Raw genomic sequence first — 72089 nt, 5'->3', positions numbered from 1 at the left:
CCTCCACATGTTGCTCGATAGTGAACTGACCATGGTAATTTATTCTGTCTAGAGCAGAGTTCATATACATGAGTAGTACGCATATGCATAGCGCTAGTTATTTATCTAGAAGCAAACTCAGTACCGACTCCAGAATAAGATTTTCACTCTGCAGCGGACTGTGCGCTGATATGAAACTTCCTGGCAGATTAAAACTGTGTGCCCGACCGAGACTAGAACTCGGGACCTTTGCCTTTCGCGGGCAAGTGCTCTACCATCTGAGCTACCCAAGCACGACTCACGCCCCGTCCTCACAGCTTTATTTCTGCCAGTACCTCGTCTCCTACCTTCCAAACTTAACAGAAGCTCTCCTGCGAACCAGGTTACCGAGAGAAATACGTCGTGTTTCCTAGAGATGTTTTTTCCCCCATCAAATATTCGAATGCAGTATGCCAATTTATACAGTCCTAGCAACATCCACATGATGGTTTTATTTCTCAGATAAGCGACGTGAAAACGTGTGTATGGATCCGTTTCTTGTGTCTTCGAAAATAACCGCTGTAAATGGAATAAATCTATATTTTACATGAGAAATTCGAGGTGTGTGGACAACATCCCCATTTCAGATTGGGTGAAGTGGATTGTTTAAACTGGGGAGTCTATGTCACGGGTTGAACTGCAGTTAGAACTATACTTTCAGATCGCACCTGCTTGTCTCATAATGTGCTGTGGCCAGTGGCACGAGTAGTCACAAAGCTGGTCGGAAGCCATGGCTTCACCTCACATGGCTGGCGGGTACAAAGATACATTCCAGCTGGTTGGCTCGGATTAAGCAGTGGTGGAGGCATTTACAGCGCCCCCTGGGTTGCCGTGTAGCGAACTAGCCGGTATGCTGGTTGAGTGGCGGCAGAAGCGGGTGTGTGTGTCGTACATATTCCCCAATTTTTGTGTGGAAATTTGAGAAGATTCAGTATGGCGAGTGTTTGCGCTGGACAGTTATGCCCTTATGTAAATTGATCAGTTGATGGTTAGGTTGGAGAGACTGTTGTTGCCATCACCCATGAGCAGCTGGAGATGGGAGGACGACTGCCAATATGGGCGGCGTGGCCACGATTCTCCAGCAATCCTGCTGTCAGTAGACAGCACACATTTCACGATCGCCAGTCTGTCCAATCAGATCTTTTATGTTTTTCTATAGTTGTGTGATGTTATTCCAGTGTTTCGTCTTTCTGTAAAACCAAGGCTGAGATGCACCCACAATCTGACCAAGTTTTTTATGTCCATCCTTTTAGCAGGACGTCTATGGGACGACGACCGTTTACTATAGTGACAAAAGCATTAAGATGGCTGTAGTTGTTTTTATTTTTTATTTTATTATTAGTATTTGAATGGTTCTCGTGTCAGTTGACAGTTGATGGTTGGAGTGCTGACACACTATCTGCGAATCCAGTAATGCTGCCCACTGATGGGTTATGCATGGAATCGTATCAACCTGTACCGCATTAAAGCAGACTGAAGATCACGCAGTGAAGCGTCGAAACTGGTGGCGACAAAATAAAATAAAATCATAAGGACAGTTGATGGTGTTTTTATTTTTGTCTCCTAACAAAGTTGTTGCTATTGTGTGTTTCTTTACTTCGAAAGTTTTGCATCACCTCGGATTCGAGAGATCCGGAATCTGTACACAAAATTGAAATAGAGATCAACATAAACATCATTTCCGACCTTTTTATCGCCCATGAAGATCACACATTGCATGTTGTACCACCATACACCGAGACCTTCAGAGGTGGTGGTCCAGATTGCTGTACACACCGGTACCTCTAAAACCCAGTAGCACGCCTCTTGCATTGATGCATACCCGTATTCGTCGTGGCATCCCACCAGATTGTCCCACTCCTCAACGGCGATTCGGCGTAGATCCCTCAGACTGGTTGGTGGGTTACATCGTCCTTAAACTGCCCTTTCCAATCTATCCCAGGCATGGAAAACATGCTGGCCACTCTAGTAGAGCGATGTCTTTATCCTGAAAGAAGTCATTCACAAAATGTGCACGATGGGGGAGCGAACTGTCGTCGATGAAGACGGTCACATCAATATGCTGCTGATATGTTCGCACTATCGGACGGGGGATGCCATTCACGTATCATACAGCCGTTACGGCGCCTTCCGTGGCCGCCAGTGGCGTACGTCAGCCCCACATAATGCCACCCCAAAACAGGAGGGAACCTCCACCTTGCTGCACTCGCTGGACTGTGTGTCTAAGGCGTTTAACCTGGCCAGGTTGCCACCAAACACGTCTCCAACGATTGTATGGTTGAAGGCATATGCGACACTCATCGGTGAAGAGAACGTGATGCTAATCCTGAGTGGTCCATTCGGCATGTTGTTGGGCCCATCTGTACCGCACTGCATGGTGTCGTGGTTGCAAAATGGACCTCGCCATGGACGTCGGGAGTGAAGTTGCGCATCCTGCAGCCTATTGGGCACAGTTCGAGTCGTAACACGACGTCCTGTGGCGGCACGCAAATGGTGGCGTTGCTTTCAGCGTTCCTCTGAGCCATAATCAGTAGGTAGCGGTCATCCACTGCAGTAGTAGACCTTGGGCGGCCTGAGCGAGGCATATCATCGACAGATCCTGTCTCTGTGTATTTCTTCCATGTCCGAACAATATCACTTTGGTTCACTCAGAGACATTTGGACACTTCCCTTGTTGAGAGCTCTTCCTGGAATAAATAACAATTCGAACGCGATCGAACCGCTGTATTGACCGTCTAGGCATGGCTGAACTACAAACATCACGAGCCGTATACCTCCTTCCTGATGGTATGACTGGAACTGATCGGTTGTCAGTCCTCCTCCGTCTAATAGGCGCTGCTCATGCATGGTTGTTTACACCTTTGGGCAGGTTTAGTGACATCTCTGAACAGTCAAGGGGATTGTGTCTGCGATACAATATCCACAGTCAACGTCTACCTTCAGGAGTTCTGGGAACCGGGGTGGTGCAAAACCTTTTTTGATGTGTGTAGTTGCTCGCTTATAAGAGGAATATATTTCTCTCATCCTAAAACAAGCTGGTACCACTTTCAAGAAAAACACCTCCATCCAACCTAGAATGTTCGATATTGGTTGTCAAGCTGTTGTTTGGTCCTACCAGAATTGCTCACTATAGTGAATGGAATTTGCCTGCTGAATGCATGTTTAATGACTTTTGGATGGTGTGCACTATTTATTTTGTTGTATATTCAACGCTGGATAAATATTCTTGGGTCAATATTCACTTTAGCAAGCCATACGTTCACACCACAAACGTAAGTTTGCACTTATTTAGCTGGAGATTTCACTGATTTTGGTATTGTTTCCGCTATTTGCACTGTTGCTGTCACCGTATTCGTTTAGAAGTATAAGACTGCACCCTTTAAAAGATGTGAAGTAAGGCCCATAGATACAATATTTGTTGTATCAAGCATAAGAATCACACTTAGAGAGTGATTTTAAACTTATTTAGGTGGAGATTTTATTGCTTGTTGCAATATATCCGTTGTTTGCACTCTCACAGAATCGGTTTCAAAAGCATGAAAATACAACCTTTACATGATGTGAGGTGAAGTCTGTCGGTACAATACTCGTTGTAGCAAGCGTAGGAAACACACCTGGAGAGTAAGTTTACACTAACTTAGCTCGAGATTTCATTGGTTTTTGTACTATATCCACTATTTGCACAATCACAGCATTCGTTTTTAAAAGTACAAGACTACACATTTTACACGATGTGAGGTGAGGTCTGACGGTGCAATATTCGTTGTAGGGAGCATAAGAATCACACCAGATGTTTTGTTATTACTCCTGCGAGGTCAGTCTTTTCGAGAAATAAGTTTAACTGCTTGGAGGAAGCGTCGTTTTCCTGAGTCTTTTGCCCATATGTTACTGACTTCTGCAGACCGGAAACAGCACATCATTGGGAGCTAATGGATCTCTCTGTGTACCATCAGACAGTGTAGCACAGGCCCTGGAAAGCAGTATCCCTACCTACAGGAAGTGGCAATGTAGGAGGGGATGTAAGATTTATTCTAAGATGGATATCCTGTATCTGTACATTGAGGTGGAGACCCTTGCTGCTGCTGCTGCTGCTGCTGCTGCCATTCTCTCCTCGTGGGAACTTTCCACGTCGGTTTTTGCAGTAGTTGTGCGTGTAGCATTATGACCCATTGTTTACGAGCATTGATTGTTTCACTCCTCTAATTACACATCTAAATTGTCATGAAAAATATTCTCCATCACTTGTGATAGCGTGCATTCTCCTTTCTACACTTCAGTGATAGTTTGCTGTGCTATCCCTTCTTACCATGTATCTGTGTACATGTTTCTCAGCAGCTGTACTGTTGCAGTCATTAGAAGGCCACTTTTCCTTCACTTCAGTGATAGTTTGAGCTCCTGTCTCCTCTCACCATGTGTCTCTTTACAAGTTGCTCCGCAGCTGTACAGTTGTAGATTGGTAGGAGGCAATTCTTGTTGCAGCAATCGTTGGACAGTTCCCTGATAATTTCGAGGGATATTATGGACTAGACCACACAGCGTAGTAAACATATGCATACACATATGATCAGAAACGAGACCAAAATTTCAAATGTTCTCACTTGAGTCCTATACACCAAGATGAGCACCTCTGGCTCATTCAATCTTGGGTAGTGGAACCCCAAAAAGTTATCTCCTGTCCTGTGGATTGAATGGCGCCGGCCGCAGTGGTCTCGCGGTTCTAGGCGCTCAGTCCGGAAATGCGTGACAGCTACGGTCGCAGGTTCGAATCCTGCCTCGGGCATGGATGTGTGTGATGTATTTCGCAGCTCATAGAGGCTACCGTCTATGCTAGAGCTGTTTGTGTCTTTTGAAATTGCCATTCAATCAAATGGTTCAAATGGTTCTGAGCACTATGGGACTTAACATCTGTGGTCATCAGTCCCCTAGAACTTAGAACTACTTAAACCTAACTAACCTAAGGACATCCCCAGTCCATCTTGCAATATCACCATTATTTGCTGAAAATTATTTCCCTTATGCTTGACCATTATCACCCCCTTCCATTCCTCAGGTAGGAGACTATATATGCAGTCCTCAGTTGTATACTTATAGGTAATACAGTTACTAAACTCCACTCTGTTCAACAGCAACACCTCACCAATTGAACACACTTCCCACCAAAAATAAAGACACTACCTTCCACTCCACTCTTTTTCCTACCAATTCACAAGTGGGGCCGGGGGGTGAGGGAAAGTGGGGGCGGTTTGAGGTGGCCTTAGGACAGTTTCGAGCACCCTCTTGTGGCGGCATTGTGGGCTAGACCAGTTGGTTTTCAAATTTCGAGGCGAACATATACACACACAATCAGAAAAAGTTTTGTGAGAGATGGCGGAAATTGGGAGTTGGGGGCGGCGGAGTGTGGAGGTAACTGTAGGAAAATCCAACATCCTCAGAAATAAATAACGTAAATAAAGCCACTACCCTACATCCTTCCTCTCCAGCAGCTCAGCACAGACATTTTTACCGCAATTTTCCTAATGGAGTATGGGAGGGGAGAAGTGGCGGAGGGGAGGGCAAGGGTATTTCCCAGGAGAAGGAAAAGAGGCTCGTAACTGAACAGGTGAGAGGTGATAAAAATGTGTCCCTTTTGCCAGAGGGTGGGGGTCGTGGTGAGGGGGAGGGGTGAAGTTATCTCAGAAGGACAAATTATCCCCAGAGCAAAACTCAACCCACAGGGGATCAACTCCCAGAGGGATATAAATCATTTAGAATTACATAAGGTTGTGGGAGGCATGAGGTGGAGTGGTGGTTTAATTAATTAGCATATCAATTCGATATAAAAAGTGTGTCAGAACAAGCTTTATCACATTACTAACAGTATCATATGGTATTTCACAGGAAACTTCGAAGTAGGCGTATTACTGAGATATGCAAGTCACGTCCAGTGTAATCGTGACCTTTTCTTCATCAGGTAAATGTTTTGGTTTATGCCACTTATCATTAAGACATGAAGTTACGTGTGGAAGTATACTATTAAATATTAAAACTGATATCAGTAGCAATTTTACTGATGTCTCTATTTGTATTAAAAACTAATTGCCAAACTCCAATATTGTCCTAAAACAAATCCTAACCAACAGTACTTTCAGCTTAGTAAATCACCGCACTCCCCTAGAAAAGAAAATATTTCTTACCTTTAAGGATCACAACCGCATATTCGTGAGCCAACATAATGATTGCCGATTGCACAACTTTCTGCGAACCATAAGGTCAAATACTGAAAGGTCCACTCATTATTAAACCTGATCAGCGACCATGTTTGTATGGTTGGATTAATGCTCTAAAGTTCAGTTTCTGTCATATACACAGTTTTACATCACTGTGTTGTTCACTTTCTGTCATGTTTACTGTTCCTTTTACCTGGCTCCTCTACTACATTTACAGCTACACACATACTCTGCAAGCCGTCTTGTTGTGCATGGCGAAAGGTACTTGTACAAAAAATGGCTTTTTACTTTCCTGTTGCACTTGCAAATAGAGCGAGGTGGAAACGACTGCTTATATGCCTCCACACGAAACGTAATTTCTGTTACATTGTCTTCGTGGTCATTATGCCAAATGTATGTTGGCTGCAGCAGAATGGTTCTGCAGTCAACTTCAGATACCGTTTCTATAAATTTTCTCAATAGTATTTGAAGAAAAGAACGTCGTCATCCTTCCAGGGATTTCCATTTGAATTCAAAAAGCATCTCCATAATACTCACTTGTTGACCGACGTACCAGTAACAAATGTAAGAACCCGCCTCTGAATTGCTTCTATGTCTTCTTTTAATCCGAGCTGGTAGGATTCCACACACTCGAGCAGTAGAGTTCTGTATGCAGTTTCGTTTGCAGATGTACCACACATTCGTAAAATTCTTCCCATTAACCGAAAATTCCCTACTATTGTAGTTATGTGCTAGTCCCGTTTCAAATCACTTTTCAACGTTACGCCTGGATATTTAATAGATTTGACTGTGTCAAACAGCACGCTAATTATGCTGTATTGGAACGTTACAGGATTGTTTTTTCTACTCATCGGTATTAACTTACCTTTCTCTACATTTAGAGCCATCTTCCATTCATCGCACAAACTGTGCACTTTTTCTAAGTTATCTTGTATCTCCCTACAGTCACTGAGCGACGACACCTTACCGTTCTCCACAGCAGCCTCAGCAAACAGCTGCATATTGCTCTCCATCAGATCATTTGTGTATATAGGGAATAAAAATGGTGCTGTCGCGCATCCCTTAGACACTCATGATGATACGCTTGTCTCTGATGAATATTCACCACCGAGGACAATGTACTGGGTTCTATTACTTAGAAAGTCTTCGAGCCACTCACATATGTGGGAAGCTCATCCGTATGCTCGGACCTTCGTCGTCAGTCTGCAGAAGGACGCCGTGTGAAACGCATTCTAAATTCTAAGAATAAGGAATTGCCTGCTGCCATTCATACTTGGTTGACAGGATATCGTGCAAGTGGAGGGAAAGTGGAGTTTCTCAAGAGCGATGCTTTCTAAGACAGTGGTGATTCGTGGACAGAAGTTTTCCGTCTCAAGCAAAATTATTCCGTTCAATCTGATAATTCTGCAGCAAACAGCTTTTAAGGATATTGGTACGTAATTTTGCGGATTAGCTCTTTTCTGTTATTATATACAGGAGTCATCTGCGCTATCTTCCATTTGTCTGGAACTTTCTGCTGGGTCAGAGATTTGCGATAAATACAAAGTAAGAAGGGGTAAGTGCCTCTAAATGCTCCTTCTATAACGTAACAGCAATTTCTTCCAGACATCGCCATTGATTCGTTATCGACTCCCATTAGTTACTTCTTTGTATCGGGAATGCTTATTACTGTAGCCCATATGGGAGTCTGTGGGATGCCCAATATATGGTATGCTTGCACTATCCTTCTACACGAACAATTTCTTAAACGTTTTCGCTTTACTATCTTGTATTGCCTCTTCATTTGGATCAATGAGTGACGGGATAGAAGCATTCGCAACGCTTAGCGAATTTACGTAGCACCAGATTTTCTCGGGTTCTCGGCAAGACCTATTTATTGTTAAGGTATGACGCTGGCAGTCACTGCATACTTTGCGTATCGGTTTTTTTCAGAAGCGCGAATTTCTAATAATTTTTGCCTGTAGTCATGTGCGCGATCTTTTGAACCTAGAATGTAACAGTCTCTTCTTCCTCAACATTTTCCGCATTTTGTTATTAAATCATGGTGGGGCCTTTCCGTCCTTAATCCACCTACTTGGCATATAATTCTCATCCTATACATTCAGACTGACGATTCTCCGAGACTATTTAAGGAGCTATTATAATGCTGCACTACTAAAGAGAATATAATCCAGAAATCTTTCATTTGGTTCGATTTTTTATTTGTGACAGCATAAGAGAAAGAAACATGCCTAGGAGCAAAAATAATTATTTACCTGGGAATAGTGGCGCCAGTAAGTGTATGATCACTATCTTATTATTTCGTAGCAGTTAAGCCATGCTGTCAGCACCCTTCTGGTCAGCTCCACACACATAGTGAACTACGTCTGTAGCTTTTCAATAATGGACTTGGTCTCCTGTTATTTATAATGTCTGTAGTGACACTGAAACAGTCTTCCTCAAGGCCTCTTAGCTCAGAAACTGGAGACAAGCAGCCAAAAACTGTTTGGCTCTTCAGTGTATAAGGTAACATTCAAACTGGCACACCTGCCTAACATCGTGTAGGCCCCCGTGAGAACGCACAAATGCCGCAACATGACGTGGCGTAGACTTGACGAATGTATGAAGTAATGAAGTAGTGCTGGGGGGAATTGTCACCATGAATCCTGTGGGGCTGTCAATAAATCCGTTACATTACGAGGGGGTGGAAATCTCTTCTGAACAGCACGTCGCAAGGCATCCCAGATATGTTCAATAAACTTATATCTGGGGAGTCTCGTGGCTAGCTGAAGTGTTTAAACTCAGAAGACTGTTCCTCGAGCCACTCCAAGGCAATTCTAGACGTATGTGGTGTCGCATTGTCCTGCTGGAATTGCCAAAGTCAGCCGGAATGCACAATGGACATAAATGGATGCAAGTGATCAGACAGGATGCTTACGTAGTTTCACCTGTCAGAGTCGTATATTGACGTATTAGAGGTCCCCTACCACTCCAACCGCACACGCCCCTCACCATTACAGAGCCTCCACCAGATTGAACAGTCCCCTGCTGACATGCAGGGTCCATGGATTCATGAGTGTCTCAGTACCCCTACACGTCCATCAGCATGCTACAATTTGAAACGAGACTCGTCCGACAGGACAACATACTTCCATTCAGCAACAGTCCAATGTCAGTGTTTACGGGCCCGGGAGAGGCCTAAAGCTTTGTGTCGTGTACCTCATCAAGGATACACGAATGGGCCTTCGGCTCCGAAAGCCTGTATCGATATTGTTTCGTTGAATGGTTCGCACACTAACTCTTGTTGATGGCCCAGCATTCAAATCTGCAGCAATTTGCGGAAGGGTTGCACTTCCGTCACGTTGAACGATTCTCTTCAGTCGTCGTTGGTCCTGTTCTTGCAGGATCTTTTCCCGGCCGCAGCGATGTCAGAGATTTGACGTTCTCCCGGCTTCCTGATGTTCAAGGTACACTCGTGAAATGGTCGTACGGGAAAATACCCACTTTATCGCCAACTTGAAGATTGGTGCTATAGTCGGCGCACGAGCGATGGGACAATTTCAAAATCATTTAAATCTTGATAACCTGCCATTGCAGCAGCAGTAACCGATCTAACAACTGCGACAGACACCTGTTGTCTGATATAAGTGTTGCCGACCGCAGCGCCATATTCTGGCTATCGATCCATTTCAGAGATAGGCATTTTCAAGTTATTACTTTATTTACAGAAAGGAGCTAGCTACGTTCGTGTAAATGCTGCAGGATATATCTAGTAAACACACAAAGCCCCTATCGATCTTTCACCTATCCCCCATTCCACACACACGCATACACTAACACACACGTGTGCGCACACATGATTACACACATGAGTGAAAGCGACCACAATACACAATGGGTCAGTGTAAGCGACGCTTAGAAGTGGAGAAAAAGAACTTGAATACGGAGCTGGAGGGCAGTGCAAATGGAGGGAGTGGGGAAGAAGTCACTCAACAGATGTGTCAGTGGTCCAATGTTGGACAGCATGGGAGCGTGAAGGCAGGCACGCTCAACATCTGTGTTCTGGCCAACCAGTGTGACAGAGATTTCTGTCCCATGAAACTAATATGTGTCAATCGAACAGTATTATCGGCGTTCTTAATTATCTATGCCTCCAATGTTGATTGGTATTTTATTGATTTTTATAAAAATAATGAAATTAAATATGTGTGAGAATGGTATAATTTGTCTTTGTAAACGTATTCATTGATTGTACTTCTCTGTAATACAACTGCAAAATGTTGTGATTAATGTAATATACGAGTAATACAATGCACTTCAGGATAACATTAATATCCATGTCAGTAAATGAACAAAAGCGACTTAGAATGGAAAGATAGTGAGAGATATGATAGTACTTTAAGTGAGGAACGGTCTATGTAATGAGAATAGAAAAAGTATTCTGAGAGAAGGTTTAGAAACTGATGTTTGGTAAGGGGGAGAAAAATATTTTATAAGAAGAAATGTAAGTGAAGCGGTTTTGGAGAAATTTGCAAACTAACGAAGGTTGCTGTCAGAGACCAGATAATGGAATTGTGCTGGTATGGATCGACAAACTGTTGTCATCATATGTAAAAATTATTTAGACACTGTAGGCGTGTATCAAGAGAAGAATAGTGGCAGACTGGAAGACAGAAGAAGCACGACAACTAAGTGCCTGAGGAACATTTCAAGAGAAGAAGAGAATACATAAGGAATTGATTAAGAGCCAGTGAGAGCTACGACGTGATTGAAGATTAGAGTAGATAACAGAAATCTGATTTAAATCTAGTGAGCAGGAGAAGTGAATCAACTGTGTTTACGGAGTTTGAAGTCTTGAGATTTTTATTCGTCAGCGAGGTGGAAGATGTATTGTGACTGTGTAGTGTAGAAGGGCTATGGCATAAGAACTGACAGTTTATCAGAATCCGTAACTATTACGTGAACTTCAGTACTATAAAATTTGACATTTTAGTAACTGTGATTCCATAGTAGGTGTGTTTGGGAGCTTTGATTGTTGATATAAATGTTGTTGTTTTTGCATAAATACTTCATCTAAATCCCATCCAGAATTTTCCTTCGAGTGGTTACAATATTTCTTGTTCAGTTGATTTCTGGAGATAATATTTCCGTGGAAGTAATTTTAAGTGAATTTATTAAAATCAAACCGGGGCAGCCACCATTGTGCCACCAGTTTGGACCAGCAATAATGAAGCTGTCCAGAAATTACATCGCCCACCTCCCCACTACCGACCGAGCGAGGTGGCGCAGTGGTTAGACACTGGACTCGCATTCGGGAGGACGACGGTTCAATCCCGCGTCTGGCCATCCTAATTTAGGTTTTCCGTGATTTCCCTAAATCACTCCAGGCAAATGCCCGGATGGTTCCTCTGAAAGGGCACGGCCGACTTCCTTCCCCATCCTTCCCTAATCTGAAGAGACCGATGACCTCGCTGTCTGGTCTCCTTCCCCAAAACCAACCCAACCCACTACCAGCAACTATCGTGGAACTCAGGTAAGAGCGTATCAGACATATACCTCTGACGGCCTTCAGGAACATGACGAAAAGTTGTTTATTATAACTAACAGTGACGCAGTATTAGATATACCAGTACTCTTCAGCGAATTTAAAAAATGCAAAAACATCTTCTACCGCTGTAAAGCGAACAACACAAGTTAATTTAAATTTGAATTTACTAAAACCTTCGAAACATTGGACATCAATACGTGAATCTGCTAACTGGTAACTGCTAGAGAAATTACTATGACTGTTTGCAAAATTACAAACATGAAACTTGCAGACAACAATTCCGAGCTTTTACATTCGGGATGGAACTCACTCAGCATTAAACCATAAAGCGCGAAATACTAGACTGACAACTTGGCAACAGTATTTGCCAAATCACTGAAGCTGCGTACCATAGTAACATGACTTACTTCACACATTACCGCTGAAATCTGTTTTGCAGCTTATTTCTGTAATGTGCAGAATAACAAGGGTGATTCGTTAACGTGCCAAAGAAAACAAATGGCTCTGAGCACTATGCGACAAATTCTGAGGTCATTAGTCGCCTAGAACCTAGGTTAGTTAGGTTTAATTAGTTCTAAGGACATCACACACATCCATGCCCGAGGCAGGATTCGAACCTGCGACCGGAGCGGTCGTTCGGCTCCAGACTGTAGCGCCTAGAACCGCACGGCCACTACGACCGGCCCTGCCAAAGATTGTTTAATTTCTCAAATTACCTAGATAATCTGCAAATCATCTAGACAATCTGCACATCACGTACTGGGCTCTGTTTAAAAAGAAAATAAGATTTTTGCTGGAAAAATGCAAAGGGGAAATTAAAATAATATTATTTACTTATTTTTCGATATCTAAAGAATCAAGTAAATACAGTCATTCAATCAACAAAGTAGTTGATGGATTCAATCATCAATCAATTAAAAACTACAATACAAAGAATAAAACGGTTTAAAATATTATTACAATTAAGGAAATCAATTTGTAAAACATAACAATACACACAGCTTAATAGTGAAATCTAAGATTGGTGACACTTTGAATTACCTAGCAACGGGTTTTTTTTGTGACAAGCATACCTACTTGGGGAACATGTAGGTTTGCAGTCACAGTTTCTGAAGCCCTGCCCAATACAAAGGTATTGTTTTATTGCTGTTTGACGTAAAGATATATCTACAGCAGGGACACCTTTCTCTAAAAATCTCTTTGCAAACACAGAATTCGGCTTTTGCATACTACGGTTTTAAAATACCCATTTTTGTACCAAGTTTATAAAAGCCATCCTCTGTTTTATTTAAAAGCACTGTTAAAATCGAATGGGCGTCGGTTTTGGCTCTGTTTACTTAGCGTACCTTAATTCTCATAGTGACACCTTCATCAACGTCTGCTTGCGTTGCATCAGGAACTGTTAACATTTTTTCTGGTTGTTTTTTAAACCTTCATTGGCTTCATGAGACCCACTGGGCATCTGCTACTGAAATACGATGAAATAATCAGCTTTGCAACAATCACTTTTTTCGCATTATTGTGTTTTTGTTGACAAGGTTCACGTAAATCCAATAACATTTTTTATTTGAGTTTGGGTTATGATTTTAAAAAGTCTGTTCAACGGCTTGATCATTCTGTAGCCAGTTGACCCATGAGCAGAATACACTACGTCAAATAATTCTTCGACACGGACAAACTTTCCACACTTCAAATGGCTCTGAGCACTATGCGACATAACTTCAGAGGTCACAGTCGCCTAGAGCTTAGAACTAATTAAACCTAACTAACCTAAGGACATCACACACATCCATGCCCGAGTCAGGACTGTAGCGCCTAGAACCGCACGGTCACTCCGGCCGGCTTTTCCACACTTCCTCGCGCCTCTGACAACGGCTCAGTGAGTTTTTCACATCCTTGTGCAGTCAGCACATTTCACCTCTGAATTACTCTATAACTTTGAAATGATTCATTCTTCTTGTTTTATTCGCATTATATACAAAGTTATAGAATCTTACTTAGCCTTTTAATGTCAAAACCAGTTATATTTTGAATCTTCGTCAAAGAGGTTTGAGAAGTATCTTTTCTTCATTTTACTCACCAATTCGGTGCTTGTTTACGTATTGGGAGCTAAATTTGTCTGCTTCCCAAAAATCACAACACAAATTCACGCTCTGGCAGACGACATAAATTTTGAGAAATAAAAACAGTCGCCGACGACAAGAAACTGGCCACAAAGCTGGAGGGCGAGGGGGAAGGAGTAGGGAAAAGAAGTGAAAGATAAAAGCTTTTGAAGTTTAATGATACAGAAGGCGTTAAAGAGTGTGTTATCTAGGTAGAAAGCGGAAAACACTTGATCCCGGACGTTAACGGATGTAAGTAGTTAACCTGCATATTAACAACGTAATTTGCACTTTAACGGGTTTCGAACCGTTGCGGTAACACGTACAAGTAGACAAAAGAGAGCAGAAAACAGTGTCACTTCAAAACTACCTGATACACATGCAGACACTGAATGTCTTACAGAATTACTCCTCGCAGTCGTCTACTATAGTGAGTCATAATACAAGCAGGCGTCACAGTTCCATGGTAGTTATTATTATGGAGCGAGAGAGTATGAGTTTCTTGTGTATTAACGCTGCGTACGTCTGATACGCATGAACTGAATTCGGCATTTTACTTAAAATATAATTACTGGAGAGCAACGGCATGTTTGTATACTGTTCTGTGCTTTCGTTTTATTATATTTTAATTAATTGTTTATTTAATTTGTGCAGGCTACTTACGACAGCCTTTTCCTCATTTAAAAAGATAGTATAGCAAGTATATACGTGACGGGAATGTTACAGAGCCGTTACGAACTGGCACTGGCTGTCAACCATATACTGTGGCAGCACTTGTTTTTGTCAGTAGAACAGTTGAATTCAATTACGAGAGGCACTGGTCAATACAACAGCAGCAGCATCTGCTCGCAGCAGTGCGGAGTAAGGCCCCCCATTTGGCCCCCCGCCCCCCCCCCCCCCAAAAAGAAACATACACAATTTTGTTGAGTATATTGTCTGCGATCTTTACTATTTAGAAGAAGACACTATGGAGAAGACACAGTAATGGCCGCAAACGACGTGAGAATGAGGACTGCAGGTTCGAGCTGCGCTCTGTAATAGCCCGGAGGGAACGCTGGCGCCAACGGTAGTCCCGTGTACACCTCCGGCGGAGCCTCTATTGGCAGGACGCGTTACACGGGCAGCCGAATTCGCCGTCGAGTACCGCGAGTGCCCCGCGGGGTCAGCAATTACACGGAGACTCGGTGCCAGGGGCTGTGTTCGCGGCACCGTCTGCACACGGCACTCAGTTTCCCGCTGCTCCTACCACTGCCCCGCTCCAAAGCACATCGATTGGCCAGAGGAAGCGCAAAATAATAGGATGCTGTCGGCGGCCGGCGCTGTGCCGCCGGAGCACTGTGCGTATGTGTGTGTGTGTCTGTGTGTCGCGCAGACAGCAGATGCCCAAACCGCTGCTCTTCCCTCCGCGCGCCGGCCAGAGGTACGCGCACTGCGTGTATTACCTAAATCCAACATGGCGTGCCACAAGAACGCAGAAGGAAAGAACTTGAGATTCTGCTCCCACATCTCTATTACATCGGATGTTCCCGATACCTCGAAAACAGAACTAAAAAAAAAAAAAAAGAAAAAGATTCGTTTCAAAATTACTGAAAAAAAATTATAGTTCTGCACTATCACAACTGATTCATCTTTACTTATGCTATAGCTATCCAGAACAAATATGAGAACAGTTATTCTGACAGAACAAAGTACCCATGAACTAAGGAAGTAATCGTTTAGCAGGAACTGTGTAAGTAGGCTGTTTAGGTTTTTATGTTGGTAATGCCACATAGCGCTCTGTATGAAAATCACTGACTGTGCTGTGTGCAGTCTGTGGCTGGTTGGCATTTTTGGAATACTCGCTATTGTAGTGTTGGGCAGTTGGATGTGAACAGCGCGTAGTGTTGTGCAGTTGGAGGTGAGCTGCCAGCAGTGGTGGATGTGGGGAGAGAGATGGCACAGTTTTGAGTGCGGACGATCTAGACGTGTGTCTGTCAGAAAAAGGAAATTTGTAAGACTGGATGTAATGAACTAATATATATATATATATATATATATATATATATATATATATATATATGATGACTTTTGAAAACTATTAAGGTAAATACATTGTTTGGTCTCTATCAAAATCTTTCATTTGCTAACTATGCCAATCAGTAGTTAGTGCCTTCAGTAGTTAGAATCTTTTATTTAGCTGGCAGTATTGGCACTTGCTGTATTGCAGTAGTTCGCGTAACGAAGATATTTGTGAGGTAAGTGATTCATGGCTCTGAGCACTAAGAAACTTCACATCTGAGGTCATCAGTCCCCTAGAACTTAGATCTACTTAAACCTAACTAACCTAAGGACATCACACACATCCATGCCCAAGGCAGGATTCGAACCTGCGACCGTAGCGGTCGCGCGGTTCCAGACTGAAGCGCCTAGAACCGCTCTGTCACACCGGCCGGCCTAAGTGATTCATGAAAGGTATAGATTATTGTTAGTCAGGGCCATTCTTATGTAGGGATTATTGAAAGTCAGATTGCGTTGCGGTAAAGAAAAAATATTGTGTGTCAGTTTAGGATGATCAGAATAAGTAGAGAGAGAAATGTCTGAGTACGTTCAGTTTTTCTCAGCTGTTTGAAAATCAAATAACCTAAAAGGTTTGTCAGTACAGTCATTTATAATTTTTCTAAGGGGACGTTACATATGATCCTGGCAGGGTCGCCACATGTAACTTCCCCTAAGAAAAACGTGGCGTTACCAACATAAAAACCTAAACAGCCTACTTAAAACTGACACTAACATCGCAGAATACACGCAGGACGGAGTGTTGTACCTTGGTGCACTTTTTAGACTTTTGCCTCTAGCCAGCCTTATAATCGAAGTTTAATATATTATCTTTGTGGTATCATAGATCGATACCATGAAACGCACTTTACCGACAGACGCCAATAGCCGAAGCAGACGCGCAGGGACCCGGCGGAGCCTATGGTATGCGGTCGCTGAGGCACGCCTTCAATTGCTTTGACTACGAGCGCCGTGTGCCGCCGCGCTACAGCACGGGCGGGTGGGTGGGTGCAGCTACGCGGCCCAGTCTTAGTCGCAGTCCTTGACAGTCTCCAGTCTTAGTCAGCATTTGACACCTCACTCGTACGTTAGTAGTGCGAGCCTCACATCGCCCAAATCTCTTTAAACTTTTGCAGGGGACGTTACACTATTAGTGTAAAATACAAGTGAATTGTGTCAAAATTACTTAAAGGACAGAGACACACGACATAGTAATTTTATCAGAGTTCACAAATAGATATACGTGTCGCGTCTAACATTCGACCAAACCAAACAATACTTAAAAAAAAATGCAAATGTGTGTGAAATCTTATGGGACTTAACTGCTAAGGTCATCAGTCCCTAAGCTTACACACTACTTAACCTAAATTATCCTCAGGACAAACACACACACCCATGCCCGGGGGAGGACTCCGCTGGGACCAGCCGCACAGTCCATAACTGAAGCGCCTAAGACCGCTCGGCTAATCCCGCGCGGCAAAGAATACTTAAAGACAATTGTTCCTTTTGTAATGCAGAGACTATGGTTTCTTCATTCTGCTTTATGTTTTATCTCAGCACGGATTCTAATATCTGCATGTTCTTATAGTGCTCGCTCGATAAAAGATCTGTACTGTTGGAAATTATGTATTTCTTGTCTTTTAAACACAACTTGTGTTTGTTAAAGTACCATGTGGTTTTATTTATATAAAAATTAACATCCTGTCTGAGAAATAATTTCAACTCGAGATTTTCATTATTGGCAGCCATTACTTCCTGGATACTAATCTGTTTAAATGCTGCCGCAGTGGCCAGGTTAAGCAGAAAAAAGTATGTCACCACTCCAACGAATTATTGCGCAGGTACTGCTTTTAAGATTTTCCAGAATTTCAGAAAGTTTCAGGTGCTTTTGACTGCAGACTGCCGAGTATGTTCCATCACTGACGCAGCTAACACTTATGTCAAAAGTATTAAATACTCTCTTTAGGTCGAAGCAAAAGCTACATTATATCTGCAACACGTATAAAGCACAACATTTTTCCCTCTAAATAACATCATGCTCTTGACTGAAAAATAGCTGTTACGTGAAGAGGGCAACATCTCACTTAGATCACTACTAGTTATTCTGTAGAAAGTCCTCCTTACTGTGCCACGAACAATATTATGCTATGGATTCAAATAACGATGTTTTAATTCTATCACTCTTATAACCACGTTGGCATAAACTGTTGGCACTTCGTGTATAAAAGCCTGTAACTGCAAATAACTTTTAACTATGAAACGGATATCATTTTATGTTATTACATCAGTAAAACGTTTTTTAGAATTACAATATCTGGACTTTGCAGCTGTTTTTCCTTTCGTAAAGTTTCTGCTCAACTCTTGGAGAAAGCTTTCAGGTAAGTGAAACTTCTGTTTACTGTATTTACGTGTTTGCTTATCGTTTCTGCTGCTGTTCAGCTTCACTACGATGACAGTTGCTGCACCAGTCTGTAGACCCACATATACTTACCACTGTGTACGAAGTAGTAGACAACAGTATTACTGCATTTTTAGCGTTCCGTATCTCAGTCGGTAAAAACAGAACCCTTACTGCATCAGTTTGTTGTCTCCATGTCTGTCTCTCTGACTGTTAAGAACCTTTCTTCTCAGGAAATGTTGAGGTACCATGATGAAATTTATGTCACATACTAACGACTATGGCTCCTTGGCGGTGTAAAACTTTAAGCTTCTCTGCGATTATGGTGAAAAGGTTCAGCTACTAACATAACATATTTTGGTACTTGCAAACTCGCATCAAAACTTACAGCGTACTTCTCGTTGACTTGGCGACATAAAATTTGGCAAGGACCAAGAGTTCGCTGTACCACTGAAGGAAACATTTTTAAATTGGTTAATTTCTAATTATATAACATACATAATAGTTTTGTCCTTTTTTTTGTCCTTCTGTCTGCCCATCTGTAAAGAACATTTTTTCTCAGGAACAGATATAGGCATAATTTTATTTGTATGATACCCTCAGAGTGTATGTCCTACTCGGTCTTGTCCGGTTTTTAAATTTCGTCATTCACGCTTTATCTGCTGCAGTTTTCTTTTTCTGAAATGACAAAAATTACACTGGAAATTTAAGATTCTCCAGATGTAAAATAGTGTTCATAGGTACCACATAGTCATGGTCATTCTACTGAAATTTAAAAGAGTTACAGTCAAGAAAATGTTGTTAATACCGCACTTAATGGTCTATCTGTTGCCTTATTACTCTAGCTTGATTTGATTTCACTTATAATTATTGGTGGGTAGTAAAGTATTATCAGAAATCAGTTATAAGTAAAATACATTTTGAAACAGAAGCTATTGGGAACTAACACAAATTTCCATTTTCAAAGACAGTTCTGTTCCTGACGAATTAACAGTTTGTTCCGAATATCTGTAATGTATTAATACAGTATTTAATTTATAGAATGTTAAATACTCAGAAATGCTGCACAAAACACAACGTCATGTCTAAGGACAACAAAACAGTAGGATGTCGCGGAAACTGATTATGGCGGTCTCTAGTGTGCGTTTCTTTCTGTGGTTCGAAAATCAGTCACTAGCTTGAGGTAATCACCAACACCCATTATGTGTTCCAGAGTACACTATACTCTACGTAAAACATTCTCTCCTACTTCTTAATCTAAAGCGAATACAGTGTTGGTATGTGACGTGATTCTTGGCCTAAACTGCTTTTCTGTTGCCCATGAATGTCATGGAGGCATCTATTGCAAGTGTTTATCTTTCCCATAATTTAGTAAGGAAATTTTTACGTGCTGGACTACAGCAGATAAAGTATTCGCTGGAAATAAAAGTTCTATAGCTACACTCCATAATATTCCGCCTGTAATAAAAACTGAAACAGGGGTGTGCAGTTGTGTACAACATATAAACTACAAACGCAAATTTATAAAAAATTCTCAGGGAGAAATTGTCTGAATGTAGATATGACTCAGTAACTAGGCATATAGAAAGGGGGAGAGGGGGAGGGGCGTTGACATTGCAGGTGATGAAATGGTCAGACATTTTTGAAAAGCTACCGTACGGTGCATGGCAACTGGTCTTTCTTTCCTGTTCCACTCACAAACAGAGCGAGGAAAAATGACTCGAGAAATTAGGCCTCATAAGGAGGCATATAAACAATCTTATATTTGTGGTACATACATGAAAGGTAAGACTGTGGTAGTAGAATCGTTCCACTGTCAGCTTCAAATGCCACTTCTCTAAATTTCCCAAGGGTTCCCACTTCATTTCCGAAAGAATCTCTGTAATACTTGTGTGCTGTCGAATCTACCGGTAATAAATGTAGCACATGACCCTTCAATTGCTTCGAAGTCTTCCTTTAATCCGACTTGGTACGGATCCCAAACCCTGAAGAAGTACTGAGGTATAAGTTTATTTATTATGGGAACTGCAGGATATATTATGTCACAGTAGAGCATTATGCTGAGAATTAGTAAACAGCACGCAGCTTGATTTTTTTATATAAGCTTATGTCGGCTTTTTTGCCATCGTCAATACATCTGTAAACAATCGCATTTACTTCTGTTTTACATTATATATAATTTATAAAAGTATTTTTACTTTGGAGGTTGTACTCAAGTCCTAGCATTGGAAAAGAACACGTCAATTTTAAATAAACTGTAGCTTACGTCCGTTGTTCTTGTACGTAATTTTTTTTTCATTAATGTTTTAAAGTTGTCCAATAATTTGATGTTCCACGTATGTTATAGTACGTTTTTTATTATTTAGACATTCGTAGGAATTCAAGTTTGGTAGCTCGCTTTACTCAAACATAGTTATGACACACAGCTAGACTGTGGTTATCTTTCTGTGGCTCATGTATCTGTGGAACTGTTATTCATGTGATTGTAATCTCTGGTGTTTTGGTTACCCGTTAGACCTACATAAAATATCAATAAAATTTTTAAAGAATGTGTGTGCCTGAAACGGTTTGTTCATTTAGTATATCGTGAAGATAGTAATTAGTGCGTATGTCTATTTCAGATTCCTCCAAATACTTATGACTGGATGATTTATGACTTCATGGAGGATTTGTAGTGCGTTTTCGGGTCTAGTGAAGCAGGGGATACAACCCGTCGGCTTTCAACAATGACGTCATTCCTTAGTCATAGATAGCAATGTCTTCACTTCGAGGCATAGGTAATAAAGCAGTTCTGTGTTCTAATAAGCGCTAGCATTAAAATAATTGAATGTGAATCTAAAAGCGATCGTTTATCTATATTTCACTATTTTACCATATTTCACTTTCTTATTCCACCAATATGCTTCAGTAGCTGGTAAGTGTTTTTTGGCTTATTAAAAAAAATCTCACGAGATAGAATAAACTGATCCTAGGGTACAGAAGCTTCAGTAGCTGATAAGTGTTGGCTTAAAAAAGAAAATCTCACGAGATAGAATAAACTGATCCTACTTCATTAAGCAATCAATTAAAAAATAAACTAAAACATAACAGCTTTTGCTGTTATGTTTTAGTTTAGTTTTTTTATTGATTGCTTAATAAAGTAGGATCAGTTTATTCTATCTCGTGAGATTTTTTTTAAAGCCAAAAAACACTTATCAGTTACTGAAGGGAGCTACAACACTAAGAAGAATCGCTTCTCAGCTTTTGACAAGATCAATGTTTATCTCTCTCGCATTCCTTTGTTTCTCAACATTCTCCTCAGCTCTTTCATCTTTGTAATACATGCTCTCTGGTGACTTGTGACGTCATTGTTCAAAGCCGACGGGTTGTATCCCCTGCTACACTAGACCCGCGTTTTCATTGTTGTCAACTTCCTATTTTTCATTTTTGAGGTGTGTAAAGAAGATGAATTTGTTGTTATTTGTTTCTGTGGAGTGTTCTCTGAATCTGACGATGAAATTCCTTCCAGTTTACCCTATATAAGATTTTGTGAGGTTAATGCAGTTAAGTTTCGGTAGTGCGACTTTTCCTGAATGAAGTTTTGTGATCATATTATTTTTCGTTGTTATAAAGGGTAATTTCACGTTTGCATTTTTTATTTTATCGAATTGTTTTCCCATACAGTCTGTTGGTATGAATATGGTTTCCTTTTTTAATGTAGTTTCTCTCGTTAGTGTTATTTTATTAGTTATGAGGTCTTCTTAGTTTGTATTTCTTGTCGTATAGCTGTAGAATCCTTTTAGAGTTATAGCTGTCCTTGTATGCGATGTATTGTGGTGTGCTAACTACTCGGATATGGCCTCCAGTTAAAGAAGTAGAATAGGAATCTGTTAATCATGGAATGAAAGAATGCATATTTGTGAGATTTCGAATGTGAAGACGTATTTTTTTGTAGCCGTTATTGTTTATCATGAGATCTAGAAATGTTATCTATTTCTTCTTTCCAGTTCCTAAGTGAATTTCATTTTAGGACGCAAGTTATCGAATTTCTGGTGGATTATTTGTATGTCGTGATCATTTCGTTGTATGAGTAGCAATGTGTCATTGACTTGCCAGTAGTAGTATATTACGTGTTTTTAGAAATGATTGTTGTCAGCTGATAAAATTTGTTTTTGACTTTATTAAGGAATTATTTATCTGTGGATCCAGCGATTCTGCTCCTCATGGTCACATCATCATTTTTCGTGAAAATTTTTTCTTTAAACTGGAAACAGTTTTGCGAAAAGGTTAGTTTGAGTTCATGTATAACATAATGTGTGCCTTCATTTTGTAGTTTTCTGATGAGTCATGAGTTTGTGTTCTATAATATCTATTCTTTCTTGTGTAGGTATGTAAGTGTAGACGTTTGTTGAGTGAAATGAATTCAGCATTGTGTGATCTGCTTGTCCTTTATTGTATTTCCAGTTTTTTTTTGTGGTGTAGTTTTTCCCAATATGTGAAACATTTCACCTTCAGTTTGTTGAGTGTTTTAGTAATTAAGCAAATTCGGCTGTTAATGCTGTTAACAATTTGATGCAGAGGAGCCAAAGGTTTCTCTATCTGTAACGGTCCATGAAGTGTTGAGGTTCTTGGATTTATTACAATATTTCTTTCCTTTTTGTATTCTGATGATATTGTGTTGAAAAATTTTGTTTGTTTTCTGATTTGTGATGCTAGTTTAATGATCGAATTGGTGTGTAGTTCAGTAATGTTACTACTTCGAAAGAAACTTTTTACTTTGTTCAAGTAATCATTATTATTAATGATAATTGTACTATTACCCTCAACAGATTATAGTGCTATGGTGTTGTGTCAGATAAATACTATTTACTACACATGCCCAAACACTTTATTTAATTGAAGTGCCCTGCTCAAGAGGATTCATTTACATAAGAATACAAATATGCCAACACCAATGCCCTACACAAGCCCCCAAAAAACATTATTTACATGGGCAGCAATGTATACCCTAAACACTTCATACAAATATTAATTAAGCTTGATACCACTGTGTTTGTCTTTATGTTACTGCATATTTCTTATTGAGGATCTACTCTCTCGGAAGAATAAGGTAAACAGTGTTTTTTAATAGGATCATTATCAGTTTCCTAACTTCTTTAGAATCCACAGTAGGCTATGATATGTTTCAGAGGTTAAAAAGACCACAGTAGTTGTAAAGTTCTTTTATTTAAATGTGTTAAATAAAAGAACCTTACAACTGTAGCTGTATTTTCAACCTCTGGTATAATGCTCAGTTGCGAATGTTCCTCTGACACAATTGTTTTTATATTATGTGTGTTAGTGTTGCAGCATTTTCTGGTAAAGTGTCATGGGAGAGTACACCTCTGATGACATTTTCAGTTCCTGACCTGGTGCCAAAAAGTTGAACAAAATTCAAAAATCATTACGTAACACACTTTAATACCCTCTCACCCATTTTACAGATATAAACAACGTTATTCGATTGAATAGACAAGACACCTGTGTTCTTATGTTTAAGACCGCTGCCCATGGGACACTGGACATAGTACCAATTGGAAAATACTGCACTTAACTTTTTGACGAATTTCCTGGCCACAAATCCAGCAATGTATCCGACAACATTATTCAGATATCAAGTGAGATAGCTATATGCGTTATATAACCATGGTTAATATATATTAATGCCATCCCTGGAACAGATGGAAATTGATTGCATTCAGCTGCCTCATTTATAGGTTAGTTCATGTTATGCCAAGGATGGCATCGATGGCAGAACAATTTGCAATTGTTAGTTTTCCAGTTTGGATGTGGACCAGAAGTATCTTTAAAGTAGCTTCAAATTGCTGAGCTGTGAGTGTATAATTCTGACCCCCTCCCACAAAATACTTCCAAGTGGTCCTGACTAAATTTCTGTGCCAATAAAAATGTAATTCCTTGTGCAAATCTACTTAAAATATTTTCATACACAACTAAGTATGAACACAAATGATCATGCATATAAACCCAATTCCACTTGTGGAATGCACCAGTAATGTTACCTCAACAAATTATTTTAATGTAAACAGCCAATATTTCGCTTCCTTTACTTATGTACGTACATCACTGTACGTAGTTGGGGCCAGGGGTCTTTTCTATCCCCTGCAATATAGGTTCCTAACACTTAATATGTGGAATAAATTGTTTGTCAATCTGACAAATTTCTCTGTTGCCTCACAGCCTGAAACTGAGACATTCCCAAATTTTTGTCACAGTATTCATTAGCATTGGCTGCACTTGCACTAAATGTCTTTTCAGCAAGTTTAACCTTCATGGGTTCTTTGTGCTAATTAATACGGCTTCTTTTTAGTTCTGTCACCAAATGCAATCCCTTTTGCCTCTGTAAGTTCCATAGTTCAACAAAATAACTCCATTGTATTTAGCCAATTTTATGAAAGTTGTCCCCTTTGTGGCAAGACAGTTTCTCACCAGTTGTGTTATGTGGCAAGCATCCAACGGAATATGTTCTTTTATATCTGTTGATAGATTTATGAACCTTGGTTTCACATCGTCTGCACTAAGTTCATCCTCCAAATAACGAGCCATCGCCCAGTTAACAGCGGTACATCAAATCTTAGGACGAGCACGTTAATATCTATGTGTTTCAGGAAATCAAGACAAGCCAGAACTAAATTGTTACTTTCACTACCCCTCAAACAACATGAAAGAAAATACCCCACTGGAATTTTGCAGTAGTCTTTCAGTGCAACAACCACGAAGACCAAGGCATCTTTTACATCGGATTAGTCATCACACCTAACTTCAGCATCACAATCTGTATTTCCAACAAACCGATGACCATCAAATTCTGTGTGCTTCCTGATGGGGATTTAGTCCATCATGAGAGACACCACAACTTTATTTGTCCTTAGTTTTAATATGGCGTGATTCCAAGATAAGTGCCGTTTTATCTTCTGTACTGAACTGTAATTAACCATTTATTCCTTGGTGTAATTTTCGTTGGGATATGGTAACGTATTTTCAAAAATTTCTCTAACGTTGTCATAGGCTAGGCTTGAAAAAAGTTGAATGTGACTGCAAATTTTCATAGCTCTTTAGCGTAGTTCTTTCCATGTTCTTTAAAAGCTACTCAATAGAAGGACAACAACTGGTGGGAAAATAGTCTACAAACAGAAAAGGAACAACTTTTGCAAACAACTGAATAACAAATTTCCGCAAAATTAGACAAGTGGACAACTTATTAATAGTAAAATGTGCATTTAGAGTAATTTTAGTAAGAGTATGGCAGATATATACTATTGTCTTTAAGCTCCAACACTTGTGTTTGAAAGATTAAATGTACAACACACAAAACAGTAGACATATCTTTGTAGCGTTATACACGTAATAAGACAAAGCATTTGCAAGTATTAGTTTACCTCCGGCATGTCAGCTGTTTTAATTCTGACAGTAGTGAATGGAGCAGTATCGATTTTGTTTGTTAAATGACGGGGTTTCTGTCTCTCTAAACGTAATTTTTTCTTCGTCACTTCCACTCTACATGTCGCAAATTCCACAAAATTAGTCGTTTTATTTGGAGATAAAGTTACTGGTTCCTTTTTGTAATCCCATATACGATTTTATGAAAGTTGTTGGCCATTTTAGTTGATGTAGATCTGTGACAGGACTAAAAAGAAGCAATATGATGACAAAATTTCCTGCACTGATTTTGAACACAAATTTAACATTTTACTGCTAGCAACTACAGTTATACAACGTATACCACAATCAGCTAATTATGTTATCGTGAAACAGTTTGCACATTATGCTAACCAACTATTTCTGTGTACAGTATATCTTGCTCCTTTTGAACCACACTTACAGTAGAAAATATCTGCGTGGGAAAACTCCAGCTGCAATAATACTAAAAGAATTTATTCATTGCAGAAAAAGGAAACTAAGACGATCTTCAATAAAAAACTGAATCATGCAGAACTGCCTACCATAATCTAAAAATTTTAACGTTACCGTCCATTTACATGTACAGAACAATTTCGTAAATCGTTGCCAGTGTATTACCAGGAAAAAAAACCATGTGTTTATTCACATGACAACAAATAAAGGCCAACTTAGAAGTATGCCACACAAACTGTGAACTACTGAGAAAGCTCCTTGGTACTCGGTTGTAAAACTTAACTTCCTAAGAGTATACAGGGCAGGATGGTTAAAAAGGTATTCCGGAAAGAGCTACAGGATTATTTAATGGAAACAAATTTTATGCATCACATAGTGTAGGATGTATGATCCGTAGTTAAGGAATATACAAATAGCTTTAAGACCTAAATATTAATCGAGAGAAAAGTCTATGCAGCCTACTATCATTATCACCAATTTTGTGTTCTATATTATAATATGTAGACTACGTATTTTAAGTATTAGATTAAACTGACTTGTCCTATATTACAAGTACACACACTGTAGATAATGTAATGATATGGAAACAAAGATAACTAAATAAATGAAACATTTTGATCTGAGTAACCTTCCAATGGTCTGTTAACAACAAATTTTCCTCAACGATACTAGTCAGCTTTTTATACAAACTAAACCAATCTTGAGCTAAATGCAGTTTCAGATGGAATCAAATTATACGTGTAAGTCAGTCACACTTGTGTACAACAGCTTTCGTTGCTATCGTTTCGATGAAAGTACAAACAAAATGCAACTTATATAACATTTTCCGAATTAGACGACGCTTCTTGTACATTTCTCCGAGTTGGTGATTTCCTCTTTTTTCGTTGAGGTGCTAAGTGCCTAGGAAGATCAAAAATTATATATATGAACATAGTAATTGTTCTCGAAAGAACAGCTACCATTAATGACCATGCATCTTCTCTAGAATAAATGATAGTTAATTGAAACCCTCAGCTGTCGACAGGTGTTGTTGATATACCTCGATGAGGACAGCTGAAAATGTGTGCCGCGACCAGGCTTCTAACCCGAGATCTCCTGCATACATGGCAGACGCTCTATCTATCTGAGCCACCGAGGACACAGACGAATAGCGCGACTGCAGGGACTTAGCCCTTGCACACAACCCGTGTGAAATTTAAGAGAATGCTTTCTTCCTCAAGTGTGCCGCTACTTCGGCTTGCTCCTTACCATCATATGAACAGTAGTCACAATCTCATAAATAATTTTTCAACAAAATCCCCAAACAGAGTAATTCATACCTCTCAAATATCTGTACCCGGTTTGCCTCCCCGTACACACATTTCATGACATTATCGGTAAAATGGCCCAGAAAGAAATCATAACTGACTACATACCGACGCTTCAAACTCGTTAATTTATCTGAAATTCAACTGAGGCGCTATAAATAGTTTAGGGGACGTCTTCTGTTCCCTTCTCGGACATAAACGAAAACTTCATTGATTTACTAACAAAGCTATTCAAATCTACAACAAATATACTCCCCTAAAGATAGGAAGTGTAAGCAGGAAGCCTGTACCCTGGCTAACTGAGGAACTAGAGACGCTGCATATCGTGCATACAAACAGTGCCCCACAGGCGAAAATCAATCCGCTTACAAGCAGAAGCAGAAAAGAGTCGGCCAAGCAGCGAGAGATGTAAAACGCAGGCATGGCCAGAAATTAACGTACAACAGAAGTAGACCAGTTGACCTACAGAAAGAGCTGCGTGGTCTTGGTGTAGGCAAAGCAAAAGCTGCAGTTGTTACAACTGTCCCACCCGAAAAAATGAACCGATACTTCACATTACCTTGAAACAGCATTGAACTACAAACAAAACAGAGACTCACTGCTTATCTCAAGGGAGTAAACGACTCTAGCCACGAAAAGTTGTATCTAAAGCATGTCGACTCCGATATTTCACTTGCGAAGCTTAGCAACCTAAATTTCTCGCCTTGTGAACTACAACGGTTTGTTCTTACCTGACGTCTCGCCAGCAATACGCCTTGCCATAAATTCAGATTGGAGGCAGGCAGCGTTAGCATACCCTAGAGTTCGGCAGTAGTTATTTCATTGTTTGTAACTTTTCATTGTATAGGACTTAAGAGTCATCAGCTTTGTCTTACGGGAAAATGTCAGGTTCACGCTGATAACATCCAGTTGTATCTGAGTGCAAAACTAATAAATCTAAAGTGATCTATCAAGAATACCGACCTGTGTGCACTACAAAGGTAGGCGCGGGATATGGGTTTTAAGCTCAACCCATGCAAAAAGCAAGAGCTACTGGGTGGTCCTTCTAGGCTCACTAACCCGAATTACCTGGAATCCCTATCTTCTTTAATCATAAATGGGTTAAATATCAACTTCTCTCCTTCAACAAAGAGTCTAGGAGCAATAGCACATGACAATCTAAACTGGACTGAGCATGTAACTGCAGTGTGCAAGAAGACATCGATATTTCTCCATAGAAAAGTATAGAAAGCTGCTCCCTCTTGACCTGGAAAAGAAACTTGCAGGAAAACTTATACTTGCAGTCGTTGATTACAGTGATTTTATCCTATACGGCATTTCTCAGGAATGTCCACGGCGCTTGGAACTGGTCATGAATGCCTGTGTGTGTTATATCTGTAATGTTACACTCTTTGATCATATTACACCACCATCTGCAGAGCTATCCCGATTCCATACAGACAAGCGAAGAGATTCCCATACCCTCTGTCTTCTATACTGTTTTATCGACGTACAGAATTTCTCATCTCTCTCCTCGACTTTAACGCTCTTCTCTGAACATAATAGCACAAACACATTTCCGTCCCGCTCCATCGTTCACGTACTTTCTCTAAACACTTTCAGTAGCAGTAACTCCACTCTGGAATAACCTCCCGCAGTATATTAGATAACTGAAGAACTTCTAGAGCTTTAGAAGTCAGTTAATGCCATAACTACTAAAGTAACAACAATGATTATGGTTGTCGCTGTACACACTCGTTACCGTTGTACTTCCTTCTTTGCAATCAGATCTTCCTCATTGCCCAGTATTCTTAGCTGGTGCATTCTACTTAAACTTTTTTTTCCCCAGAACTCATATCAGAAAACATCTATTTTTTACACCTAAAATTCTTTTTATACCTAACCTATCATTATTGTTGTTAGTGTCGTTATTGTTGTCACTATCATTACTACTATTATCACTATTAGTGGCAGTAGCAGTAGTAGTACAGGTACTGCCAGTATTAACTGTGTTCGCTTGTAGCCAGTGATAGTTACATTGTGACTACGGACGCTCAAATCATTTTACACTATTTATCATATTAAAACTGTTATTTCTTAAGGAACTATGATGAAAAGGTACTGTCTGTGTAATATACTGTTCGATGTAAGAGACAGACCAAAATAAATAAAATAAGTTAATTAAAGATTAGATTCCCATACATATTTACCAATTGCGGAGCATTGCTGGGTTTGCAGGAGAGAAAATAGATACTGGAAGACCACAAAAATGATAGTAATGATTTTGTTTATGAGTGAAGAACAGGCAACAGATAAATCCATGAACGGAGGATCATTATGATGATGATGATGATGATGATGATGAAGACATCTTGTAAGTGCTATGTAACTAGTCCAAATCGTTCGAATTATCTGAGTATTTCAATATATTTATATTAAAATCTCCAAATACTGTCATTTGCTTTCGGCTATATGATATTACAATGACTCATATTCTTGTACGAATATATGAAATCTACCAAATGGGTAGCTGTCCACTGTGATATTACAAAAACAGCAGCAAGTTCAAAGGAATATGCTTTCAGTTGTTGATCTAAGCAGAATTTACTTACATCAGTACTACTTAACATGAATTTATTTGTTACATACTGTAAAACTTGCTCTTACTCCGTACTTTACACACAGAAATTGACTGACAAATTGTAGTCTTCTGTGTTTAACGTGGTGTGTGTGTATATTTACATGTTGCTCAGCCAGACATTATACACCAACTTTCTTTTGACGTATTATGTAGTGTAAATAGATAAGCAGTTAGTTAACTTTTGTTTTTTAGTCATCCAACATTATGGTGCATAATGGTAAGGCTATTCATACTATTTTCTTCTGTGTGTGACACTTGAGATATCTAATTCTCTTTCAAAGCAGTCTCTTTAAATGAGATATTTAACCTAAAACACAACTTCTCACAACTGTAATCACTATTGTTTCCATTGTATGTCAATGGAAGTTCGTCGGTTCTGTATTCCTGTAAATATCATTTGTGCCATTTCTCTGGCGCGTTGCATATCTGGCACTATCGATAGCGACTTCTATTTCTGTTTCCGTCTGGTTCGGCCTGCGCAGGCGCTGAGGCGGCTGCTGCCCTCTGGAGCGTTTTTCGCGGGGGGCCGCGCGCGCTCGGCTCGGCAGTTGAATTTGCACTGAGCTGGTGGTATTTTGCCTTCAGCCCCGGCACGGAGGTGTGGTCTCGTTGTTGGCGGGCCTCGTTGATTTGGCCGTTGGGCGGTGTGGCGTGTTGGTGATGTGCTGTAGTGGACAACTGATGGATCCCCGCACGCGATCGCTCGAGGTTCTCCGCCTCTGAATAGGGTGCCACGATATCGCTTGGGTTTCCGCACCCAGGAGTTGTAAGAACTGCAGGGCAGGCTTTCTGTGTGTTTGCTCTGTCCGGTCTGCGTGGCAGGGTTCGTTTCACCTTACTTCAGCTGTTGTTTATATTTTCTGCGTGATTCCGTTTTGGCCGGAGTCTAGGTGTCGAGTTTTCTGCTGGTGTGTACCCGGTCGTCGCCCCCGTTTTCCCGCCCGGGGGGCAGCCGTATATGTTGGTGGGAATTATTTGGCAGTGTGTGTTTTGCGTGGACCCGGTGTGCTCACGCGCTCTGATTCTGAGTTGAAATTACTGTGGTCAGGCTGACTCGGTTGCTGGAGTGTGTGTTATTGGTTTTCTGGCTTGCTGAGGACTGCGCGCGCGCCTGTTCCGTTTTGTGATGTGGCAGCAGTCTCATATTTCTATGTGTGTTTGTTAAGTTGCTAGCAATTGCTTTTAGCCTTGTGCTTACTTATTTTTATTTAAATTGCTGGGCAGTATCATTTGCCTTTTCTTTTACCTTCATTTATTTGTAGTGTCAATTAAGCCTAAGACGATGTCCAAGGTGCTAGCAATTGATTTTAGCCTCGTGTGTACTTAATCCTATTTAAATTCTTGGGCATGGCCATTTGCTTGTTCTTTTACTCTTATTTACTTGTTGTGCCAGTTAGCCCTAAGATGATGTCAGACTCTGGTATCTGTCAACCTTATTTTGGCTACTAGCGCTCAGGTGCAATATTTTCAGGACTATCCCGGATTGTGTCATTAATTGAGTTCGTTTTATACTGATTTTTTAGTAGTCGGTTTGGCAAGTGCACTTGCGTATGGTATTTATTATGCCCCCCCCCTCCCCTTCCTTCTTCGTGTAAACTGATTTTGGTAAGATTGTTAGGTGGCCTGTGTTCTTTTATAACCTATGTAAGTTTGCCCGCTGCCGCAGTCGTAACACGATTTTACCGGCAAGCGGCCCATGTTGGCTAGAGTTTGAATGTGGTCCGCACTGTTGAAATCAGCAAACTTTCTGTAAGGAAGCAAATGTTGGGCTTTGCCGTACATATATTTATTATTTGAGCTAGTCATGTACGTGTTGTTGTGTTACGGCTTTTAGGGCATTTTTAATTGAGATACCTTTTGGAAATTTTATCACTCTTTTAAAGAAGGTATAGGAAGGAGTAACTTCGACCGCAAACTTAATTGTAAATTATACATTTGTGCTACACATTATAAAATTTAACTGTGTCAGCTGAAAGTATGTAGTTTAATGCACAATGATTATTTGTTAATGTATCAAAGTGTAAACAGTTTTGTTTGGCAGTGATTCAAACGACAGAAATAAGTTTCTCTGTTCACCTGTGGCATATAACAATTTTATTACCTCATATTGTAAGCAGCTTGATTGGCTTGTGTCACTGTCATTTGGGAGCCACAGGGTAATTTATTACAATTAATTAGTTGTTTTGGGGAAATAAACCTTGAATTGTATGTCCCCTTTTCATTAACCGAATTCCATCTAAATCGTCTGCTCATCATTTTCATGCCATCATAATAGAAACACAACGTCCATTTATCAAGTACTCTTGCTATGCCACTCAGAAAACGAAAAAATTCAGAATCTTCATCGATGTCGCTCCGTTCTGGCAACAATACCATATTGCCTCCACTTGGCTCCAGTGCTCAGTGAGTACTTTTAAGAGATGTTTTTCGTCGAGTTATAGGATGGACTCAATTTCCTGATATTAAGATTATTCGCCACCTGTTAAAAGATTTCTGTTGAATTATCTCATTACGATATCTAAATTTCTTCATGTGATTAATCGTCCTTTGGTTTAAAATAATCTATTCTGACCTATCACTATATGTCACATATTTCTTCTCAAACGAGACCTGTAGTACTAGTTTCTCAGCTATCTCTGTCAATCGATGAAATTACTATTGATGAGTTACTATTGTAAATGTCTATGTCATCATCAGTGGCCAGACAATCGAGGTACACCTGGTTAATTCGTGTTCTAGTTTGAAGCATTCTTCATTCCCTTCTTCTTGCCTCAGTCTCTTCCTGCATTCTCGAATGACCTTTTTCACAAGACACTTAGATTGATGGATCTTGTCTAATACTTTCTGACTCCAAAAATGGCTCTGAGCACTATGGGACTTAACTTCTAGGTCATCAGTCCCCTTGACTTAGAACTACCTAAACCTAACTAATCTAAGGACATCACACACATCCAAGCCCGAGGCAGGATTCGAACCTGCGACCGTAGTGGTCGCTCGGTTCCAGACTGTAGCGCCTAGAACCCCTTGGCCACCCCGGCCGGCGTCTGACTCCAGCTCGGGTTTGAAATGGGCCCGAGATCTCGCCGACCGCCGGCCGCGGTGGTCTCGCGGTTCTAGGCGCTCAGTCAGGAACCGCGGGACTGCTACGGTTGCAGGTTCGAATCGTGCCTCGGGCATGGATGTGTGTGATGTCCTTAGGTTAGTTAGGTTCAAGTAGTTCTAAGTTCTAGGGGACTGATGACCACAGATGTTAAGTCCCATAGTGCTCAGAGCCATTTGAACCATCTCGCCGACCGATTTCGCTTTGACGCCGTTTCGATCAAAGGCTGTTTAATCAGATTTCTGGGTGTGTCGTCCACACCAAATTTCTTACAGAATATTATATAACGACTCACAGTCAAATGAGTAATGCGCTTCTCCAAAATCAACGAATACTACCATAGTCATCCCTGTCAACCGTCTTCTATCTGACGATTTTCTTCAAGTCTGTTTATCAAGATGATCTCTAATTCAGTTCTGCAGTGGTTTGGAGAGAATCGTGTACGTAAGAGATATGCCTACATAATTATTGACGACTTTTTCGTCTCCTTTTGTGTGGAATGGGTGTATTAAAGCCGACCGCCACACAAGGATTTGCTACCAGCTCTCTGTATGAGAGTTTAGCTGGTATGTTCAGAGTATCAATAATGTGTAAAGAAGAAAACTAATAAGTCACTGTTAAAGTAGGTTCATATTTGATTTTGTCCACTACAAATGGTTCTTTGAAAGCCTGCGACTCTGAAAACGATGGGTTTGTTTATAAATAACTTTCCTGCTACCAGTCACGATTTTCTTTCATTCATATTTCAAACGACGACTTTCGGAAAATTACTGCCATTTTAAAGTGAGGTTTCTCCTTGTGCCGTCCCATTTTTATGCAATATTTTCGGTGTGTGAGGATCTGCTTTGTTTTTCTGAATTTAGCGCAATATATAAAAGTCACACTATTTTTGGTTTGTCCTCGATTTTTAGTTAGTGGCGAAATTTGTAAGAACTCGTACCTACTATTTCCTTATGGTTCATTTGTGCGTTGTATCATACATGTTAAACATCACATATAACTTTCACTGCACAGTAAACTTCGAGAATAACTTACATAAAAAAGAGTGACAATTATTTTTTTAGGTGTAGTTGGCAGAAATAATGTCACAGGTCTCCTACAGAGCATGATATGCTTTTGTACAGAAGGTATTTATCTGAACAATATGGATTATAATTTGGCTTTATCGATTTTACAACGGCGCTTATTTCTATGTGTTACTTTTTTAGGTATACTGTCGAAGCATCTGTTGGTTTATGTATGCTATTCTCGATGTACACTGTGCACTGAAAGTTGTGTTTGATGTTATGTGTAAGACACTGCACAAATTGACCATGACAAAATTGTCAGTACAAGTTCTTTCAAAGTTCGCCATTAACTACATTTAAAATTCGATAACCAACTAAAAATTGCACTTTTTTTGTATATTGCAGTGAAGTCAACAAAACAGAGCAGAACCTGACGCAATGAAAAGATTACTTAAAAAATGGCATATTACAAAGAGAATACACACTTGAAAATTGGAATCATTTCCCAAAATGCGTCGTGTAAAATATGAATAAAAGAAAATCGTGTCTGATATTGGAAAAGTTACTTATAAACAGACCCGAAGGATCAGATTTCTTTTGTGATCGAAGAAACCGAAGATTCAGTGTAAACGAAAAATGTAAGATAGATTATTGGTAGACAAGGAAACAGTAAAAATCAGAATGAATCTTATTAAAGTGCAGAAGAGTGTTTACGCAACAACATAGAAAAATTTTCTCTCTCCCATTCCCTTAGTATGTCCGTCCAGCTCGGCATTGCTCAAACGTAAGGAACTATCAACACGAGCTAACCACATGTAGACATGGTTAGGCAGTCCCCACGAGTTCGACGTCAGCGATTCCGCGTGTGACTGCGAGCGTGCCCAGCAGAAATGTGTGAGACAGCTATGGACCCATCTGCCCCATTACTCTCATAACATTATGTAAGAAGCACGAGGTAGGAGGTAAGAACACTTATCAGGCATTAGACGAAACACTTATGCCATTGAAACAAACTGTTTAAATCAAAACAGCAAAGCTGAAAACCTCAGACTGGTAATGAGCAACACTGATTCGGTCATTACAAATGGTGACCTACAACAACGCTGCTCTTCAATGCTATAAATACTCCATCCCACTCAGTAGGACTGATGGTGGTTATGTCACTCATACTCAGTTCTCTGAGTGTTATATTGTAACATCTTGTGTGAGATTGTTCCAGTACTGGTGATATTCTTGCTGCGTGATGTGATGACCAGTGATTTGTAGCCGTGGAATGCAGCAAACCAGCATCCGGTAGTGAAGCTGGCGTTGCAGTTTAGCCCACAAGTCCACTAATATCATTCCAGTTCAGGACAATAACTGAACTAAACTTCAGCATCTTTGGGTCTGACAGCCTAGTGAACCAGAGTCTCAGAATGATATCCAACACGTCACAGAATCTGTGATTGTGGTCCATCTGATGGGACAACGCCGGCTGGGACCTGAGAGGGACAGAGTTGTCTCAGAATGTGAGCCACACACACACACACACACACACACACACACACACACACACACTGTGGTAGCGGTCTCATTAGCTGCAGGCCAGGTGACGGGCAGCGCCTTACGAACCACTGGGCAGGCCACCCGCCACACTTCATGTGAAAGTCCTGCGCTCGGAGCTGGTGCAGCAGTCTTTGAGAGCCCTGAGTCTGACTATGGATTCAGTTGATTCCACTCCGGCTTACGAAGCCACCTCTCCAAGGAAGATCAAGTCCTAAGATCTATGCTGAGCAACAAAAGAAATAATATTTAATCTTGTTTCGTTCTCTCTGATGTGTTCACACAGGTTCTTCGGCCTATATCCTCACGAAATAATAGGAGTTTCGAGCTCAGAGTGGGTGACTCCAACACTGTGCCGAGAATTAGCGTTTTTCAACTCTCTTGTGCACATTTTAATTAGTGTGATTCATTGGTGGAGAGGTGTAGATAGACAAATAACTAGCATCATTTCTCTCTCTAATAGCAAGGGAGTGTTTCGCAAGACATTAGACGGTACTTTGGCGGATCACTCTGTTTAGTAGAAAGGGAACGTCTGGTTCGCAAAATATTGGATGGAATTTTTCTGGATAACTTCTGCTACCCTTCTTGTAGACGGATGTGGCCTGTGCTTTCTTCCGGCTACTGGTTACAATATGTTATTCAAGACATGTACGGCAGAGTACAGTTAAGGAAATGGCTAACTGAGCCACAAATTCGGTATTGAATCTCATAGTGACATCATCGGGATTTTAACTTTGTCCAGTTTTAGCGATATTAGCTGTTTCTCGATAGTAGAACCGCTAGTATCAATATCACTAACTTTTGGAGTGGCTCCAGAATTATGCTCGGACTTTATTCCTGGATTTTTCTTTGTAAAGGAACTCTTGAGAAACGCAACATTTCTGCTCTTGCTCTGCTGCCAGAATTTCAGTTCCTGTCCTCTTCAGGAGTGTCTGGACGCTAAATGTGGCACCACTAGCAGCCCTTACATATGAGCTAGCCGCCTCCTCCTGGACGCCCCAGGAAGTACGCAGCAGCGCCGGTCCGCCGCTCTCTCGCAGTTCCCACGTGGCTCACGCCTCGGCCTTAACTCTCGGAGGGCGCGCAGCGAGACTTTGCGAGCAGAACGGCGGCGTGCGGCGCGGCTCAGGCCGTGTCTTTATTCATAACCTGGTCGCCAAGTTTTGCTGCTCATCTTCTGGGCCCCAGCTGTTTCTCCACTCATTTGCTGGGCCCCAGCTGGCGGTTAAGGAGGTCAATATGGCGGCCCTCTGCGCGTCTGATGCTCTCCTAAGTCACGACGCAGCTTTCCACTTTCGTTAGCAATCAAAGTGACCTCCAGAGTTCATAAAAATCTACAGCTTTACCTTGTCACTTACAATTTTGAATTGCGTGGAACACTCATTGATTTGCACTGTTCGACTGAAAATATAGTGTATCAACTACTTTCAAGCCCATTGACAACCAGTCAAAAGAAATATATATCTGTCATGAAACTCATTATAATTAGGTTAATATTCTTGAGTTGTTATTGTTCTTATGCACAATTCAAAAACGTATTTTATATTTCAGTAATGTGTGTTTTTATCGCGTGTGTCTATTTTAGTGTTTTGTAACATATTTCATAAAAAAAATGGTTAAAATGGCTCTGAGCACTATGGGACTTAACAGCTGTGGTCATCAGTCCCCTAGAACTTAGAACTACTTAAACCTAACTAACCTAAGGACATCACACACATCCATGCCCGAGGCAGGATTCGAACCTGCGACCGTAGCAGTCGCGCGGTTCCGGACTGCGCGCCTAGAACCGCAAGACCACCGCGGCCGGCCATATTGCATCTTACAAACATAAATGCATTCAATTGGAAGCGTGAAACAAAATAGAATTCCGTGTAAAACAAAAGTAACTACAGTCATCGCTAGACTATCGCCAGAAGAAGTTGACCGACAGACTTGCATCTGAAGTAAATATTGGTATATTCCTGTTAGGGAAATTGGAACGAGAAAATAATCCATGAAGTGGACACTGAAGTGAAACAGTCAAATGAAGGAACACACTGTACTGCGTATTTTACGTCCGGTAAATTTGTGAAGTTATTACTTTGTCATCCTTTAATGGGTGGCAACAGGAAAGGGGTCTGGGCACCCTCTACCAGTCACACTGCCAAATCCAGAGCAACGTGCGTGGGGTAGGGCCAGGAAAAAAGACGAAGAGCGGTCTACAGGATATTTAAGAAAGCTTTGACGCTCAGATCTCGCAGAGTTAACCAGGCTGTAAATACTGAAAACCTCGTCAGCGCATGCGCGTATTGTTATCCGTTACGTCACTACTTTCCTTCACAGCTTTTCGGTAGAATTTCCACGATACCGCACTGCGGCCAGTTACATGATCAGGAATATTCATGTCTTTATTTTCCAATAATTTTAACGATTACCGTTATGCTCGCAATAGTTTGACGAAATTTCTTTTGCCTGGAAAAATCGAACGTCATTAATTCAAATTTTTTGGTCTTACGCAAGAGCTGTAGTTGGCAGGAGGACTAAAGCGTCCGATTCAGAGAATTCTCTTGCAACCAAAACACCTTCGCAAGTGTAAGCAACATATCAAAGAGTTTACCGACAGATACTTTACATCGTTTTGATGTATTGCCCGAGGGGTGGGTATAGTCAGCTAGATATCTTTGCTTGGTGTTAAAATAATCGTAATCTGGCAAAGTCTCACAATCAGCTAACACAATTTAATGTATCATCAACTGCCCATCTCTGCCCCAACTGAAAGATACGTGTTTTTACCAGGATTTGCATCAATTACAGTGTGTATCAAACAGAAATATCAGTCGATTTCGATTAATTTTACATATTATTTCCCTTCCAGCCTGTTCCCCCACTCATGGCTAGTAGTAGTGTATTATCAGTATTATTTTCCAGACAGATATAAGTACGTATGCTGATGTGTTCCAGAGCTAATAACCTTGTAGTGGTAGCTTATGTGCTTCACGAAGTTCGTAAAAGCGATTGGGTGCTACGGCCTTCGTTATTTGTTGGGTTATCCTACGGACAGTTGGAGTTCGTTAGAAGAGGAACGATCTCCTTCATCACAATATAACGTACTTTGTAAGTTCCTCTTCCTGCAGGACTTATGTATTATTCGCACATCGCCAAGGAATTTTCCGCAGATGCGTGGGAGCAGTTAGATAGCACTTGAAACACTGTCAGCGAGATGCATAAATTACGGGACAGCACGACGTAACGGAGCAAATATGGCAAAGTGGCAGGTATACATCTCTCTCTGGCCACAGTAGCATAGTCAAACCGACACGCAGTGAACTATATACAGCAACTATACGAGTGACGTCAAGAGGCCATCATTTTGCACCAAATTCATGACTCATTCAAGGAGTCACCCTCGTTGTGCAATGGGGCCATTCAAGATCTGTCCGTAAATTAAATGAAGAAATAAGGCTGAATACTCGATCCTCATGTCCAAGAGTTTATATCAGATTCGCACCTGCGAGAGAATATACACACACTCATATATTACCTGTGGACAAACGCAACGCTCGTGTTGTGTTGCGTATATCGAGATATTATCAGAAGATTTTGACTCAGCAAAAGAGCAACTCTCGAAGAGTGTGACATCGATTGTTGCGAAGGAAGCTATCGCTGTTCTGCATAACTCGGTTTATGCTACAGCAAAGGATGAAGTAACTACATCTTAAAGGACCAGTTTCTCTTCGCTTGCATAGGATTCTGAAAAGAATGACTGTGGATATGTCCAATAGTAAACACTATCTGCTCGCCACTTTACAGACTGGACACACATATGGCAGAACTACCCAAACTCTTAGTGAGATACTGTGTACACAACATGATGAACTCATACAAGATCGTGAACCTGGTGAGCGACATTCGATTTGACAAGGACGATCTGATGGCGAGCTCTGAAACAAAGTCGTTACTCACTCGAATGCATCAGAGAGTTTTTTTCTGTTACTGCTGCCCATTTACTATTACTGGCAGCTGGAAGGTGTGGTTGCGAGATCTCCCTTGACACCAAAAATAGCCGTAGCATTTTGGACAAATTTGTACTGAGTCTAAATGCCTCAAATTTTACCATTTCTAGCCGGCCGAAGTGGCCGTGCGGTTAAGGCGCTGCAGTCTGGAACCGCAAGACCGCTACGGTCGCAGGTTCGAATCCTGCCTCGGGCATGGATGTTTGTGATGTCCTTAGTTAGGTTTAACTAGTTCTAAGTTCTAGGGGACTAATGACCTCAGCAGTCGAGTCCCATAGTGCTCAGAGCCATTTTTACCATTTCTACAGACATGTAAATAACGCTTTCGTTTTATGACATCATGGCCGGGAAAACCTGGAACATTTTCTTTTTTCTGTGTATAGGAACAGCAAAATTTCACGTTAATTGATGCTACGTTCGGGAAATCGATGCACATGGATGTGTATTCAGACACATCCAGCTGCTACCACACAGATAAATACGTGTAGCCCTGCTTTTAGAATTCTTATCCACAGGATTTCGGCTATTATTGGCCAGAAATCCCATCTATCTGACTACAGCACGTGATGAAGATCCTCCAGAGGAGTGGTAACATAATTATAGTGAAACTCTGACATAACACAGAAAGGGACCAAGTGTTGTGTTTTGCATCTTTGCCATACTTGAGAAGGTTAACAGCCAGTACTTCAGTGATAATAAAGAGACACAGTGTCGAAATAGCATTCTGAGAGACGCATAAGTCTGCAGAACTGGTTGGATTGCGCAGGTACGCAGCCAAACTGTGCGCTTTTGGCGTCTACAGTACTGAATGTGAGTGCATTCCGCTGTACAGATTTTATTCATTCTGCCTTGTCCACCATCTTGATAACAAAATGGACAGTTATATATCAGATCGCATGTATGTAATTCATTGTGACAGTTAGTTTTAGGGTTCGTTTTTATGTATTGAATTTCAAAGTTATAGCTTCATTTCTGTTTGTTTTTATAGCTGTCGCTAAAGGTTTTGCCGCCACCTATACGCTACAGTACATGGAATTTGTTTTAAGGTATAGTACCACTACTGCTACAATACTACTACTACTAAAACCACGAAATTCACTGATATTAAACATTTCAGATGGCAATATTACTACTACCCCCAACTCTATTTTAGTAAACAACTACTATTGGTACTAAAATGCAATAGTTAACAAGAAAAGATCTTTTTACATGCTGCACATGAATTTCATTTACGCATAATTACGTCTTTCGTCCTTTTATAGGTTTTCTCAGGGGTGCGTAGTAGACTAGCCTCCACGTGGTGCACCCCGGGCAACGTGATTATATCGCGGCTAAATAGTCTACAAACTTGGCTACCAGACTATCCTTTGGGATCTCCTGGTAATTCAAACATGCAACGAAGTGACCAAACGAACGATTCCTTTGGGAACCATCTGACTAGAGGATTGGGACCATCAGTCCGGATCTGCCAGCTAAATATTGAGAGAATTAGTCGATCCAAATCTGAATATCTTTCAAAGTTTCTATTGGACAATAGCATCGATGTGGTACTCCTTCAGGAAACACATACCGACTCGCAGGAAGACTTACAAAGAAGAGGACGTATTCAAGGCTTCCAACAAATAGGCGAAACATATCATCACGCCTATGGCACCGCCACATATGCCCGATCCGATACTGAACATGCACACCTGCTGTCCACAAGCACAGAAAACAACATCCATGTTGTTGATATAAAAGTAGACAACATAAGACTTATAAATGTCTACAAACCACCAAACCAAATCTGGCCAAGTATTGTGCTACCCGTACATGAACACCCAACGATATATGCCGGTGATTTTAATAGCCATCATGAAATGTGGCGATACACCCAAACTAATGAACATGGAGAAGCGCTGGTGGAATGGGCCGACGAGAACAATCTACATCTTATATTCCACTCGGCCGCCTGGCGCAGGGACTACAATCCGGACCTCTGCTTTGTAACTACCGATAACGAGGGAAAACCAGTGCCTATACATAGAAGGGTTGCCACAAATTTCCCACACAGCCAGCATAGGCCTGTTATTTTAGACATCGGTGTCACTATACCCTTGATACGGTCCTTCCCTCGACCTAGATGGAATTTCCAAAAAGCTGACTGGGAGAAGTATTCAGCGGACCTTGATAAATGCATCCGGTTTATACCGTCACTACCTAAATGCTACGATCGTTTCAGGAAAGCTATAATTACCACAGCTAAAAAACACATCCCTAGGGGGTTTCGAAAAGAATACATCCCAGGATGGGATGCAAAATGCCATCAGCTATATGAGGATTTTACTAGTAGTGGTGACCAAGAAATAGCTGATGACCTCCTCCACAATCTAGATTCCGCAAGAAGACAACGATGGACTGAAGCAACTGAAAGAATGAATTTCACTCAATCAAGTAGGAAGGCATGGAGATTGTTACGTAAACTCGGAGGTACGACAAGACCAGCCCAGAAAAATCGAACCATAACACCAGAGAAAATTGCAAATAACATTGTCGAAATGTCAAGAGCTCCGAGAGACAAACCACATACCAGGATGATTAAGCGCGAACTCAGAACACTAAAGAAGAATACTCCAAATATTTCAGAGCTTTCCAGACCATTCACTGAGGATGATGTCATTACTGCCCTCAAGGATATGAAACCGGGCAAAGCACCAGGTTTTGACAACATACATCCAGAATTTCTAACCTACGCTGGAAAGAACGTAGTCAAATGTCTGGCAAATTTCTTTTCGAACGTTTTGACTACAAACCATCTCCCTAGAGAATTCAAAAAGGCAAGAATAATAACTTTGCTGAAACCAGGGAAACCAGCAGACCAACCGCTAAGCTACAGACCAATAGCACTTCTTAGCTGTACATACAAACTTCTCGAACGACTTGTCCATAATCGAATTAGCGGCATTATTATGGAGAACGTACCTATAGAACAGGCAGGCTTCAGACCTGTCCGTAGTTGCTGTGACCAAGTTCTGGCATTAACATCCTACATAGAGGCTGGCTTTCGACAGAAATTGAAAACAATTGCTGTATTTCTAGACTTAACATCTGCATATGATACTGTTTGGAGAGATGGAATAATTTACAAACTCTTAAGAGTGATTCCTTGCCAGATTCTAACATCCTTAATACATAATATGCTGAGTAATAGAACCTTCCAGGTCACCCTAAACGGAAAGACAATCAAAACAAGGCTTATTAACAACGGGCTTCCGCAAGGCTCCGTATTGGCCCCTCTTCTGTTTAACCTCTATATAGCAGATCTCCCAAACACAAAGTCAAGAAAATTTTGCTATGCGGATGACATAGCACTGGCTATCAGAGACAAATATCTCTTCAATACAGAGTAGGTCGTTAATAATGACGTTGAAATACTATACAATTATTTCAAGAAATGGAGACTCAAGCCAAACCCTAACAAAACTGAAGTATCTACATTCCATCTTAATAACAAAATGGCAAATGAAATTATTAACATAAAACTCGGAAACACCAACCTCAAACATAATAAGTTTCCAAAGTACTTAGGTATAACATTGGATCGCACTCTTTCTTACCGAAAACATCTGGAGAACACCACTGCAAAAATTGGAACACGGAATAACATCATCTAAAAACTTAACGGTACTACTTGGGGAGCTAACGCAAAAACATTACGCACCTCATCTATCGCCTTAGTGTTCTCTGTAGCTGAGTACTGCGCTCCAGTCTGGATTAATAGCTGCCACACCAAACTTATTCACAGGCAATTAAATAACACAGTGAGGTTGATTTCTGGAACTGTTAAATCAACGCCCACGTACTGGTTACCGGTGCTATGTAATATCCTGCCCCCGGACCTGCGTAGAAAAGCGGCCCTACTGCACGAATTCAGAAAGATTGAGACAAAACCAGAACTACCAATTAAAGAAGAATTCTCACAACTGCGACACACTCGATTGAAATCAAGAAAGCCACCCATAAGCACAGCTGAGCAGCTTCAAAATAATAACTATGACCACATGAAACAATGGAGACTAGATTGGAACCAAAAGACAAATGACCAACTACAGACCTGGTTTGTGAGCTATAACTGCAAAATCTCTGGAATGGAACTAACACGGAAAACATGGTCCGCATTAAATCGAATACGTACTGGACATGGCAGGTGTGCGGATTCACTACACAAATGGGGAAGAGCGATGTCACCAGAATGCGACTGCGGTGCCCCTAGACAGACGATCCAACACATCCATGGTCAATGCACCTTGCGAGCATATGCAGGGAACTGGTCCGACTTCCTGGAGGCATCCACATCGGCGCTAGAATGGATCTCAAACCTCGATATAACCATTTAACTGACCAATATAAACAGACATTAAAATCTTGTAACAATCATAAATATAATTTATAACACTTGATGTATTAATGTTGCATGTACAGCCATACGCTAAATAAATAAATAAATAAATAAATAGGTTTTCTCAATGGTTCTCGTGGAATATGACATTATTTTTAATTTTCAGATGTTTATTTTTAGATTCAAAGAAGTTTATGTAAGTATTTAATAATAAAATTAAAGGCACTTACAGTGATATGTAAGAGTCCTTAACTGAAAGCCACGTCACGTCGATAGTCGGTTTTGTGAGTTGTTGTTGTTGTTATTCCGTAACATAAGGTTAACGCAACACCAAAAATTTCAGTTGACTGAACGTTATGTTACAAACTTACAGCAACTGTACACGATGCAGTGAGAGTTTCAGCTGATTTTCCGCATGAGGGAAAACAGCAGGATTTACAAGCAATGACTTTGACAGGTGCCTGCCTGACGCCGAGCTGCCACCTCTCATTTTTAATTAAGTTCTTAACACTAAGGAGCTAATTTGGGACAAATAGAATCTTGGTTATGATTAAATTCATTTACGGGAATCGATGACTGGTTATGTGATCCGTCTGTCGTGTCACCACCACAGCCCTTCCGTTCTAATATCTTTTAATTCTGGTGTGGTCAGAGCATGTTTTTAGAAACGCCCATTGCTTGCTACGTTCATGGTCTCTGTGTGAGCAACTGCAACAGTTGGCAGGAGGAGGCAGACACTTTTTCCTCGTGGCAGGCCTGCAGGGGAGATTTTTATCGCAGCAGGAAATGCGTGGCCCCAGAGCCAGCTTCACTGGCTACGCGGCACCAAGACGACACCGGCGGTGGCCACTACGGCTGCACACGTGACTCGTGTTTGTCGTTACGCGCTCCACTCAAGAAATGGAAAGGACAACGACTGCGTTGCGGCCAGGCCAGGTAGTGTTTCCAGAGGAGTGAGCCGAGACAGATGCTGTATTCAGAGGATATCCTCTGCTCATAGAGAACGCGAAAGTTGTTTTTGGATAAAAGAGCGTATTCCCGGGGTGCTCGCTGAGAAACGATTTACCAAAATAACATCCTTTTATGTTGCATGAGAAGCCAATTTTGGTGAAGAGTTATTTTCTGTCGGAGCAGAAGGCGATGCTCTGGCTCCTAGCCTGGGTAAAGTTTTGACAGCGTGTTTCTCGGTGCATAAGCGCGTGTTGGTTCATTCTGCAAATGATCGTAGGTGCAAGGCGTGACGTTGTTATTAAACTTTCCATTAGACAGAAGTATTGGATCGAGTTCTCCGGTTGGATGGGGAAGGTGCGGGAAATTATAACACTGAACTCGGAGCACTGAAGTGAGAAGGGTTTCAGGGATCACACGGTAGATACTCTTGGGGTGAAGTCGTCCCAAGTCTTGGCTAGTATTGAGTACTTTTCGTGCTCACTCCGGATGTAGAAAGTGTTCTGCTGATGATGCTGATGAGCGTCGCAGCCAGAGGGATGTCGAAGACGAAATACTCCTGGCCGTCTCGCAACTGATGCTTGCGGCGCATCTGGCGACGGCATCGATCGTCACGCAGCTGCAGTCTGGCTCAGTTATTAAGATGTAACTGCACTGCGGGGTTCCAACACCTTGGTGAACTTTATGCGTGATCGCAGCACGGGTTGTACTCCGGCGGTAATCGTCATTGCATATGCGTAGATGTTCGCGCAGCTCGCGAGAAACATTTTGGTCTAACTGTGGAGGTAGGGTCTTGATATAAAATTGCGGCCATAATTAGGTAACCACTCACGCAGGTAGCCTCAGAGGCTAAATTCCGTGATTTTCATCCATATCCAGTATGCTTCCAGTTATTCGTTCACCTATTGTGTTGGCAGAAGAGCCAACACCATGTTACTAGAGCAGGCCGAAATGCACTCGTTTTAGCTCACGCAGGCTGGCGTGAGGAGGGACGGACTATACTGACGTGAGGTCTGGAACATGACAAGGAATTAGAATTCAGAAAACGGACGTAATTAGCTTGTTACCTAAATTGAATCCGTTAATGATGAACGTCGCTCTTGACGGTACATGATTCACAATTTTATCAGTTCACAATACATTCTTGAAGAATATGGTGCCTTGCTAGGTCGTAGCAAATGACGTAGCTGAAGGCTATGCTAAACTGTCGTCTCTGCAATTGAGAGCGTATGTAGTCAGTGAACTATCGGTATCAAAGTCGGCTGTACAACTGGAGCGAGTGCTAGGGAGTCTCTCTAGACTAGACCTGCCGTGTGGCGGCGCTCGGTCTGCAATCACTGATAGTGGCGACACGAGGGTCCGACGTATACTAACGGACCGCGGCCGATTTAAAGGCTACCACCAAGTAAGTGTGGTGTCTGGCGGTAACACCACACTACCAGTGGGATCCTGTCACCCTAGATGTATATCAAATAATTTTATCAGTTAATCGTATAAATTCGTTGTAGTCAGTTTTATTTCATGATGTCAAAATATTATAGCTGGTTGTCCTCAAGTTAATTTAAATAGTAAAAGCAGTGTTTACACTAGTCCTTGAGTACACTTTCAGTATTTAGAAATTTCTTCCCAGTTTTTGTTAAGTATTGCAGATGTAGGGTCCAGCAACATAGCCCACTTATTTGGGCCAAGCTTGGTCTCATTTAAACAATTAATTTCCGTGAAAATATTTTGTGCTTCCATTGAATACCCACGCAAATGGTAATGAGATTCATGGAAGATGTCTTTCTCATGCAGGTCTAGGCGGAACAGACTGAATTTATCGAACATTGGTTCCTTCCAACTTTGACATTTGACTGCTAGTACCTTTCCATTTTACTACAAATTCTTCTGAGTTCCGGGAGTGGCCTTGGATGATATTAGTCCATTTCCTCCTTCCCCATCTCTCTGTCCATCTGCACTAACCTCCTCCTCTGTACACCTCCTCTAACCGCCCATTCATTGTCATCTCCTCGTGCCCCTCTCTCTGTCCATCTCCTCCTACCCCTTATGATTCCATGTCCTCCACCCACTCTTTGTCAGTCTCTGCCTCCTCCTATCTACTCCTCCACTTCTCCCTGTTCATTTCCTCCACTTTCCTTTCTGTGTCTCCCTACTCCTTGTCCATCTCCTTCTCTTTCCTTTCGCTGTCCATTTCCTCTGCCCCCTTTGTCTGCTCATCTCTATCCTTGTCTCTTCCTCCCCCTGTCTCCGTCCCTCTCTTCCTATTCTCTTTCTTTATCCATCTACTCCTCTCCTCTCTCTCTGTCCATTTACCCCCGCCCATCTCTGTATATCTCCTCTTCCCCCTGTAATTCCATGTTCTTTGTCAGTCTCTTCGTTCTCCTATCCCTATCCATCGCCTCTACCCCCTCTCTCTGTCCAGCTGCTCAACCCCCTCCTCCCTCTTCATCTCTTTCATTTTCCTTTCTGTATCCATCTCCTGCTATCCCTACCGTCTGTCCATCTCCTGCTCTCCCCTTTCTCTGTCCTTTCCCTCCTCCTCCCCCTGTCTCTCTATCCCTGTCTCTTCCTCCCCCTATCTCTGTTCTTCTCTATCTCTTTCCACTCTCTCTGTCCATTTTCCCCTCCCTCCATCTATGTCCATCTCCTCCTCCTCCTGCATGTGCCATTCTTCTCCTCCCCTAACTGCCTGTCCATCTCCTCGTTCTCCCTTCTCTCTTATCACACCCCAAGAGGAGGCTGATGGTTCTTAACCCAACAATATTTCATTCCAGCTTGTAACCAATATGTGTACCAAATTTGTCTAAAGTGGTGAAATTTTTACCTGTGGCTTTATTCGTATACGCACATGTGAAATATGTTTAACATATGTCTAACATATTTCACGCGTATTTGTACACACATTTCACCTGTATGTCTAGCGAATTTCGCCCTCCTGTTTCATACAAGTCTTTGGTTATGACGTCCTCTTGTAATGTCCCCACAGAAAATACCATCTACCACGCACCAATTAATCATTGTCAATCAAACCATACACATTCATTCACTTTGGAAAAGTATCTGATCTGATTTTCTCGTAACACTCTCTCGTGAACTATATACTACACTATGACATAATTTTGCAGGTACATAGAGTGGTATACGTGTCCATCGTCTGCGAGATATTTTGTGAATAGAGTTAGTAGTAAAGAAGCAGTAAATTGAAACGTCGTGCTTAATGTGGCAGTTTTACTGCATGAAGAACGAAAATGCAGTGAACAATAAACTTGTGGTGTCACTGCCAGACACCACACTTGCTAGGTGGTAGCTTAAATCGGCCGCGGTCCATTAGTACATGTCGGACCCGCGTGTCGCCACTGTGTGATCGCAGACCGAGCGCCACCACACGGCAGGTCTCGAGAGACGTACGAGAACTCGTCCCAGTTGTACGACGACGTTGCTAGCGACTATACGGACGAAGCCATTTCTCTCATTTGCCGAGAGACAGTTAGAATAGCCTTCAGCTAAGTTAATGGCTACGACTTAGCAAGGCGCCATTAGCCATAAATAGCTTGTATATAAAGAGTCACTTGTATCGCCACAATCTCCAGATGTCTCATCAAGAACGATGTATACAAGGATGTATTAAAAGTTAAGTATATTTCAAAGATACGTATTTTCTTTATCACATTCATTAAGTCTCCTGTTTCAGACCTCACTCCATCCTTCGTGAGTTAGCGCGTGCATCTTGGCCGCCTCTTTCAATTAGTGTGCGTAGTGTTGGCAAGTCTGCCGACACTACAAAACTTTTTTCATTTGATAATTTTCTAGGGTCGTCGGCTATAAGTTTCGTTAACATTACAAGTTATGTGTAAAGTTTGTTGTAAGTGTGCTCTTGTTGTCAACTGCTGGATCACTTAAGTATGTGTTGTGTCGTGTCGGGGGCTGCACTGGTTTCTCACACCAGCACTTTGATAGTCGGTGGTTCTTACCCTTACAGCGATTCCTTCCAAACACTAAATGATGCGTGTATTAGGTTTGGCTGCAATTGGTCCAGTAATTTAGGAGGAAGTGTGGAACACACATACATACATACATACACTCCTGGAAATGGAAAAAAGAACACATTGACACCGGTGTGTCAGACCCACCATACTTGCTCCGGACACTGCGAGAGGGCTGTACAAGCAATGATCACACGCACGGCACAGCGGACACACCAGGAACCGCGGTGTTGGCCGTCGAATGGCGCTAGCTGCGCAGCATTTGTGCACCGCCGCCGTCAGTGTCAGCCAGTTTGCCGTGGCATACGGAGCTCCATCGCAGTCTTTAACACTGGTAGCATGCCGCGACAGCGTGGACGTGAACCGTATGTGCAGTTGACGGACTTTGAGCGAGGGCGTATAGTGGGAATGCGGGAGGCCGGGTGGACGTACCGCCGAATTGCTCAACACGTGGGGCGTGAGGTCTCCACAGTACATCGATGTTGTCGCCAGTGGTCGGCGGAAGGTGCACGTGCCCGTCGACCTGGGACCGGAGCGCAGCGACGCACGGATGCACGCCAAGACCGTAGGATCCTACGCAGTGCCGTAGGGGACCGCACCGCCACTTCCCAGCAAATTAGGGACACTGTTGCTCCTGGGGTATCGGCGAGGACCATTCGCAACCGTCTCCATGAAGCTGGGCTACGGTCCCGCACACCGTTAGGCCGTCTTCCGCTCACGCCCCAACATCGTGCAGCCCGCCTCCAGTGGTGTCGCGACAGGCGTGAATGGAGGGACGAATGGAGACGTGTCGTCTTCAGCGATGAGAGTCGCTTCTGCCTTGGTGCCAATGATTGTCGTATGCGTGTTTGGCGCCGTGCAGGTGAGCGCCACAATCAGGACTGCATACGACCGAGGCACACAGGGCCAACACCCGGCATCATGGTGTGGGGAGCGATCTCCTACACTGGCCGTACACCACTGGTGATCGTCGAGGGGACACTGAATAGTGCACGGTACATCCAAACCGTCATCGAACCCATCGTTCTACCATTCCTAGACCGGCAAGGGAACTTGCTGTTCCAACAGGACAATGCACGTCCGCATGTATCCCGTGCCACCCAACGTGCTCTAGAAGGTGTAAGTCAACTACCCTGGCCAGCAAGATCTCCGGATCTGTCCCCCATTGAGCATGTTTGGGACTGGATGAAGCGTCGTCTCACGCGGTCTGCACGTCCAGCACGAACGCTGGTCCAACTGAGGCGCCAGGTGGAAATGGCATGGCAAGCCGTTCCACAGGACTACATCCAGCATCTCTACGATCGTCTCCATGGGAGAATAGCAGCCTGCATTGCTGCGAAAGGTGGATATACACTGTACTAGTGCCGACATTGTGCATGCTCTGTTGCCTGTGTCTATGTGCCTGTGGTTCTGTCAGTGTGATCATGTGATGTATCTGACCCCAGGAATGTGTCAATAAAGTTTCCCCTTCCTGGGACAATGAATTCACGGTGTTCTTATTTCAATTCCCAGGAGTGTAGATACATACGATTCTGTTACTTGTGTGGATACCCCCTAGAACTGTTTCAAAACCTATATGAGAAAACTAAAACAATCATATAATATGATAGGGCACCCACTGAGGATGTCTCATTATAAATGGAAAACGCATCTGGGTGTTTAAATAAAATTCATGAGTATGATGCAAAAAGGCTTTTTCTTGATAAATACTGCAGCTTCTGCAGGGTGTTTCAGAGGTTTTGGATCAGACGTATAAAGGAGGACAGATCGCTTCGTGAGGAGCAATTTTTCTTGTAAACAGAATGTTCTCTCATACTTATCGGTGACAGCAGATGTCTTTTTATTGAATTTAACGAGCATGAGATAACGAGATTTCACTGAAATGTCAGGGCCTGAGGACCATATGTGCACCAGTAAGTAGGTAGAGCGACTTTAAAAAGGAAATCCTTAAGAATATGTGTCTCTAATTGGAGACAGGTGCTTTAGTAGCGAAACAGGAACTTTAATTTTGATCTGCTCATGCCCTTTCATTAGGAGCAGTCGACTAGATTATAAGCAACACACACTACACCCTGCAGCCTCTCAGGGTCATAAATAATAACAAAAAACTTGGAGCGTCCCTGGGAAGCGACAGCGAACATTGTGTCTCAAACAAAAATTGTTCCTCATGATACGAGCTATCACCCACACACAACTGATGAAAAGAATTTGAAACATGGTGCATATGGCTGGCTTGCAAATTATCATCTACAAGTAAATGTTGAACTACTAGTAAAACTTGTGCAACAAATACTCTATGAGGCCGAGATGTGTTGACAGAAGAGAAGCGGTAGCAGCTGATGGGATCTGTCAGGATACGTCAGTGACTTGGAACGTGTGACCAGGATAACAAACGCATCAGGGACAAATCAGCATTTGTGAAGCGCCCAAGTCCACTGTTGGTGATGTGACTCTGAAGTGAAAACGGAGAGGAACAGCCACAGCTACACCGAGAGCTGGCAGACCTCACGTGCTGACCGACGGGGACGGCCGAGCACCGTCCATGGCAGCTGCAAAAGTCGCACGAAATCAGCGGAAGGAGTCAGTCGTAAGTACCCAAGTGCTGCCGGCAGCCCCGTTAGCAAAATGCCTGTGCGTAGGGAGTTCAAGACACTGGGGTACGTCGGTCGAGCATTTCATCGTGAGCCACACGTTTCCGTAATTAATGATAAGCGACCCTTGAGGTGGTGTAAACATTGACGGCACTGGACAACGGACTGGAAACGAAAGATTCAGTGTGGTATACCCTGTGCCAATCCGATGGAAGTGTTTGCGTTTGGTGAGTGCCTGGAAAGCGGCAATCCTGTGTAATGCCGACAGTGACGTAAAGAGGCGTTGGTGTTGACAGTACAGGGATACTTTTCGTGGCAGGGGTGCCGTTCCGTTACGGGGCTCAAGAAAAGTCTAAATACGACAGACTGTGAATACATTTTACAGCACTGTGTACTGCGTGCTGAAGAGGAACTGTTCGGACCCAGTGGTTGTTTTTTATCGGCGCGACAGACAACCCTGTCATAAAACAGCATCTTTGAGGTGATGGTTTGTAGAGAAAAACATTCTCCAAAGTCACTGGTCGGCCCAGGAGACGGCCTGAAGCCATAGCAGGACTTTGGGATGATTCAGAACGCCGACTTCGCTCCTGATCCCAGCGTCCCACATCCCTGCCTTCTCTGTTATTGGCTCTTGAGGAAGAATGAGCTGCCACTGCTCTACAGAGATTGAGACACCTCTGATGCGTCCGATAACCTGCAATGCAGAACAGGTGATTAGGACTGTGGAAAGGGCCAAATAGTGTGGCAGTCAGTTTCACTTCAAAATTGCTGCCACAAGGCAGAAAATTCCGCGGGTGCACTTGAAATCTAGTGAACCAATATAGTTAATTACACCGCACGGCGGCTCGATTTCACCACTACAAACACTCGGTGTTGCTCCCCAACAGCGAACCACCAAAACGAACGACACAACATGAACGGATGTGGCTTGGGTACTTAAGACACCACTCAACTTTGACGTCCTGGGTCGGTGAGCCACAAAGCTCGTAGCGATCGGACAGCTCCACACACGCTCCGACCCTGCGCAGGGAGCGCCAGTGGACCCAGCCGACTGCGCCGCACAGAGATATCTCCCTGGTCCGCACCAACCGACCGACGGTCCGCACACCCCTAGCCGGAAACTATATGCACAAGACCAAGGATGGTACACAATGTAAGTATCGATACACATCGCTGCTGCCACACGTAGAAGTAGGAAGAACCACGGCGTGACCGCAACTACGGCAGAACACCAAACACAGATAGACAGCCAAATTCAAGGAAACGCATAGTTCGAAGTGAGCACGGCTCAACTTCACTGAATGTGTCCCCAGCAGAGGTCAAGCCGTAATAAAGGTGAAGGATGGATGCAGCCCATTTCAATGTCTACGAATGTCCGCATACTTTTGATCAACTATGTATGACCTCCAAGTACGAGCTGCGCCTGCAGGGCCGCACCCGCACTACTGTGTCTACGCGGCACCGCCTGCTCGCCCCTGCGCCGTTCCCGGCCTTCATCTCGGTCAGCGGCTGCAATAAACACGGGCGCTGCCTGCACGGTGGCCGCTCTCTCTGCCCTCCTGGCGCGGCCATTCGCCACTCAGGCAGGGTGGCGGAACACTGCAGGAGGCGCGCTATCATCCCTGCGAGCAAAGCCTCTGCTTCCGCCCCCCACCTACCCCCCCCCCACACACACACACACAAACAGCCCACAGTGGCTGCTACTGGCGCAGTACTTCGTTAAAGTACTGCGGTCAACCCAGCCGCCCCTCCGCTGGCCTTAGGCACGATAACCGAATTGGAAGTAGCACTAACCTGCGTTTTACTTCTACCTCATTACTTCTGCTACTCCTGCTTCGCAATTTTCCACGGTTTGCACGGCTCCGTCTGTCCTCACAGCTAAATAGTTGGCTTGTGGAAGAGCACTAATGAGAAACGTGCGTAAGTTAGAAACTACGTCTGCCTGTGGACTAGAGAAAGACGAGGAGTGTTGGAGTCATGCCACACCGGCAAATTTCTGCAGTTGTGTGAGAAAGAGTTACGAAGAACGTTGTTGAAGTTTAGACGGCACTTTAAGATGTTCATTTAGAATAAAACAAGTTCTGATTGAAATGGCTCTGAGCACTATGCGACTTAACTTCTAAGGTCATCAGTCGCTTACAACTTAGAACTAATGAAACGTAACTAACCTAAGGACATCACACACATCCATGCCCGAGGCAGGATTCGAACCTGCAACCGTAGGGGTGACGCGGTTCCAGACTGAAGCGTCTAGAACCGCACGGCCACACCGGCCGGCAAAACAAGTTCTGCAGTAATAAACGTACCTGAAGTATAGCTGTCTCAGTTCTAATTAACATTTATATCATTTCCCGCTGAAATTCCAAACGATTAAGAAATATAAATGCCTTTTCTTACAAGTTAGGTAGGTCGCAGACGGAGACTACATTTTACAAAGCAGAACAGTTATCACTGCACTTATTTCTCGTTGCAGGCATACAAAGCTAGACAGCTTTCAGTGAGGCAAATGCAGAGCATTTCTGATTTATTATGCATTTAAATGCATTTCCTTCTCATCACATCAGGTGATTTCATCGAATTAACCCATGAACAGCTTTCAAAGATTTCAACGGCGTTTCATGTGTTGAACTATGTAAAATAGATATGCAAACCACTGCCCAACTCAAAAAAAAAAAAATTAAAAAAGAACGCGACCACATAACTCCAAACCTGTAATCGCACTTATATTTTTGGCAAAGCCTTTGCAGAACCGTTTTCAGACAATTTCTTGCCCTTTACACCCTCGCACGAATAGCACGTGAGGTAAATGAACCCCTAAATCTTTCGGTGCAAGCTATGATTTCTCTTACTTTATTACTATCGTTACTCGACACGCAAGTCGCCGGAGTGGCGTCAACTAAAAAGACTTGCACCAGGCGACCGGTCTACCCGACGGGATGCCCCAGCCACACGACATTTCATTTCATTACCGTTATATCTCGCGATGTGCGTGGGATTCAACGAAATGCTTTGGCTCTTAGAAGAAAATGTAAACAACAGCAATTTCGTGAAAATATCTGGCCGGAACGAGAAACGTAAAGTTTCTTTCTTCCAATTTTCTAATGTCCCCTGTCAACCCTGTAATAAAGCATTACACTGGTGAGCATAACGTGAGGAACAAAGTTTATTTCATTCTTTCTTTATTTTTATTTTTTTTCATTCGTTAGTCTTCTGACTAGTACGATGCGGTCGGCCACAATATCCTTTCCTGTGACAGACGTTGAACCTATGACCTGAATTATTTGCTGGATGTATCCTGTCCTCCGTCTTCCTCTGCAGTTGCTACAGTCTACAGCTCTGTATGTCACTATGGAAGTTACTTCCCGATACGTTAAGAAACGACCCTCATCGTGTCCCTTCTTCTTGTCACTCCTTTTCCTTGCGCCCTTGTCCAGAGGTTTCGCAGGGTCGCCATAGCTACGGTCGGATTTGGTATGGTTGCACAACTGACGCAGCACGTCCAACTTGTGTGTCATTACTCCGAAAGGACCATCCCGCCCGCGGAAGACCACAATTCGACCTGTTTCAAACTCTCTCAGTTGCCTGTAGGAAGCAGGATTGAGTGTCCGTGGCACGGTTGCCTGCTTGCTTCATACATTTGGACTACACTGAGCCTTCTGTCTGTGAGAATTCCCTATCAAGGGACAGACACAGATGGCGCTCTGGTAGCTGTGCCACTACGCTATCTGATGGCGGACGACGTTCAAACCGTTACCAGTACGTCTTCTGTCCCGATGTGGCTTATGCTGTGTCGATTCAAAATCGATTTCGTCTTTCTAGGTGAACTACTTTTTTCCGTCAGTGTAGAAACAACTGGTATGATGCGTCCCACACGTGCTCTGCAGGATATAAGTCGTGGCAACAGAAAGACCCACCACCCTCACGTTTCAAGAGCTCCTTCACCTGTGCTGGTCGACGTGGTCGTGCATTGTCGTCTTTAAAAATGAAGTCAGGACCGAATGCATCCTCGGCAAGATGCACGTAGACTGTTATAGTAGATCTGACCGGTGAGTGTACGACTCCGTGGTGCCAGTATGCAACATTATGTACCACCAGCCTATAATGCCTGGACCACCACATCATTCATGTTCGACAGTGTTCTTGGCGCAACGCTAGTTCCACCTCTCGCGATATAGGCGTAGATCCAGAATCACTCCTCAGACTGAATCTGCTTCCTCTGAGAAGATCTCAGGATCCCTGTCCCCGTTGCTCCAGTCCCTATTCTCTTGGAGCGTGAGCCTTACAGTCCTGTTAAATGTGGCTGTAACTACACCTCCTATTTGAAGTGGATCGCTTCCTGTCTGTTTCTCATTATATCGGTCAACCGCTGCTGTAATAAACTCTGATCGACCACCTTCACCCCTTCAGACAGCAATGCCTGTAGTTTGGGAAGCTCAAGCTCCCCACGTCCCTGAACCAATGCTGTGAGCGATACCAAACACTTGGGTTGTACTCGCGATACTTCGTCCTTCTCTACCGTATCTTCCTTCGTCGTCGTCGTCGTCGTCGTCGTCGTTTTTGCCGTGAGCCACCGTTATACCAAGTGGAAAGGCGCGTCGATCTTAGAGCATGAGATATGGTAACCTTAAGTCATTGACAACACACAACGTTCACGGTAGCACCTGATTCCAGAATAGCTGCAGTAGTTAGGATCTAAGAACTACCCCCTATTGACCAGGTCCCCAAAACTTAACTCGTAACGAGATCTCTTCGAAGCAAATTGTCATAAAGATCATCTATAAAGGCTTGGCACAACGATAAGAAATGTTGCAGTCTATGGAATAATAACACATACGGCCAAACTGTCTTGTTTCTTCTGTTTTAACTAACGTAACTTTGTTCACAGTTTCATTTCGCATTCACTACTCATTCACACCCTGATGTGGAGTATATGCGAGTGCCTGAACCCTAACTCCCAAGTTCCATCGAAACCCTTTGATGAACAGTTTTGATTGCTCGACGCCAACAGTCAATGATAATGATACAGTATTTTGTTATTGACTCCTCTAGTTTAGCTATCGCCCTCCACGAATGTTTGTTGGGCGTAAGACAATTACACACTTTTCTCTCCGATCCGCTATTATTAAGAGTTCGCGTAAAAGTTAACGTTTTTCTCCTTTTCATAAATTGGAGCCCGCTCTCCGCGATATAATTAAAAAAATCGATCTCAATACCCTCGTGAGATGAGTACAGATTTATCCCGGAATTGACCACCCTGTAAGTGTACGCAATTTAATGACCACACTTCGCTATCCGCGACTTCGTGTAACTAAATGTTCTTTTGTTACTCTGATAGTATACCGTAGTTATTTAAATCTCGCCCCTATATATTTTCACAACGCACAATTAGCACTTCTTTACTTGTTTATTTCTAAGAGTAAAAGAAAAAAATGTCGCCTTATCATCGGCTTCGTCGATATAAAGCAAAACACCTCAATATGCCCAAGTTTACCTCTTCTTATAGGATCGACTACCTTACTCATTAATTTACTACATATTATTTCCAATAACACTAAACAGGTATCACTGTTATATTTTAATTGTATTCAAAAGCTTGTTATTATTATTATGACCGACCAAATCGTAACGAATCGCGCGGCGTGCGTTTTTAACGATAGCTTTACACTCGCCCAGCCTTTATTCATGCATTATTATATATAAATATACAGACAGGACCGAAAGATCGATCTCTCTAAGGTAACCAATAGAGGCAAATACGCTATTCAAGTTCCGTTACATCTATCTTGACTCGTATTGTTACACGTCCCCGCTTGAAGTCATCCAGATGTTGTTTCCGGACCATGTTGTGATGGAGGCCACCTCCGTGCCTGATCACCTGACCGACACGCACGGCCTTTTCCCTCGTGTTGCCGCACCTGCCATACTTGGCGCTGTAGCTACGCTCATCTCACGCCTTGAGGAGAGCTGGGAGAACTCTGGTAACGTGCTCTCGCACTGTAATACAGTTCCACCTATTAGATAATATGTTACGAAACTTTCTCTTGCTCGATCTTAAATTTTGCTGAGCAATGTACTTAAGGATCTCATAATACTGTGCAGCAATACTGAAGAACAGAACGGAGAGCGTAGAGTAGGCAATCTCTCTAGTAGAATCGTCTATTATTCGTTCGCTTGTGTGTGCGCTTGGAACTATTTAGTCTGGTGCCTGCTGCTGGAGCGACAATACAACTCACTGGAGAAGTCATTCAGACTCTTTCTTTATGTTAACCAACCTATAACGGATATTTCACACGAAATAACCCAGCGTGTTTTCATGATGAAGTACGTATTTTGTGAGACTGGTCAGATGCAGCCTGCCACGAATACCTCTTCTGCCCTGTCCTCTTCAACTCAGAGCAGCACGTGTACCGTATCTCATCCATTATTAGTTGGATGTTCTCCATTCTATGCCTTCCACAACAGTTTTTACTCCCTGTTGTCACGGATGTTATTGTCTAATGTTTTAACACAAGTCCTATCAATCTGCCCCTTTCTCTTGCTAGTGTTTTCCATACGTTGCTTTTGTCGCCGGTTCTGTGGAGAACCACCTCATTTCTTATCTTACCAGCTCTCGCAATTTTCAACGTCCTTCTGTACAAATGGTTCAAATGGCTCTAAGCACTCTGGGACTCAACATCTGATGTCATCAGTCCCCTAGACTTAGAACTACTTAAACCTAACGAACATAAAGACATCACACACATCCATGCCGGATGCAGGATTCGAACCTTCGACCGCAGCAGCAGCGAGTTTCCGAACAAGCGCCTAGAACCGCTCGGCTACAGCTGCCGGCCGTCCTTCTGTAGCACCGAATATCAACTACTTCTGTTTTCTTCTGCTCTGGTTTTACCACAGTCAACGATTCACTACCGTACTATGATGCACTCTAAAAATATATTTTCAGAAATTTCTTCCGCAAATTAAGGCTTAGATTTCATTTAGCAAGGAACGGTCTCTTTGCCTTTGCAAGTCTGTTTCTTATATCCTCCTTCCTTCATCCGTCGTAGACTACATTACTTCCAAGGCAGCAGAATTCCTTAGCTGCTTCTACTTCACGCTCACCAACTTTACTGTCTCTCGCTATTCTTAGTTCTGCTGTTGCTCACTACTTTTCCATTTTCTGGTTTAGTCTGAATGCATGTTCTATACCCAGTCTACTGTTGATTCCATTCAACATATCCTACAGCCTTCTTTGCTTTCAGTGAAGATAGCAATGCCATCAACAAATCTTATCATTGATACCCATGCACCCTGAATTTTAATATCACACCTAGAACTTTCTGTTATTTCCATTATTGCTCCTTCAAGTGTAAATTTAACAACAGGGGAGAGAAAACTGCATCCCCATTCGTACACCCATTTTAATCCGAAAGCTTCGTTCTTGTTCTTCCAATCTTATTGTTACTTCTTGATTCCTGTACATGTTGTATATCACCCGACTTTTCCCATAACTTGCCCCCATATTTCTCAGAATTCCGAACGTCTTTCACCATTTTACATAGTCGAAAACATGTTCTAGGTCGACAAAATGTAGAGCATCTGTTGATTTTTCTTCTTTCTTATTCCAATTATCAAGTGTAACTTGAGAACTGCGTCTCTGTTACCTGTATGTTCCCTAAATCCAAACTGATTTTCTCGTGTTTTGTAAACATGAGGCTTGAGGACCTGCCATAGGGCGGAACTTCCAACAGCTGGCTACTGCACAGGCAGATCCGCTTTTGGGCCCTTTCAATGCGCTAAGGTAGAGAAAGTACCGCTAAAGATAAACGCAGCAACGCTGGCGGACTTTACAACCTGACGAGAAAATTATTACAGCCAGTAGCTCAGAACATAAGTAACAAAGCACAGAATCGTCCTATCAGAAACTCAAGTAGACCAGTGCATGGCCGGCCGCGGTGGTCTAGCGGTTCTTGGCGCTCAGTCCGGAACCGCGCGACCGCTACGGTCGCAGGTTCGAATCCTGCCTCGGGCGTGGATGTGTGTGATGTCCTTAGGTTAGTTAGGTTTAAGTAGTTCTAAGTTCTAGGGGACTGATGACCACAGATGTCCCTTAGTGCTCAGAGCCATTTGAACCATTTTAGCCACCAGCGCATGATTTCTCACTTGAATTAAAATTGTGCTAAAGAAATTGCAGAAACAACGTCAGCCCGATTAGAAGGAAATTATTAGAATACCTTAACAAAATTGGTATCTCATAAATACCTTGCGTGATAGTCATCATAGTCAATTGGCAGACGAAAGTTAAGGGAATCAGCTGTACTTTCCGATTGTCTTGCTTTACCAGCTAACACACAGCCTAAATTACAGTAATTTTGATTACAGCCGATTACGCAAATGTGTCAGAACGACAATTTCTTCACACAGAAACTCATTATGGACGCAAAATAACACTGTCCAGCAAGTCATACGGTTAGCTCTTCGCTTGATTTATTAGTTTATTAATTAAGTTCTCATTTTCCGTTATTAAAAATTCAAGTCACTTAAAGTTGATGCAAATTACACATTTTGGAAACCATCAGTGAAAAGAGCGCAAAAAGACGCTCCTTAGGAACAGATTAATTTTTATTTATGTTGTAAAATACGTTTTCCTTGCAATAAACGTTAAGTGCATGAGACTGTGATATGTAATTACATTTTTTTATAAATGGAACAACATGCTCAGGTAACCCTGTGACGCCGGAAACGGACCGGCGAAGAGAGGCGCTATGCTCAGCATGTATGTATTATACTTATGATTTGAATAGTGGAAAATTTTGACACATTGTTTGTAGATTGGAGAGCTCACGAGACTTACCACTGGTCGGATGTTTAGATTAATTTATAAAATAAGTGCAACTGTGGCTACTGGTAAAACTTTTTATAAAGAGGAACGCCAGTCAATCCGTCGTCACACTTCCTGATCTGGAGTTACGGGTTTCGTTTGCTGAGTTGTAACAACACTGAATCGAGGACTACTGTTCTCCGTCATGCTTATCATCCGGACAATTTAATTCATGTTTGACAAGAACAAGAAATATTTGCGCGAGTTACAGGTGTGTCACCACCCCACGGACCCAAGCGAAATCTTGGAACGTTAAAGCCGGCTACACACTCCTCTAATGAGTTCAATTTTGTGGGTGAGACTACTGGATTTTATAGATACCGAGGCAACTGAGGACTCTCAAAGCGTGTTTCTCAATTGTGAACTTACTCACCAGTAATTTCACGAACTCAGCAAATAACATACGAGGATGAGATTTATTGCTCAATACTTGTACGAATAAACGCCATGGCGTATTCCAGCAGCAGCTAATTATGTGAACAGCAAGATAAAACGAGATAACAACCAATTATTGTAATTAACAGTGAAAATCAAAGAGCAGAAATTCCGGCTTTACGCTTACTGACTGAAGGAGTAATGAAAAAGACATAGTTTTCTGCCTTCAACATCTGTCGCATATCGACTATGACATCAAGAGAGGGTTGGGCTGCTCCTAAGGCAAACAGTCTACCATTTTAATTCCTACACGATTTTCTGATGTAGCTGGAATAGGAATGACTAACGTCAGTGATACGAGCCATGTGAAATGTTTACGTAGACAAGAATTTGTGTGACCTGTAGCAGTTCTAAGTTTCGCAAGAGTGTGTTACCTTTTAGACTCAGCTGGAGGAGATGAAAGAGTGATTCAAAGAACGCTGAACTTTATTAAAGCGGCTAAGAACGGAATAGATGCTGGCCTAATGCAGTGAAGAATGATAGAACTGAAAGTAACTGTCACCTAACATAAAAACTGTAGGGAGTCTCAACCGTCACAATCCTTTGTCCACTTTCAGTTAAGTATTTTCTAAAATTTCTTCACATTTTCTATCTTTAGGTTATAAGAAATCCTCAATCCCTTATTCAGAGCTATTCGTTGTGGACTGACACACATCACTTGTAGAGACAAAGATCGATTTTCGACGACGAAGCGTCAAGAGCACTGTGTCTGTGACATTATTGCTCAGTGGAGTCATTGTTACTAAAAGGGCGTAGTGGGTGGCGTATGAATGGATGAAGTACCGAATGAGTTTGTCGCCCTCGCCACAGGTGAACCAACAAAATTATACCGATTAATGAGAAGAATCTACTTTAATTAAAATTGAATATCAGCATATAGAGTTCGTGTCAGCCGTGGCGGCCAAAGAATGAAATATTTAAAAACGTTGCTGTGCCATTACAATAGCGCGTGACAATATTTCAGTTTATTGGAATGTGCTGCTATTCGACGTTCGTATTATGTAACGCGAAAGTGTGATTATCTCTCATTGTATTTGAAAAGGATACTTTGATTTACATAGAGAAGCACTAAGAATGAACTTTATTACCACAAAACCTATATTTTCAATAGAATAGTAGTACATAGCCAAAGTTTGTGTCCCAAAATTGTTCATCCTTACCCGTTAGGCATGGCAATCAGATGAGTGGGTGTGTTACAAGTTTCAGGTATTGTAATACGTCTGACCGCGGCCACTTTCTCCAACGCGCCGCGAGCGGCCGAGGCGGACAGCCTGGGGCGAGTCTGCGGGTGCAGTCTTTCCGCAAGCGGCAAGCCGGGGTGGCCGCCTTTGCCTCGTTCAAGCAGGACACGATGCGAGGGGCTCGTCTGACAATGAGAAGTATAATGAGAGCTGACGGGCACCTGCAGCCATTAGGACGGAATACCAAAACTGTACGCGCGAAAGCATCTGAGTTCTTCTGGCCTGGCGGCAGTAATTTTACCTGGCTTAGAAAGCAGGGATGTTCCGACAATTCTAGCATCCCACTGGCACAGGGAGGAGCGTACAAAAAGCATGGGGAATTGGCGCCTGTGTGAAAGAAGCCAGCATTTTTAAGAAGATGTTTTTGTGAACAGTGAGGACATTCTTTGTAAATGACGGACGTCGGCAGATTTTGAGACGGAGTCAAAACATAAGTCTGTCCAGGACTCACGCAAGACAACGGTTGTGTAGCTGCTTTCCTAACAACCTCAGAATGCGGGAAAACATCTTAAGAATGTGAAATTGTGAGAAAGATAGCGATTCACGAGCCACACGCCAGCCCAAGCCAGGTAGAAAATTTCCGCCCTGCGCGCGGAGAGGCGTGGCGATGAAACGGCGGGATGCATTGAAAATTTCGTCCACCAGTGACAACGCCGAAATATAGAATATTTCGAAGAGGAGTTGAGCTGGGAGATTGGCTGAGAAGGAAAAGAGGAATCGTGGAGATACCACGGAAGCGAAAGGACATGGGCGCTGTTCCACCCATCGCCAACACCCGCCTTCCGACACCGTGACAGCACAGCTTCGACCACGCAGCCGACAACGGGCAGACAATGCGGAGATCGTACTGGGGAGTCGCCCGAAAGCCGTGACAGCTGACTGAGGGCAGCCGACTCTCGCCGCACAGCTCCGAGGTGACGCGCAGCATCGACGCAGCGCCTGCCGCCGACAGCAGTATACGACGAAGGATAACGAAGAATGGTGGGACGATTCGTTCCCTCCTCCTTCCCTTTATGAAGTGAGTCGTGTCCACACCCAGTCAGGTTGGCCATGAGATTTATAATTTTTTTTAGGTTGTGTTAACAGCACGAAAATAAATACATTTCCTTCATGTTTTTATCATATAAGCCATCTTTTACATTCATACATAAACACCTTAATGTCGTACCATTTGCGTCTGATTTTATTTAATTACTGATATCAGTTACTTGTTGGCTCCTAACGTGGGGCAATCTCATCAGTCATCTCAATGGAGAGAATTCTTCGGAAGTAAGAGCTATTTCAGGTGTGCCGCAGGGGAGTGTCGTTGGACCGTTGCTATTCACAATATATATATATATATATATATATATATATATATATATATATATATATATATATATATATATATATATATATATATAAGCTTATGGATAACATCGGAAGTTCACTGAGGCCTTCTGCGGAAGATGCTGTAGTATATCTAGAGGTTCTAACAATAGAAAATTGTATTGAAATGCAGGAGGATCTGCAACGAATTGACGCATGGTGCAGGAAATGGCAATTGAATCTCAATGTAGACAAGTCTAATGTGCTGCGAATACATAGAAACAAAGATCCTTTATCATTTAGCTACAATATAGGTCAGCAATTGGAGGCAGTTAATACCCTAAATTGTCTGGGAGTAAACATTAGGAGTGATTTAAAATGGAATGATCATATAAAATTAATCGTCTGTAAAGCAGTTGCCAGACTGAGATTCATTGGAAGAACAAAGGAAGTAGATTACACTACACTTGTTCGCCCACTGCTTGAATACCGCTCACTGGTGTGGGATCCGTCCCAGATAGGGTTGATAGAAGAGATAGAGAAGATCCAACGGAGAGCAGCGCGCTTCATTACAGGATCATTTGGTAATAGCGAAAGCGTTACGGAGATGATAGATAAAATCCAGTGGAAGATTCTGCATGAGAAACACTCAGTAGCTCGGTACGGGGTTTTGTTGAAGTTTCGAGAACATACCTTCAACGAGGAGTGAAGCAGCATATTGCCCCCTCCTACGTATATCTCGCGAAGAGACCATGAGGATAACATCAGAGACATTAGGTCCCACACAGAGGCATACTGACAATCTTTCTTTCCACGAACAATACGAGACTGGAATAGAAGGGAGCACAGATAGAGGTACTCAAGGTACCCTCCGCCACACACCATCAGGTGGCTTGCGGAGTTTGGATGTAGATGTAGATGTAGATGTAGATGTAGATGTAGATGCTCGTCCTTTCACGTCCTACAGCAGAGAGAAGAATTCACAGTTGAGTACATTTTTGGCGCCCAACATGGGGCGACCGTTGTCTGATGTCACAGAACAATTTCTCGAGTTCACTACAGTATCGAAGTGAGTTTGCTGGTAACATGTGTCCATTACTCATTACGTAGTCGTTTACCTCGATTCGCACCAGGAGTAAAGAAGCACAGATTGCTTTTCAGTTTCTTTGGCTACATGTATTTCTGTTTCACAAGTATCCGTTCTTTTCCCTAGTTATTTCGCTCTCTATCTTTACTAACTTTTTCTGTTGGCTTTATTTACAGCGATAAAGATGGTTCAAATGGCTCTGAGCACTATGGGATTTAACTTCTGAGGTCGTCAGTCCCCTAGAACTTAGAACTACTTAAACCTAACGCGGTTCTAGACTGTAGCGCCTAGAACCGCTCAGCCACTCCGTCCGGCGCAGCGATAAAGTTTGTTTCCTGTATGTATTGGAACTGCCAGTGCACAAACAGACTTTTCGTTTATGCAAAATTTTTAACTGTACTTTGGAACGTGTCTTTCATTTGATTGTCTAAACTGCTTCTATTGTCAGCCTGCTTTCACTATCAAGAGCTCAATAGACCTCCATTTAGAACTGTAAACGTGCACGAAAGTGGAAAATGAACCTGACTGAAGGCTGTGGAGTTAACCGAAAGGCAAGCAGCCTGCTTAGATCACTGGTTCCTTGTAGCCTTCGCAGCTTCTCCCATTCTTTCTTTCTGTCTCTTGTTTTCCTAGGGGAACCAGTCGACCCTTGTGCCTCGCAGAGTGCAGTCTGGGTCTGCCGCCTGCAGAACTCTGGACTGCAGCCACTGTTGCCGTGGGCTGCTCACGGCTTTTGGGAGGCCCGGTCGCCTTTCACGGCAGTCGGTGGCGGCCTCCGCTAACTATAAGTGGCTCTGGCGGCTGCTCCTCACTTGCCCTGCTGATGTGGCCTGCCTTCACAGCCTGTCTCACGAGCGGCGTTACACTCAGTGCCAGATGTCTTCCAGCCTGGGCGACGTCACGGAGAGAACTGCCGCGAAGCTCGGCACAAGCAAGATGTATATAGGGAAGGTCTGGACATCAGTGTTCGTTATGGAGCCGCCATATCAGCGCTAGAGCAGACTACACAGACGCTAGGGAAGAGAGCGGTTCCTTCGGGAAATTATCCTTCTGAGAACAGTTTGCCTCTCTTTTGTGTCGGAAATTATATGTTTAAGTTTAAAAATAAAATTCTGGCTATGTGAAAGAACAATATAGCTCATTTCGTTTGACTAAATCAATGTGCCTTCATGAATGTTTGTACCTGCTCAATGTAAACACTTGACAAGAGAATATGATCCAGCATTATCACAATCAAGCCGTGACTCTGACGTCTGCTACGGAAGTCGCTGGATGTATAGTTACAAATGTTGTGCGTTATTACTGATGCTATCTTTGCACAGAGAAAGTTGTGTAGGCATGCGAATATGGAAACAGCACCATTTGCAAACGATTAGTACTGAGGATATAAAAATATAAATTTTAATTTAGCGTTTATGACATTTATATCTGTACTGTAGTCTGAATGAACAAACGAGTCAGAGAAGCTGTGCAATGTATCATGGGAGAATCACTAGTAACTCGTTACCTGCAAAGTTGACAGTTTCATGTGCCTAAAAACAAGATACTGACTAAAAACAATGCTAGCCGGCGAAACAAATCAGGCCAGAAAAGCTCACTAGGCATTCCATCCTACCGACAACACCCCTCAGACTTTCTTTAATACGAGTAATAACATTGTGCTTCAGTGACTGCAACACAAGGAACAATTACAGACTATTTGAAGCGTAACACATAGCTTTATGTCCCCCAGATATCTCTGGGGGAAAGCAAAATTTTGTTAATGAAAAGGTAATTTTCCTTGTATCTTTGGCCAGTATACAAGTATTGCAGTGAGAATGGATATGGTCACATTCTGTATAACCAGATTGCCTCACAAAAATTTTGGTTTCACTGCTTCAAACCAAATCAATATTGCAACTGACTGAGGGATCACGATTATAGAAAAGAGAAACAATGAAGAAAATTTCAATAATTTACAAATATTTATTTTGATAAATGAGGGTAATGAGTGTGGTGTACTTACTACAACTGGAAGATTTTCTTTGTAAACTCATATTTACACAGAACGTTTATTTACACACAGTCCCAAATAACAGTGTGCTATCAGATTTACATTTCCTGGAAACCAGTAATGTAACTGTTGCTGTGTGACAGTTTGAAATGTTGATCAGATAAAAATCCATGTTACGGCAAACTAATATGTTGTCTAACAGTGCACATTATTCGCAGATCATAATAACATAAGGCTTTAGACTGCTAGTTACCAGAGCAGTATTTTCAACACTCAATAGCTTACCAAGTTAACACAATACATGCGAAATACAGTTATCTTTTGAAAATGATTTTTACATCACTATGAACACAGTTCACCTTTACAACAAGCAAGACACAATTTCAGTGGAAGGATAGAGTAAAGGTAGCTAACGTCTAGGATAGAAGTATCTTGTGCCTGAACAATGACAAAGATGGAGCTTGAAAAACAGGCTCAGTGGAATTTCTTTGACAGGCAGTACCTAATCCAGCAGTAGACATCACATTTGTAGACACAAGTGTTAGGGGTATTGCAAAAATCGTTAGGTCACTGAAAAGCAGTAACTTTTCGGCTATGTTTCAGCCATTGCAAGCGTACTACAAACATGCTGACTTGATAGCAGTTTCTTCAACTTTATGTACCAACCAGCTATGTTTCAAATCTGGAAATAGCTGAGCTTCAGTGTATACTGTATACTGTATCAATTACAGTAATATTATATTTATCGCCAAAAGAGTCCACCACAAGCAGAAAAGACAGATAAAACAAATCAATTTTCGGAAGGCAAATGCTACAAACAAAATGTGTACAATTGTAAAATAAAAATGAACACAAGAGATTTGTTGATGGTTTGCTTAGCACAAAAAAGGAAATGATCAGGTAAAACGTAACGTTCTACTTACAGTAGCAAAACGTTATTTCTGAATATCAGCACTCGTTCGCATAACGAACTTTTACGGGTATAGCCTTTTGATTTTTTAGTGAAACGCATGTTTAAGACTTTGGCAAAAGTGTGTGGTCTCACAGAGAAAAAAGTCTTTAAAAGAAATTCCACTACATTATGCTTAGGACAAAAAGAACCACTGACACATTCAGTACAACTGAGACACATTGTAACCAAATTGTGAGGAACAATCTCATATTTCAACAGTTCGTAAATACATTTTTGGAAGACCTCTTCACCATAGCTTATAACATTAAGTGTAGCCTGTATTGGATGTATCAATGCCCCTTGATTCACAGTCGATGTCCACACATAGGGAAGGTTCTCTGAAGGTTGTGGAGAATATATTGATTTAAGACGTGACACATGTAACTGACTTTGAAGTTCTGATAAGTTTATCCACCACCCACCCAGACAAGACCTGCTAGCTGAACAGTGTTGATACTTAAGGGTCTGAGGGTTGAGGCTCTAACTCAGTCACAGCCTCTGACTGTTTAGCATTGCACAGTATTCACGTGTATCACGGTAATGATGAGTACTACGTCGACTTTTCTCCAAATCAAAACTCCTGATTACATGTCTTAATTTTACTTGTGTAGGATGAATACCACCAGTTTCACGGACTTGGGAAAAGAAATATTCTCTATAGTCTGTGGACAGCCTACCAGTTAGTAGATAGTCAATTTTCTGCTTCGAAGATAGTTCCTCAAACAAGTACAGAACACTTGCAGTAGACAGCTGAAGTCCAGCTTGTATTATTTTCCACTGCTTCTTGCTGCTGAAGCTCAATGCTGTAAACCACTTCAGCATCTGTCTCAAATGCATCATCCTATCTGCATTGTTAGTATAGATTGATTCTGCTTTGTTTCTACTTACGATTATTTCATACCACTTATTAACATTATTAATAAACCAGTTTGTTGTTAGAGCATCTTTTGAAAGAAGCCCTGTTAATGCTGCAAACTGTAAAGCAGAAGCTACATTACGATTCAACAAGATTCTAGCCAATGGAACTCTGATCTTTCGAATGTACTCGGATTAATAATGTTCTCTAAAATGTGGGGCTGATCTGCAGCAAAATATAAGCTCTCGTCAGACAAGCACGGATGCTTAATTTTACAGTTCACCTGGCTACAGAGGAGGAGTAGATTAGTGTTTTACGTCCTGTCGACAAGGAGGTCATTAGAAACGGAGCACAAGGTCGGATTAGGGAAGGTTGGGGAAGGAAATCGGCCGTGCCCTTTCACGGGAACCATCCCGGCATTTGCCTGAAGCGATTTAGGAAAATCACGGAAATCCTATATCATGATAGCCGGACGCGGGTTTGAACTGTCGTCCTTCCAAATGCGAGTCCAGTTTGCTAACCTCGCTCGGTTCACCTGGCTACGGATTGAATGAATACCTAGAATTCCCCACATGCCAAGATTGCTACCACACATGACACTTGAAATACACTTCACTGTAACACCTTTGGCATACAAACATTCAATTACTTTGTTGAGAATGTTCCAAAGTTTGTTTGGGGTTCTAGAGTTCCCAGTTAAAAAATATGCCACAATCTGCTTCCAGTGCACTGTTAACCCTCGCACCTCAAAAACTAAGGCATAGCTGGCAATCTGCGCCTCTGATGAATTGCTTAACTCTTCACTAACAAATCCTATACATCTTTTTAAACCTTTGTCATATTCAACAAATGGCCTTATGGAGATTTCATCCAATGAAAGTACTCACAGTTTTCCTCGCACATCTTCAGACTCTAGGTTCTCACCTAACTACTGAATAGTATCACGCTGAATTCCAGGTGCAAATTTGCAGGTCTCAGTCCTCCTCCTCAGAGTCGTTGATGATGATAATGGGTAGTTGGTGCACCCCACATTTACATAACTCTTTGTACCAACAACGCATTTGACTTTTAGAGCAAATCTTATAGTTTTGTTTGACCATTTGTAAGGGTTTGACTGAGAAACTCCTTTATATTACTTTTTCTGGTCTGCGTGTAAAAATTTGCTAGAGCTGCTCTCCATTTCAGCCATCTTCTCTATCATTTTCTTCATGTGTGAAGATAGAAGAATATTTAACATGGACCTACCATCAAAATATATGTAAATGATAATTATTATTACACTTTTCTTACCAGTGAATTTTTATGAATGATGCAAGTGACTTCACTATAAAAACTCACATCTGCTTTCAGTCTCTTGTTTTGCAACTGCAAGTTTGCAACAGTATCTCCATCTGTACTGCATGCTTCCTGTTTATGTTCATGCGTTTCTTCCTCAAACGCTTCAGTGGCAGGAAATGTAAACTCCATTATTTCACAGGAAAAAATATTAAAATAAAGACAAAATTTGAAACATCCTTTTCAGTAACCATCTTACCAGCATTGCGCCTTTAAACGAAGACTGGCATGCATTCAGCTATGAAACCAAGTTCCCCAATCCCAACATTGCATTTGCAGCTACATTACTGGCATAACACAATTGGTGTGTCGGGTGCGACAATTGCTGTCTTCCGATTTACGATTTATTCTTAATATAACAGATTCCACTAACCACACTACACAGTAACAAACTGTACAAACCCGTGTTGTCGGCAGAATGCATGCCAGTACAGAACTGACACTCAACAGAAACTGCAGTAGGGCCAAAGGAGAGTTTTAAACATAAATGCTTCATATAAATTTATGTGCGTCTACAATTTAATTTCGGGAAGAATTTACTCGCCACTGATTTGATCCTCTCATAAGCTAAAATCCTTTCAGGTTACACAAGTGCTGGTAACTGGTTATAGATTGGAAGATTACGTTCATAAATCTAAAATAAAGTAAACTATTGCGTTCCGTCGGAAACATGATTACATATGAAAACTGAAAAACGTTGATGAACATCTCACCTTCATTGACAGTTGGGTGCATTTGGGACGTCAAATTATGTTTGAATGCCAGTCCATTTTAGCAGTCTTCTTCCATCAGCTCTCCTTAACTCGAACTGTGAATCCTCAAAGTGATGCTTTAAAAAATCGTAAACATGTAAGGTATTTAGAAAACATACGATACTTCAATTCTAATTCTTTTAACCGGTAATTTACTTACTTCACACAACTTGGAATGTGTTGTTGGCTGCTATTTGTCTCTCCTACAGTTCTGTAACCATTTAACTCTCTGATCTTTCTCTGTAGGAAATGTGAATTAAGTGACCTCTTTAGACGAATTGCTGCTGCAATTCGGTGCAGCACAGCAACCCATTTCTAGATACACTCACATTCTAGTGACAAACAGTATACCTAGTACAAAAACGATCCGCTACAGTCGCGTGATAGGCTAGACCCAAAAAGGGCGCGATCGCAAAGGATCACGGTAGCTTGACCAGACGTGTCCTTTATAGACCCTGGGCACAAGCATGTGCTCGTCAAACTGGAAACTCACCTTCAGTCACTATCATGGAGCGCAGTTACTCCCATCACAGTGATCGCTTTCGCTATTACTGTCTATGCCACCTAAGCGTATTACTGTTTTAACAGTTTCATCGTCAAAAAAGATGTCTTACTGCTAGTATGCTTGTTCAATTTTTTTGCGTGTTCGCACAACGGAATCCAATCTTCGTTGGCTACTGAACTTAATTTCTCCTCTCATAAATGTTTCACAGCTGGGAAGGATGTTGCTAGAAGCTACCCAAGCTTACAGAAATGGCAAAATATTTCTACTGTATTTAAGTCCGGGTGGTAGTCAGGATGGAGCAAAACAACGCGACCCACATTGTGCAGAAACCTACTGACGGAAATACTCGACAGTCCTTCGCTTGGTTCTTCGAACAAGATCGTGTTGAAAAGGTTTCAGCATGTCATCCGAGACTTGGGTAAGTTCCTTTGTTGGCCATTTTAGTAGAATTAGACGTTGGAGATATATTTATTTTACAGTTGTGATATAGAGTATTGTCAAGAATTAGTATAGAGTTACGATTTGAATTGGGAATCACCTTTTCCGTCATTTATTTTTCACAATTTTGTTCGTTCATGTAGGTGTGGTAATCTCCTATTGATTTGACTTATACATAACAAGCGCATTAGGAATAAACCCATTTTCATCGGCTATATGTGTAATTATTGGGCTTTGTCCCTTGATTCCGGTTTGAGGAGACAGTGAGTTGTGTTATTAGGTCATGATTTCCCACTTATGCGTGATGATAAAATGAAACTTTCATAAACGCAAACAATGTCTTCTTTTTCCCCCCTAAATTCTACACTGAAGCGCCAAAGCGCCAAACGAGCATTCAAATACAGAAATATGTAAGCGGGCGCTCCGGTCGGCAACACCTACGTAAGACAAACGTCTGGCGCAGCTGTTAGCTGGGTTACTGCCGCTACAATAGTAGGTTATCAAGATTTAAGTGAGTTTGAACGTGGTGTTATAGTCGGCAAACGAGTGATGGGACATGGCATCTCCGAAGTAGCGATGAAGTAGGGATTTTCTCGTACGATCATTTCATGAGTGTACCGTGAATATCAGGAGTCCGGTAAAATAGCAAATCCCAGACGTGGGTGTGGCCGGGAAAACATCCTG

Source organism: Schistocerca nitens, chromosome 2, assembly GCF_023898315.1.
Source record: "Schistocerca nitens isolate TAMUIC-IGC-003100 chromosome 2, iqSchNite1.1, whole genome shotgun sequence".
In the NCBI taxonomy this organism is placed as follows: domain Eukaryota; kingdom Metazoa; phylum Arthropoda; class Insecta; order Orthoptera; family Acrididae; genus Schistocerca; species Schistocerca nitens.
This window is presented reverse-complemented; position numbering follows the sequence as displayed.